At 49.5% G+C, this 53,088-nt stretch overlaps 2 protein-coding genes across 3 annotated transcripts in view; one reads left to right on the top strand and one right to left on the bottom strand.

Annotated features, from left to right (window-relative positions):
• SCD (stearoyl-CoA desaturase) overlaps positions 1 to 11,440 on the bottom strand; it is a 21,437-nt gene extending 9,997 nt beyond the window's left edge. The window contains exons 1-2 of the mRNA XM_075422748.1: positions 11,323 to 11,440; positions 7,426 to 7,711 (exon numbers count right to left, since the gene is read on the bottom strand). Coding sequence (XP_075278863.1) covers positions 7,426 to 7,711; positions 11,323 to 11,349 — 313 coding nt within the window. The 5' untranslated portion in view covers positions 11,350 to 11,440. The remainder of the gene's footprint in view (positions 1 to 7,425; positions 7,712 to 11,322) is intronic.
• Positions 11,441 to 20,799: 9,359 nt separating this feature from the next.
• On the top strand, positions 20,800 to 51,061 carry PKD2L1 (polycystin 2 like 1, transient receptor potential cation channel). 2 transcript variants are annotated; one of them, XM_075422744.1, is made up of 15 exons: positions 20,800 to 20,851; positions 34,151 to 34,264; positions 35,627 to 35,754; positions 36,862 to 37,118; positions 37,993 to 38,217; positions 39,191 to 39,419; positions 39,781 to 39,951; positions 40,670 to 40,851; positions 43,022 to 43,142; positions 43,836 to 43,934; positions 44,702 to 44,823; positions 45,130 to 45,247; positions 45,493 to 45,629; positions 46,415 to 46,562; positions 47,571 to 51,061. In XM_075422744.1, the coding sequence occupies exons 3-15, from the start codon at positions 35,638 to 35,640 to the stop codon at positions 47,757 to 47,759; spliced, it is 2,115 nt and encodes a 704-aa protein (XP_075278859.1). In that variant the 5' UTR covers positions 20,800 to 20,851; positions 34,151 to 34,264; positions 35,627 to 35,637; the 3' UTR covers positions 47,760 to 51,061. The 2 variants fall into 2 exon arrangements, with proteins under 2 accessions (XP_075278859.1, XP_009943885.2); XM_009945583.2 differs by lacking the exon at positions 20,800 to 20,851 and adding an exon at positions 29,878 to 30,274.
• The last annotated feature ends 2,027 nt before the right edge of the window (positions 51,062 to 53,088 follow it).

The following is a 53,088-nucleotide window of genomic DNA, read 5'->3' as shown; positions in this document are numbered from 1 at the left end:
AAAGCTGTATAAGCAGGAGAGGAAGACATGGAGACCACAGATTGGGGCAATAAAAATCAACGTGAGAGTGTCCAGGCTACCACAGGATTCCTAAGCAACGTGGGGCAAATCACTTCAGCTCTTCATCTCTGACAAGGGAGGAGGCTCCCCCTTACAAGCCTTGTCACAAGGGTTGGTTCTTCAGCATAGTGCCATTTGTCATGGTGCAGGATCGTCAAAATCGAATAAAGTGACTGCTTCCATACAGCCCTGTGGTAACAGCTCGCAGTCCATCAGGGAGCAGCTTCCCCCTTTCCTCCCACGCCGAATAATCAAGGGTCTTGCTTTCCTATCTCACCACTCCTCACTAAATCTCTTTTGCATTGTTTTCACCTAGAGACGGTAGATGATCTTACAGTTCTTCAGGGAGGGCAGCTCAAGCCCAGGGTTAGGCTTCTCTTCTGCACCCTTTCTGAGCAGAAGCTGGCTAGAAGATCTAATCTACCATCCCACTGAAGCCTGGGCTTCACCTTCAGCTCCACCACGGACTTAAAATCCGCCCACAGGCTCCCGTTCCCCTCTGCTCAGCTCCTGCACCATTTACAGAAGGAAACTCCAAGGCCAACAACTCATTGCGAGTCGTGCCCATGGCAGAGGCAGACGTTGCTGGACCAGTTGAGCTTTGATACTGCTTCATGTGTTCTCTCTCCATGCAGGTCAGAAGGAATTCCCTGCCCCTCTGGCAGCTAGTAAAAAAATCACATCCCTCTCCCTCTGGATCATGTGTTTATGTCTGCTCTGATCTGTGTCTTCCCGCATGTCCTCCTGGGACCGGTGGAATTTAACCCAGCTTCCAGCATCTGGTCCTAGAACTAACATGGAGAAAAGACCCCAACAGGGTCATAGCAGCATTACACTAGGAAGCTGGGGATAAGAAGAAAACTGGATCTGAAAATTAATTCTTCCTCTAGGAAGGAAGAATCAGGAAGTTTGACGGAAAGACACAGGGCATTCAACAGTTGGTTTGCCCTGCAAGATCAGACACCAAGAGGGACGGGTGCACATCTGTGTGTAGGCCAACTGATGCACCTTCAGGCCCGTGGGGTGAAGGGATGCCTTTTTACCGGTCCCCCAGGGAAAACTCTTTCCTTGGTATAAATCTGCAGATTTCAGCCAATTGGATCAGTCATAAAACCAGCTTCTTATCCTTACATGTAAGCCCATGGATCAAGATTGCTGGTATGCTTGACAATACCATTCAGTCCAGCCAAATGGCTCTAGACAAGCTTATCTGAACCCACAAAATAGATACTCTGCCAGAAACGTGTCTGGAATCAGAGATCTGAGACACTTGCAAGAAACTGTCACCCTGTTCTTTCACTCAAAATAATCCAGCTTTATTTCCTGTCATCTCCTGCTCCCTCTTCCTTCTGTCACCTCCTTTCTGTTTTTCTGCATTCCAAACCTAATCTCTTCTCCGCTAAAAGCCAGTCTCGGCTGATTTAACATCCTCTTCTGGCCCCTTAAACTTGCATGAACCCTCCTCACAGCAGCCTTCCCCATCTGCTGATCTGACCGTGACTTCCCATCTTCATCTTCTCCCCTGGCTTCCCCAGCCGCTGCCGAATGCAGCGCAAGCCTCAGACCAGCACACCTCTGCCTCACGTCTCCCAGCATCTCTGCAGTCTCTCAGAGGAGCCAAGGAGTCACTGGCCGTAGCTGATTTACAGGGCGTGAAGAAGGATGAAAATGCATGCAAACGCAGCAGGACGCAGCCTTTGCAAGAGTCAACGGAGCTGAGCAAAGCTCACCAAGCTGGCCAAGCCTAGAAGAGGAGCAGGGAGGGATGCTGGCACAGGGCATTTGGTTCAGGTCTCCCTTTGGCCTTACTGACAGGAAAGTACTTACGCTGGACACGCTGAAGGTCTCACCCAGCCCCATGATGCTGACTTGAAAGTTAAGAACCAGCTCACGACCAGTTCCCTGTTGGTTTTAGATTTTAAGACCCGTTTTGAATTGGTCACTGTCCCCGCAGATTCATACAGAAGAGCCAACCTTGAAAAAGCACCTAACATATGACTGATTTGCAGAAGCTCTCTGGCTTCAGACTCTGCACTAACAACTAAACCCACTCTTGGATGTTTCAGACACTTCCTACTAGCAGTAGAGGCACGACTCGCCAAAATCCTCCCTTGAACACAAGCTGCTATACCCTGCAAACCGCATTTTGTAAAACCTCTGGGCAACTTCATACCTACCATGCATACCTCAGTAGCTGAGGTAGATTTCCCAGGGTGACAAGCAGCTTATGGCAGAGTGGAGAGCAGCATCTAGGAGGCTGGATTTAACCTCCAACCTGTACAGACTCTACACCAGATGGGGAGTCTGTGAAAAACAACAGCAGCTTGCCATGGATGTTGGATCAAGGTGGTAGGGGCAACTTGCTGGGGAAACAGCCCAGGTCTCCACTGTGGGGCCAGCAGGCATGAACTAATGGTGCACTGGGGACAGAAATGAACTATGCAGTCTTTCATGATGTTCAATGGCACCAGAACGTAAACAGCAGGTTAGGTGACAGGCCCCAAGTTCAGGCTTCCCTCTCTAGTGGATCCTCACATGCTGACTGGCAATTTTTTGGTAAAAGAGGCCTCCAGGAAGATGACTCTGACTGAGGACTGTGGTATTCAAGCTTTGCAAGAAGAAAGCACATCTGTATCTCTTCTATACAAGCAATTCTCAGCATTTGTCTGTGGAAATCCTCCTTGGGAAAAGATGACACCAGCAGCAAAGGCATATCAGCAAGCACAAGGAATCACAAAAGAGACATGGTGAAGACACTGACAGACCCAGAAACCTGACAACCCAGTATTTGCTTTCGTGTAGCCTTGGCTGAAAGCTTTTGTTAAAAATTTGCAAGAGTACTCACTGCTTTTGGGTGCCCTTGCATAGAACAGTCACAGCCCTCCTTCAAAGCTTATGAACCTCAGCAGCTCGTGTTGACTTCTCTTGGAGCTGCATCCCAGGTCACTACAATGGACACAACTCTCTAATTATAATCCCGTGCTGCCTTGCCTCTTGCCCTTATACAGCAGCTGTAGTTCACCGAAGAAGCAGACACTTTTTGTGGGAAAGGAGCTGATTCTCAGTCTACGCATACATCGCACGCAGCCCCACAGAAACCCAAACCCAACCTGGGGGCTATTAGTTCCATCAGACATACCAAAGAGTTGTTGTGACAGTGACAGGATATGGACAATAAGATTGAAAAGCCTGGTGGAAAACAGAAAAATACAGCACCCTAATGATTCAGAGGGTTCATCCCCACAAACAGGTACAATGATGATCATTGCATAGCTGGGGAATGAGCACCTCACAGGGCAGGAAGAAGAAAAGCTCCTCCAAGATCATCCACTCAGAATGAAATTGGCAAGAGAATAAAGAAGGTGAAATAAAGTAGCACAGATTTTCATAGCTGCCTTGTGAAGCTGCCCCAAGCTGAAGGACCTGAGGACTCTATCAGCTGAGGTTTCAAAGTCATCTTCCACACCCTGCTTTGAAGTATCGAAGATTCCAGAAGAGTGTCAACTCACAGGTGATGTTCCCAATGACCCATTCAACTGGAATACAAAGAATTATGACCACTGGCAGTAATATGCACTCAGTGCTCCAAAAATTAAACCCAAAACATTCTGGTTTCAGTCATGTCTATACGACTTACTAGCCGTTACCTCTTCAAGGCCCAGATTCAGACTTCAAGTTATGATGGGAAGCCAGGAATGTGCTAAAGGCTTTGTCACCTGCAGTCAACACCAAGGATGTTTACATGAAGAGGTGTCCCTGCTCCAGCGGGTGTCCTTGAGCTTCTGCTCAGCGGAAGGGAAGCTACAGCTTCAGACTGTCCCTCCTGGCCTCCCAGCCACTACTAGCCAGGTGGGTCATGCAGCACTCAGGAGAAAGATACCGAGAGCAAGGAAATGTGTGCAGGTTGCATAAGGGGAACAGTTTTTAGGAGGAGCAATAGCAGCTACTGTTGCTAAAACCAAACTTCTCTATCTGGCAAAATCAGAAGTTTCCCTCCACACTCAGAGGAGAACCACACTACCTGCTAGCTACGCCTGGAGAGGACACTAAGTGGGGAGGTGTTGCCAGCAGTAGTCTTGATGGGAAGGTAACAAAAAAACTTCTGTAAACATTTTGCTGGACACATCCCTGGATATAGTACTGGCTGAGATTTTCAGGCTATCAGAGTTGCGTAAATTATCCATGAAGATTCTCCTTGGTCCAAAGCAACAGCAACAAAAAATGATATTGACCATTTTGTGATTCTGTGATTCTGTGACCCATGTTGCTGCCACTGCTGGCATTGCAGGGAGCAGGGGTGCGGTCAGAGTACCACATCATGAGGAACAATCACTGTTTTATAGACTCTGTTGGTCAGGCCAACAGGGGTTAACGCAAATATCATTGGTCTGCTGCACCCGAGGGCCAGGAAGACAACCTGCAAATCATGTTTTCAGGGAGGCTTAGAGCAGCAAGAGAAGAAACTGTCAATCACCTTTGCATCCTGCCCTCCCAGACTCAATCTCTATGCCATTTGGCAAATGACATGAAATCTGCCTGTGATCCCTGAAAAGACTGCGCAAGACTTTGTCAAGTGCAGTGGAGAAGACAGTAAATAGAAGGGGAGCTGGCTAGAAAGCCATACTGCTGGAAGGGCTTTGGAGAGGTCTCATTCTGGTGAGCTCTCACCTGATCAACAACCCCAGCTCGTTCTGGGAAGCTCTGTACCAGAAAGAGATCAGGGGATACAATGCACACAGCAGCGCAGAACAGCAAACAATGATGAAGGCAGGGCTGGAGAGCTTGAGAGACAAAGAGGAATTAGCACACAGAGAAATGAAAACAAAAGGGGACACAGTCACCAATATAACTGGTTTCAGAGGGACAGGAACATCAAGGAGACAGTGGCCTGGATGCAGAGGGTATAAGCAGGGGATTGCTCCTTATAATAAAATATAGATTAGCTACCAGGCACACAGCTGCCTGTAGCTTCACAGCAGAGAACATCTGGGGCCATGTTAATTTTATATTATATGTACACAGCCTAAGGAAGGAACGATCTGAAAAACAAACAAAGACACAAGCAAAAACCCCAGCAGCTCCAGAACTACCACTGGGAGAGCTGTTCTGCCATGAGCCCATGGTGGATTGCCGGGAGCAACGTAAGTCTCTGCTGCTCTGTCCATCCTTGTGTGCAAAATGGGAACCGCAGTCCTCTGCTTGCCACCAAGGGGTGCTGGGAAAACAACAGCAAGTCATTGAGATGACAGCTACTGGTGTCTTGTATGTGCTGAAGGAAGGCGTGAACTGAGAAAAGGGCAATGCAAGAAGGAGCAAGGAGCTTTGCTGAGAAGCCAGACCTGTGGGAGGAACAGGGTATCCCAGCTCTGGTCAGCACTGGAGGAGGATGGACTGTAGATAGGGGAAAGCTCTGAAGTGGCTGCAGGATGCAGGGAAAGGTGGTCCTCTCCCAGAACAAGTACCAGGGATGCAGGACAGGGAGCTCTGTGGAACTACTCCAGCTTTGGTAAGGCAAGATGGATCTTCAGCCATCCCAAAACAGTGCGTTTCCCCCAAACTCCCATATCCTTGTCCCATGCCATCTGTCACTCCAGACGCCACCGAGGAATCTCGCAGTGCCTCACAGTGGCAGGAGAGCAACGGGCACTTCACATCAGAGCTGAGGGAGGGAGGGGAGCAGGAGGGACTGGTGTCAGATAAAAAGCAAGGCAGATTCCCACAAAGTGCCACAGGATGCCGTGCAGACATCCTGAACGGGCACGTGGTTGCAAACACAGTGCCTCAGAGACCATTTTGGGGTAAGGTGGGGCTTAGCAGGACGCAAAGCAGCATCAACCTTCTGGATCAAGATGCTCGAGCCCAGTTAAGTACCTCAGGGGAGCTCCAGGGAAAGGGGCTGGATGGATTTGGAAATCACATTGCATGTCAACAGCTCGAAACGAAACAGAAAAATCCAGCCCGCCATTCCCCCCTCCTTGCCCCAGCGCCCTGAAGATATCTGGCTGGGACTGGAGGACCCAGGCTGTTGGGTCAGCGAGTGCGAGACGCCAGCAGCCCCTGCCTAGCCTGCAGCCGAGAGCCCGGGGATGGGACACACAGAGCAGGACCAAGAGCCCTGAAACGCTCCCACAAGCCGTGCTGAGGCTGCACATTCTGCCCTGCCCAGCCACCCCAGGGAGAAGCGCAGCCTGTCAGGTTTCCACAAGGGAAAGGCCCAGCAAAGTCTTTCACACTGGCCATCCCTGAAAGGCCGTGCTAGCTGCACGGGGACACGTCGGTGCCTCTGCTTTCGCAGATGCTGTAGCAGCCCCTGACCGAGCCCCGTGACCTGCAGTGATGCTCATCCCCCAGGCTTCTGCCTGCAGAAGCCAAGGCGGTCCAGCAGGGAACGAGTCAGCCCGGCCATCCAGGGAGCCTGCTCCTCCCTTGATCCAAATGTGATGGTTGCTGATCACAGCCATCGGGAAGACCGACTTCGAGAGCATGGCAGACCAGGTAGAACTCTCCAGGGCCTTCCCACAGCTGGGCGGCCAGGACCCAAAAACGGCCGGTGCATGAAGCAAGGGTCCCCTGCGCCTCAGGCCCCGGGCCCAGCTGTCCGTCAAGCAGTCAAAGGAGCAGGTTGGTTCCTACCCAGGGCAAGGTCCCTGAGAATGGGGAGCTTCACCTAGCTGCCTTCCACTGAGTGGTGCTTTCCACTGGAATGTGCTGCCTGGAGAGACGCTTATTTGTTTTTTGAAGGTTGTCAGGCTCAGGATGATGGGGCATAATCTATGCTTTTGTAAGAATGATCACAGACATGAGCTTCAGACTTAACTCCTGACTTCTGTCTTCAGCATGAGTGTATTTTGTCTCTTTCCCTTCACACACACGTGGAGGCTCTGCAGGATTTACCCTCCCTTGGCAGGGACAGGAATGGTTCTTGTCTTTGGGCCGCAGCCTCATACCACATAACGCCCTGTATCTTGCCTCCCCAGCCACCCCCTGAAGTGCTCTTGCTAGCACCTTTCTTCCTAACTTTCTGGGACTGTCACAGTACTCCATCAAACATTTTCTGTGCGTCATCCCAGAAGCGGCTGCACATTCAGGTGTGGGCTACTTCCAAGCCTAATGCCTGTGAATCAAGTTTGCTCTTTAAGCAGCCAAGCAGACCCCAGCCAAATCCTTCCCTCCCATGCACGACCTTACAAGAGACATCAGCAAGCCCTCCCACAGCTTGCTACGAAGCTGGCTGAGTAGCTTCTTCTAACAGAAGACCTCCACTTCCTTCTTTCTCCTCCCCAAGTCTGTGGGCCTGGAGGAAAAAAATACCACCCAACAAAAGGGTTTGCAGCAGCCAAGAAACAAGCAGAAGAACGTGCTTACCCCATGCCAATGTCTGGATCTTTGCAGAAGGTATCAGCATCAACCCGAATATGGCCCCTAGGTGCAGCAGGCTCATGAGGATGATATTCCTCCAGACGTATCGCATGGGGGGCTTGGGGCCCTCCTTCTCCTGGTAGGTCTCATCAAAGATATCGTCTATCATGCCCCGGTCTGCTGCCAAGTCCTCGTGATTGATTAAGTCCTTCTTCATCATGGCATTCCCATTCCTGGTCACCCGGGAGGTGACGGTGCCGACAGTGGTGGTGCTGGAAGCGGAGGAGAACTCCTTGGAGAGGCACAATGGACATTTTCAAGAATGGAAAAAGAGAAAACAAAACAAGAAGTTGGTGGTTACCAATGCAGGGAATAGAAGCACAAGCACTCAGGCTGGCAGTACCAAGACTTGCAGCCTGCAGTTTCCCTAGCAGCCTCCATCCTTTCAGCTGAGCCCTCGACACCAAGAAGAGCCTGCTCTGGCCCATGGAGTCGTGGCCTGCAACAGAGAGGGGGGCTGATCTTTCTGAGGAGAGGAGGTGAATGGTGGACAGCGTGCAGAAAGTAAAGAAAAAGACTTTGAAGCCAGTCTTTTCCTCCAGTTTTATCAGTGGGTGTTTTTAGGTGGGCTTGTGCATAAGCAGACAACAATAAAGGAAATCTTGTGAATGAACAAAGAAGTGGGAGAGAAATATGGTCTGAAACATGGTTTTACCACAGATCATTGGGCTGCTCCTGACATCCTGCCTCTTTGTGTCACCCCACTCCACATCCCTGGAGGAACACCTGGAAGATCCACGGGGGGATTCCTCTGGGTGCCTCCTTCCTCCCCCACCTCATCCTCCAGGCTGGGCTACGGCAAGCCCAGCAGACCTGGAGATCAGCGGATGAAGTGGTTGAGCGGCGTGCTTCCAGTCAGACGTCCTACCCTCAGCTGCTGCTAAGCCTCTCATGCCTCTCCCGCTTTCCACCCACAGGCAAACTGAAGCACGGGAAGACAAGACTTGGAGCTGAGGCCACAGCACATAGAGAGGAGGTTTTAAGGAGCCAGTTGCCTCAGCCTGGCTCCCGGCTCCCTCCTGTAACCGTGACACAACATTCCCTCTGCACACGCTTGTTTGCCCCGGCTGAGTGACAGCCTGCCCCAGTAGGCACGCACGATGAAGGAGCAGGCAGGACTGACCCTAATGGGACAGGTCACTGAACTCTGACTCACCGATTTCCATCGCCACCATGACAGCCGCGTGCTTGCTGTTGCTGGCAGCCCTTCGTCAGGCCCAACCCCAAGCGCCCCGTGGGGCTCAAACCCGGGGGTGCCAAGCTTGTGGGATGCGAGGGGATGGGGGCATGGTCCCCCCTCCCCCCTCGCATCCCGGGAACCTCCCTGAAGGACTCGTCCCTCGGCCGCCCATGTGAAGGGGCATGGAGGGCCAGCCGGCAGGAACAGGACAGCCAGGCTGTGGGAGGGAGAGTGGCCAAGCGGGAAAGCTCCTTTCCCAATAGAAATCTCTCCTGATTCCCACCCAGGCACCTGGGATTCATAAAAGACCACCCTCCTGCCATGGCCTGGTTTCCTGAGGGAGGCATTAAAATCAGGCCAGGCAGCTTACGTGGCCACCCCAGCTCCTCCCTTTCCCAAGGGTAGAAACTAGAGGGTTGCAGGCGTACCTTCCTATGGGGAGGAGCTGGCAAAGCCGACAGATTCCCCACGTCTGGGAAGTAAAATGATCTCTACAGAGGGAGCCCTCTAAGTTTTTCCTGCTGGAATCCAAGGTTAGAAAGGAAAAAACCTGGACATGAAGTATCCCGCTGCTTTCACTGAACCCAGGCAGCTGCTGAGCTTGGGACCGGCTCTTCTGCACCCGGGCTATAGGCTGTCTCTGCCCGCTTTCCTAATTAATGTTTGGAGGGTATGATGCTCTGAGCTGCTGGAGAATTGAGAGGCAGTCCCCCCCAAAAAAGAGCCGTGAGAAATGTCTTCTAATCCAGAGACTAGGCAAGGAAAAGTCCTGCCCATTCCAAAGTGTCAGATATTCTCATCTGGCATTTTGGCAGGAAGCCACAATTTTCCTCCTTGGCTGGAAGGCAATCTACCAAAAAGACCTAAGACTTGTCTATGCAGGAAAAATCCCCAAGAGAGATCTGGCGGTACAATTAGATGGGCAGCTTTCCCCATATAGACGTGCTGCTTCCAGAATAAGAATGTGGGGTTGGAGTTGCATTTTTCTCCTCTGCGATAGTTTATGTCACTGTCAAAGTTACACAGGGGCAGAGGAGGAGGAGGGAGAGCGCAAAGCAAAGAGTGGAGAGGAAAAAACTCTCTTCTTCCAGAGTCATAGTAGCCACATGAGGAATTCTACCAGCAGACCTGTGCTGCTGGAATTACACTGATATAATCAAACAGGCCATTTCTCAGATGTAAACTAACCTTAAATCAAAAGGGCTATAAAGCAGTTGTGAAACACAGCTCCGCCGTTACAGACTTGGTGGGGGGAGCACGGCAGGAAGAGGGAGGGAGGGAGACTGGGCAGCTGTCTAGCTGGAGACTGGGAAAATGAGGAGGAAAGAAAGAGGATTTTTACCCCCTTATGGCCATAGTGGCTCCTGCGGCTCCTACCGAGGAAAACAGCATGGGGATTGATCTGGGGTCGAGAGCTGAGAGGGCGAGGAGGCCAGTTAAATCATTTTCACGAACTCGCTCTCATTTCTGAATGACTTTGCAGCTCTCATCTGCAGAACAGATGTGTTCCCCCATCCCTACGCCCCCCCAGCACTGAACACGCCATAGGTGATCCTGGCACCCAGCCAGCTTACACAACCAGCTGCAGCTCAGAGGCTCCTGCGCTGGGTTCAGCCGAGGGGCCCCAGGCCACTCGGTCTCGGGTCCAGTACATTTGAATACGCCCAACATGACCCAGGGACAGGATTCTTTCCAGCCTCTGGGATATGCCCCAAAATTCATGCCAAGACCATGAAACATGGTCTGAGCACGCTGCCCTTGGTATCCGTTTCGGCTGGGGAGCGGAGCAAAGTTCTGTACATCACAGCATCCCTGGAAGGTGGCAGCACCTGCACAAAAGGACCGGGGGCGACCCCGCGTGCTGGCAGCAGGCGAGGGAGCAGGGCTGTGATTTACCTCCGCTCCTCAGCACAGGCAGAAGGTGAGAGCAGGACTACCGGAGCCAAGCCCCTGCCTCCTCTCGGGCAAAGGGTGGCTGTCAGGAGAGGCAAAAATACGAAGTAAAATCTCTAAAGATCGTACGTATCTGCCTGGTGCCGGGTAGTTTTTTCAGACCTTTTTATGCCAAAAATAGGCAGTCTCCCCATCGTGCGTCTGCCTGGCTCAGGCAATGCAGACACATTCATTCATTGTATCTGGGCAGCTGGCCGCCTTCACCCTGCGCCTGTCCTAGACACGCTCCTGCTGCAACATTTACCCTAAAAACGCTGTAAGTGAAAGCCCTTTCTTCAAAAAAAAAAAAAAAAAACCACCCCAGCCCGAGCACTACCGCAGCCCCCAGAGACCCCCGGCGCGACGGACCGCCCCGGGCAGCCCCCACCAGCGCGCTCAGGCGACGCTTCCCGGGCAGACCCGCGTTCCACGCTCAGCCCACCCGGGGCGCGGACCCCGCGGGGAGACCGCCGCACCGGGGCAGACCCCCCCACCCCCACCCCCTCACCCGGCCTGCGGGACGGTTGCCGCCCGCCAGCGCCCACCGGCCGCGCCTCGCGAGCACGGCACGGAACGGGCACGTGCGGGGGGGGTGCGCGTGCACGGACACGCGTGGGTGCCGGGACCCCCCCCCCCCCCCCGGCAGCGCGGCCGGAGCCGCGGCGCCGGGGGAGGAGGGGGCGAAGGGCAGAGGACGCGCGGCGCCGGGCTCGCCGGCAGCCCCCGCTTACCTCCTCCTGCAGCAAGTGCGCAGGCATCGGGGCGGCCCTGTCGCTGCGGCCCGGCGGGAGGGCGGCGGGAGGCGGCTGGCTGCGGTCGGCCCCGGCGCGGCGCGCTCTGCGGCCCGGGGCGGCGGGCGCGGAGGTATTTAAGCGGGGGTGCGGGCTCGGCGGCTGGCGGGGCTGGGCTCCGTGCGCCCCGTCCTCCCGGTGCCCCCTTGCCCGCGGCTGGGATGCGCGGGGGCAGCGCGGCGGGGCGGGGCGGGGCGGGCGGAGGGAGGGAGGGAGGGAGGGATGCTGAGGAAGTGGAGGATGGCGCGGGCCAGCCTCGCGCACGATGCCTGCCGGCTTTTTTTTTTTTCTTTTCTTTTTTTTCTTTCCTCGGTGGTTTTTTCTTTTTTTTTTCCCTCCCCCTCGCGCGCCGATTGGCTGCGGGAAATTTGGTGCCACCGCAGCCCGCGCTCCCCATTGGCTGCTCGCAATCTGCTGTTCGCTCCCCGCGGCGCGCGCCCTGCGCGCGGCTCCGCGCACGCCGCGGGCAGCGCGCGGGGGGGGCTGGGGGGGGAGGACACGCGGGGACCGGCCCTCCGCGCCCCTCCCCCGGCTGGCGGCGGGCGGGGGCGCCTCGCGTGCGCGCGTCCCCGCGCCTCTGGGGCGAGCGGGCGCCGCCGGGCAAGCGCGTGTCCGCGCGGGTGCTCGTCCCGGCGCGCAGAAGCGGGCTGGAGGGGGCTGTCCGCCCGCCGCGTTCGCGGCCGAGCCCCGGGCTTTCTCCCCCCGGAAGCGGCCCCTGTGGCCGGGGCGCGGGGAGCGCAAGCAGCGGCCCTCCCGCCGGGCAAGGAATGCCAGCGGCGGGAGAATCCGCGCCGCGGCCCGAGGACGCCCTCGCCGCGGGAAGACGAGGGGCCCTTGCAGCTAAAGCCCTGCCGGCCGCAGGCCCTGGAGGCAGCGCTCACCCCCCCGCCCGAGCTCGGGGGGCCCCCAGTGCCCTCAGCCCGGCCAGGCCCCGCGTCAGCCCCTGCTTCCGGCCGGGGCTGCGCCGCGCTTCGCCGCTGCCCCCCGCCGACAGGCAGTGGAGCAGGCGGGGCAGACGCCGTCTCGCCACGCACCCTGCCCGGGCAGCGCAGGCGGGCGAGGAGGGGTCGTGCAGGGCCCTGCCGGGGCCGGCCCTGCTCAGGCACGGCGGGGCTGTCAGCAGCGAGCCGCGTGGCAGTCACTGGGAGGGAAAAGCCACGGCCCCGTTCTTCGCTGGATTCAGTGGTCTCCAGCAAAGGCGGGAAACACGCCTCTCCTTCTTCGTTTCATTGCAGTGATGGAGAGGTCCGAGAGGAGCCTGCGTCTTCGTGCCACGTTGGGAACTCGAGTCTTGCCTGCTTGCTGAGACGCAGCGTTGAACCAGAGAGCCACATCAGAAGTTGTTCCTAGATGGTGAAAGCTGACGTGAGTCAGAGGGGGACTCTTAACCATCCCTTTTAATACTCCAGGTTAACGCTTGGTTAACAACGCTGAGGATTACTGAACGCTGGGGGGAAATGATGTTTTAATTAAAGATTATACCGACTTTCTACATGAGTGTTGGAAGAACTATAAACTATACTAAAAAATACCCTAAAAAAACCAGACTCTCGCTATTTCCAAATGAAAAATGGAAAGGAAATAAATTAAAAAAAAAAAGGTGATACTTGCTGATTTAAAACAATAATCTGCAGTTTTCGCCACATGGGGAGAATAATCTCAATGCTGCGAACGAGGGGGAGAACTGGAAATGCTACAGGTGGGTGAAGATGAGTCTTTTGGGGATTCAAGGTCTGCAGTTTTGCAGACACTCAGACCCACCAGAGCTCTCTCCTTTCCCACTTGTTTCTTTCCTTGACGTGGAGCATGGCTAAGAGGGAACTTACAGGGCAGCCAGACTTTGTCATCCTGTAAAATTAATACCACGTCTGGCTGCTCCCACACAACAGGAGTAAGTTTTCTGAACATTCCCCTGCCAGGTTACCCTGGGAGGTGACCATCGCATTTTTTCTTGCACAGAGGGAGAGATGGATCTTGACCATCATCGGGGCTGTGCTCACCTGGCAGGTTTCAAGTCTTACGTGCTACGAGCAGCTCTGAGCAAGGCCCTTCACAGCATGGCCAGATCCTCTCGCTGGCATTTTGATGACTTTTGAAACAGGTTAATGCTCCTGAATGTGGCCATGGGGTTCAGGCATTGACATCTTGGCGAGGTGCACAGGGCAGTTTGCTTTCCCAATGTTTAGATTGCAGCAGCTCCAGCCTTGCCTGTCAAAAGGCTTTTTGGCCCTTGGTGGGCTGGAGGCTTGGCCACGCCATGCCAGCCAGGCTCCATCCGGCGCAGAGCTGCTGGCTGGGGCGATGGCCATCACCCTGCGCACCCCTGGCCCCCAGCACTGGGCCCTGCCCGTCCCAGTCCCTGCTGCAGACTCCTGCCTCAGCTCTGCTGCTCCATGCTTGAGAGAAAAGTGAAGACCACTGGGCAGACCAGGTGCGAAACCAGAAATGTCTAGCACAGATGCAGAAGTACAGCTTAAACTGGGCTTTTCCTGCTCTAGTTTGTATCTCTCTAGATAGGGCTTTTCCCTCCTTCCAGGGACAGCTGCCCAGCTGAGCCTTCAGCAGAAGTACGTCACGGGTGGAGCTCACCAGCACTGCTTAGCAAAGATTCAGCTTCAGCCATCGTCCCCGGGAAACTGATTCAATTCTTCTGCATCTGGTGACTGCTGCCTAAGGTCATGGTCTTTCATAAAGGAGCTGGTGCAATGCCAAGGCCATGGCGCAGGGCAGTGATGAGTGGAGCCATGCCACAGGCAGCACAGGTCATGAACTTCAGCACTGGGTTTCTTTAGAAATGCACGGTCTAATGCAAGAACTGTTTCCACCTTCCTGAGAAGTGTCCCCTCAAAATTAAAAAAAAAAAAAAAGTATTGCTTTTCCATTTAGCAGTACGTTGTGCAAGGAGATTTCATCTGGTGTCGACATCTTGGAAATTCTAGTGAATCTCCTCAGCTACCCCTGCCAAACATGTTGAAAAATACACACACACACACACACACATACACACACACACATGCACGCTTGCTGCAAGGCCTTTGCAAGGTTTGTTTCACGTCATTTGTTTATCTTCTTTAACAGCATCCCCCCTCTCCCACTTTTTCTTCGATTTCAGAACTGGAAGATGAAAAAAAGGAGACTCAAATAAAGAGGGAATAAGCTGAAAACTGGGGGGAAATCTGACCCTTACCCATTCCCCTCTGCCAGAAATAAAGGTTTGCAGAAAGTCTCCTAGGATTATTTTCTACATCTCTTGCATTATTTTTCTGAAGAAGTGTGAAGCAATTCCAGCTTTAGAGCTTTTTCTAGGGATAGGAGAATCATGCCATGGGCATTTCATCCAAGGGGAAGTGCAGGGGTGGGTTTCTGTCATTTCACCAATCCTCCTTTCTTCCTCCTCCTTCCTCTCATAAAGAGGGCACTGAGCCCTCTGTGCAGAGCAGATGAACACCAGCATGGTTCACCACTGCTGCCAACAGTTTCAGAGGTTAATGGTCCCCCTGGTTTTGGCATGGTTGACTTCTGGGCACAGTTACGTGTTGCAGAGAGATGAGGTGGTGGCCCATGGCTACGGAATGAGTTGGCACAAGACCTGGCTCAGGCTACAGGAGTTCAGAGTTAGTGCCTGCTTGAAAGATAAGATGATGGCAGCTGCAGGTCTTTCAGGATTGTCAGTCGCAGGAGTTCAGATGCCGGGGGATCAGATGCCAGCTTGTGAGCTTGCCACCCTCATTTAATGTTGCTTTCCGCCCCATGCTTGCTTTTGCAATCTGGTGACCCTGTGTTGTATTTTCACACACTCTTCCTTGGCCAGGAGAAGTAGTGAATGGCTTTCTTTTTTGAAATGGAAAACTAAGACTCTTGTGTAGTCACCTAGCTCCAGCAACTGGGACTTGAGGAGTCCAATATTATGTCATCATTTACCAAAAGTGAGATTTATGTTTACAAGAACGGGCATCGTCTTGCTCGCTTGCTTGCTTTCTGTCATGTTTTCTCCCCTAACTTAAAACATCATCTGCTGCTCCATAAATTCAGTGGATCCCACAGATCCCTGAAGATCCCCTGCACCATCCTCACCCATAAAGCATGACTGAATTCAGTATGGGTTACCTGGGCTACATGGTTAACAGCTGCTGTTGCGACCTCCCAGAAAAGCAGCAGTGGCCAAACCCCTCGCTGCCTTGCCACAAATGGCTGGAGAAGGGCCGGGGATGAGAGAAGAAGCTGGTGCTCGCTTTGCCACCCTGCTGCTGCTGAGTGGGAAATGTGGAGTTAGAGGGAGGCGATAAGGTAGCAGAAATCACTGCTGTCTCATTGCCAGGTTTGGAAGGGAAAGCAGATGTCAGTGGGGTGACGGGCCATGCCTCCAGGCTGTGACCAGGTTGGCTAAATTCCCTGACATTGGTGCAGTAATCTTATCAGCACTGAGAATTAGGCTGATAACAGGGACAGCATGCTTATCGCTGCACTTTACCCCATCCCTCACTGCCTGACTCGGTGTCAGACTCCGTGCACACCCTCCTCCCCTCCTGTTGCCCTGAACAGGCTTTGCTCCCAGTCCTCGGGCTGCCAGCAGCAAGAACCCAGCCGGTATTGTCTAAACAGGGCCATACAATGGGCAGCATTGTTGACACTGGATTTTTGCCCTCATTAAAGATGACCTCAGAGCCCACCCCTTGGCCACTTCAGCCAGCCCCTCGGGACTGTGAGGCTGTCTTTTGAACTCGGGTAAATAAATTGGAAGGGGAGGAGAAGAAAGGGATGGGGAGCAGAGGAACACAGCGGCCTTTGTGTCGCCACCCTCTCTCCAGCGCTGGTGCTCTCTGGTGTCTTCCTACCCCCATCAGACATGGCAGGCCAGGTGCCAAGGGGCCGGCATGCTGAGTGCCCTTCCCCACCCTCCCCAGCCTGCGTCCGCTTGGCAGCGACACACTCTGTGGTTCCACAGCCCCCTTCCTCGGGGTGCAGTTTGCTCCGGACATCTTCGCTGCCCTTCTCCTCCAGACCTTCTGTGTCCCCCTTCCCATGCCCACCCTCCTGCCCCTTCCCCGCATGTCCTTTCAAGGATGCCCTGCTGCCAGCACCATGGAAGCGCCAGGCAGGGACCTGGGGAAATGCCACTGCCTAGTGCAGATCTCCTGACCCAGCTGAGGTGGCGTGGTCAATGCCACGCTGTGTCCTGCTCCGTGGTGTCACCCAGGTTTAGACGCAGCTAACACAGAGCCACCTGCCAGCTGCACCTAAGGGTGCATCTGCATCTGCGTGGGAGAGCAGTGATGCTGCAGGGTGGTGAGCATGAGCCCTGAGGACGGATTGCCACGTAGTCAGCACAGGGGCAAACTTCAGCACCAGGAAAGGACGAAGGCACATTGTAGGTCAGGTTGCTGCTGCTCCTCTTGGGCAGAGCATGGTGGCCCATGCTGCTGTGTATCCTCTTTGTGTAACCTCAGGCATCATTGCTTTCTAAACTGTCTCCTTTGCTGGCAGTAGTAGCCTGGGCATTTGGGGACTGCCCAACACTTAGGAGAACAAAAACAGTTTCCCAAAGTTAAAAATAGCATGGGGTCTAGAGAGCAGGGAGGCACCTCCCTTCTGAGCTGCTGACTGAATCCCGGACGCTTGTCCTTCTGGAGAGGTTTCCGATAGGCTCTTGGCAGGGGAAACAGGCATACCCTCACAGGGAGAGACTGGTGGGGCTGCCCTAAGAATGCATACACGCTGCCAGTACGAGAAGCAGGAGGGACAGAGGGGGAACATGCTGGACCCTCATCCCACCCTTCTCTACTCTATGCTTAGCAGTGCACTCAGCGGAAAACCCCACAGGTGGTCTGTGCCTCTCCCTGTCTGCTACCCCCAACATTGCCTGCATCCGTACCACAGTCTCCTCTGAAGTGAATGCTTTCTTTCCTCTTGGGCGACCAGACTAGAGCAGTGAGCTGTCTTTATATTCCTCCAGAGGCCAGCTCTGTTTTTCTTCCTTTCCCTCTTTGCTTATCCTGGTGAGGAGCTCTAGCTTGTGAGCACCATTTCTTTTAGTCTATAAAACAGGTGTGTTACTTGTGTCCTTTGTCCAAGTCCATTCACAACTGAAGATCCTTCAGGATTCCCAGCTGCGCAGAGTGCGTCCCCACTGTGACGTGTCATGGGCTGCAGCAGTGTGCGTGGCTGGCTGAGAAGAGGACATTCGGAGTCCTGAAGGAGAGAGGTGCTACAAGCTGCTACGTTTCTGGCCAGGAACGTTTCGAAGTCTGCTTGCTGGGAATGAAGCCCTTACCTGCTTGCCTGGTTTTGCTGCCTTTCCAGGTCTTTAAAGAACCTGTCTACCCTGTCTCCTTTAAAGAATGGAGCTGGAAACACACTATTCCCTTTCCAAATCTACTTCCTCACTTAAAGAAAAGGGCCGCAGACCCGTGGGTTTGTGTTAGTTTTGGTGTGTAAAATGTCCCATGTTAACCTGGTGTTTGTGTTTGGAGTGTTAATAGGAGGAGACATCTGTTACCAGTGTAAAAGAAACCCTGGGCAGGTAGCACTGAAGGGACCCTGCAGCCCAGTATCTACTCGGAGCTATTTCTGATTCCCTTTTTAAAGTGTCCTCCGTTTGTCTCTTAAATCATATGACAGTGCCAACACAGAAGTCTCATTCAAAAAGTGAACCTACAAAGGCCTTTTACAAAGTCTGGTACTCATGGCACTGGAGAGCTGCAGCAGATGATCAGCCACCACATGTATGCACACATTCATGCGTTCACACAGCAGACATTTGGTGTGTTCTGGAACGTACACGTTCTGCTTCATCCAGGCTGTGTTTGAGGGGGCCATGTCTGCAGAGAACTCGGGTATAAACTTCAAAAAGAACCCATGTGGGCACTGAAATTACTTCAACCTTCTCTAGTTGATAAGGCTGGGCCAATTTATCCCTGAGTCTTTAAGAAGGTAAGGGCAAAGTAGAAGAGTTGTATGGCTTTCTGGTATAGAGTTACGTGTCGTTACCACAGCTGTTCTCACCCTCCTAGTTTTGCTTAGATGAAGATGATGGAGAGGTTTTGGGAAGTGGGGCTAAGAGCACCCACTTTCGGTGGGTTGCTGGAACAGCGCTGGGATCCATGCCTACAATACGGCTACTCAGAGTTTCCCTGCTGGTGTATGTGAGGGAAGATAGGTCAAGTTTCCTGCTTCTGCAGACTGCACCAGACTAGGAAGAGAGGAAAATGTGTTGGAGGTCATCCTGCTTAGATTTCCAGTAAGATCTTGGGAAATGGCATACACGGACTGAAATAAATAGGATGCAATTCACTAGGTAAGTACAAAGTTCTAGCTTGAGGGGAAGAGTCAACTCTCCATACTTACACTGGGAGAGTGACTTGGTGAGATGGCAGTTCTGCAGATAAGGGTCTGAGGGCAACAGTGAAGCACGTGCTCATAACATCATGCTACTGCAAGCAGAGCAAACTGTAGATGTAGAAATAGTGGCATCGGAAAGAAATGTGGAGTAACCTGGTTCTGCTTGGCACTTGGGACACCTTAGCTCTGACGTTTTGCTTTGTTTGTCCCTTGTGCCATTCTGCTTTTTAAATAGTCTGCTGGCTCTGTGTTGTTCCTTAGGAATAACAGCTTGGCAAAAGGAATTACGTATACAGATTAGCAATCCTAAAACTTGAAGAGCCTCTCTGAACAAAAAAAATAACACAGGCAGAACGCAGGCAACCTTACCTGTCCTGCATAAGCAAAGCTTTGGTTGCATGTGTGACGCCAGGCTGTGCAGCTCTGGGAGATGGATGCCTGTCAGGATGGCACCTCTCAAACCATGAGCAAGGGACTGCAATGTCACACACACACCCCCCCTCCAAGGATGTCCCCGCCTGATCACAACTTCTGAAATACGCTGAGAGCACCCTACAGGGATCCCGGGGTCCCAGCTAACATGCCTGAAGGCTGGGGTAGGATGAGTCTGGAAAGCGCCGGAACACAGGTAACAGCTAGCTGGTGTGCAAACACGAAACGCTGTCAGTGACTGGTAGGGCCTCGACTCCTCCTGCACCTCCTCTTTCTTGATCAGTCAAGTTTGCCCTTAAAGAGCTGGTTTAACCAGGTGATTGGCTCATGCCTGAATATCAAGCACATGTAGCATCTAATCCCCAAACTGATGCCAGCCTCTAGCTTTTCAAATGGCCACTTGACCCCTTCTTAGCTTGTTTTCCTACGTACAAAATGGGACCTTCATGGATTATTTGGAATTTCATGGTCAGGAACAAATAGAGAAAAGCAAGAACTGTGTAGCATAGGACTGTGCAGGTTGATTTGATATAATTGATCTGAGGACAAATGTTCCTCGTCTAAACAATGATTTGGTTAGCAAAAACCAGTGGACAGAGGTAGAAAGGTGGTGAATCATTTGCAGCTCCTGAGGAACCTGCCTGTCTGCTCTCTAGCCAGGACTTGGCCAGCACCATCGCCCCCAAAATCAGTGGAGGGAGCTCAGGACATGCTGGAGTAGGATTAGGGCTGCTCTTTGGTGCCCAGAGGGTCCCTGCCTTGGTTTCCAAAGGTGCCAGGACTCCTTGTTCTGCATTTCCTCCCTGGCGCTCACAGCTGGACCTCAGGAGGTGCCAGGCCCTCAGGTGCAGGGACCCAGCTCTTTCCCTAGTGCTACTCCATCCGTCATGGCCATTTCTTTCACCCATGGGGACAGGGTCTCTCCTCTTCAGCACGTGGGTGCTTATGTGAGTCTCAGCCACAGACTAGAGGAAAAACAGCACCAAAATGTCAGCAGTTGACACCTGAGGAAGGGCGAGAGGAATACTCCTGCAGCAAGTATCAGAGATGCTCCGGAGGTCCCTGATCTCAGTGTGTCTCATCGCTAAAGTTTGCTCCAGGCAGGACAGACAGGCAGTGTGAGTTCCCCTAGTCAGGAATGAGTTACATGACAGTTAACCAGTGCTGAGGATGTAAATTTGAACTGCTAATCCAGTTTTATCCCCCCAGCCCTGCCCCTTGGACTTTCCCTTAATTATCTGCATGGGATATCTGTGTTGTCTGCCCCTGCCAGAAGGTCCCGAGATGTGGCTCTCACCCAGTCCCTCTCAACATTCAATGATTAAACTGCAAAGAGCCTGGCAGCTGTCAGCAGGTTGCTGCTGGTGGTCCCGCACGGCATGTGTCTGCTGCTTATCCTGCAGTCTGTGGATGATATGCACGGAGCAGCAACACGCCAGAGAAAGCTTTCACAGGTGGAATAAATTGCACTCCCTTCAACCCAAGCACCTGCACTGGTCCTCAGGCAGTATTAAGAGCTGAGTGCTCTTGCAGAAGACTGGTTGCTTCTGCCTTAGTTAGAAGAAGTCTCTGTACTGTCCTGGCAGTGATAGGGTGGGCTTTGCTGGGGCCGTGCTGGCTTTGCCCATGTTGCCAGAGTGACCGAGCTGGCAGTAATTGACTGAGTTTGGCAGAGGACAACACCAATCTGATGTGGGAGGTGAGTGCTGGTGGAGTTGGGATTCCCGGTGCTCGTGGCTGCTGGGGGCTGTGGTCCCGGGCAGTAGGAGCCGACTGAGGAAGGGGCTGTGCAGGCAGGGGTGACCAGCTCAGCTCCACAGAGGGGACAAGGGCAGTGAGTGCCCAGGCAGCCGCCCTGTGCTGCCTGGCGCCGGGGGCCTTGCGGAGCTGCAGCTGAACCCAAGTCAGTGGTGCCAGAGGGCTGCTAAACGAGGTGGCAAAGCTTGGGCTGTGGCGGCGGGAGCAGCAGAAGGCCCTGTGCGGAGCCATCCGGACACCCGGTGGGCATCAGCGCGGGGAACGCGCTCGGCAGTGAGCACCGTGCCCCCAGAGAGGGGGCGAGCGCGTGGATGCTTTGCAGGGGAGTGAGGAAAACGGGAAGGGCTGCAAGGCGTGTGCTGAGCCTGAGGGAGCTGGTCGGCGGTGGCCACAGGAGAAGCGAGGGGAGCCAAGGGCACGGCTGGAGGGAGACGATGATCTGCTTCCTCTCCGTGCTGAGCAAAAGGGGCCGGGGCTGTGCTACAGCGAGATTCGCGTCTGGCCCAGCTCTGGTTCACAAGTCGTGCTCAGCCTGCGGGGCTGAGGGTCCAGCCGGTGCCCCCCCGCTGCCCTCTGGCCTGGCGTGGGCAGGCACCTGGGCGAGTCCGCGGAGGAGATGGTTTGCGGTCACCCGGAGGTGCCACCTCCTCCTCCGCCCCACCGGCCGGGGACTGGGGGCTCCCCTGAGCAAAGGCAGCGGGCCCAAAGCCGCGGGAGGAGGCCGAGACGGTGGCGGCGGGAAAACGGCCTCACCCGGCAGCCCCACGGCTCGGGGCGGGGGGGCAGCCGCCGCCGCGGGTCCCGGGCGGCGGGAGGACGGGGCGCTGCTGCCACCTGGTGGCCGGGGCCCGGCGGCACCGCGGAGCGGCCCGGGGGCCGTCCCCGCTGCCGTCCCGCGGGGGCTGTGCTCCCCGTCAAGCTGCCGCCTTTCCGTCCGGCGCGGTCCCGCGCTGCCAGCCGGCCCGCGGTCTGCATGTTCGTAAAGAGTTTTGAGTTTGGGATATTCAAGGGGGAAAGGGAGAGCCCTCAGCACAAGAAGGACATGGACCTGTTGGAGCGGGTCCAAAGGAGGGCTACAGAAATGATCCGAGGGCTGGAGCACCTCTCCTAGGAGGACAGGCTGAGAGAGTTGGGCTTGTTCAGCCTGGAGAAGAGAAGGCTGCGGGGAGACCTGATTGCAGCCTTTCAGTACTTAAAGGGAGCCTACAGGAAAGATGGGGACAATCTTTTTAGCAGAGACAGCAGTGACAGGACGAGGGGTGATGGTTTTAAACTGAAACAGGGCAGGTTTAGGCTGGATATAAGGAAGAAATTCTTTACAATGAGGGTGGTGAAACACTGGCACGGGTTGCCCAGAGAGGTAGTGGAGGCCCCATCCCTGGAAACATTCAAGACCAGGTTGGACAGGGCTCTGAGTACCCTGATCTCGTTAGTGGTGTCCCTGCTCGCTGCGGGGGGGTTGGACTAGATGACCCCTAGGGGTCCCTTCCGACCCAAAACTTTCTATGATTCTATGACAGACAGCTCCAGTCCCTTGGCTCCCGCAGGGCTGCTGAAGCCCCGCAAATCTGGGAGCGCAGCCCTGTCAGGGGTGGGCGCGGGTGCGGTGGCCCTGAACTCCAGCCGCTCGGGGTGCACCCGGAGGGTCGGGAAGGTCAGCAGCGCTCCCAGCGAGGTTCCCCAAGCAGGGCGGCCCTGCGGCTGTTTGTAGCCAGGAGCCACGTGCTGTAAAGCATCTGGGCGCTGCTCAGCAAAACCGGGTGGTCGCAGGAGAGAGTTTGAGCGCTTTGCTAAACTTGTAAGCGTGTCATCAGTGAGTAGACTAAAAGCAGTGAAGTACAAATAATAGCTAATGAAGCCACACAATATTTCAATGAAAGATTGACTGTGGATAACCTGAAAAGAACATAGGCCTTACCTGTGGTTCAGAGACTTAAACGCTTAGAAAAGTGCTGATGCATTTCAAGGTAAGAACACCAGCAGGAATGCAAGCTGAGGAGTCGGGGAACAATGTTACAAGAGACCTGCTTTTACAGCCTTCCGTTATAGCAGTCGTGGTACTCCACGATGAAGGCGGATGTAGTGATGCTGTCTTCCATAGTGCTTGCTTCTGTTAACAAAGCTGATAGAAAGTCCCATCTCATATCTCACTTCTGATGCTTCCTGCAATGTTTTGTATGCATTAGCCTACACTGTAGTGCAACTTTCATCGCTTTAGGCCTGTGCTGTCTTATAAGCTTCTTCTCGTGTTCAGTTAGCGCTTCCTACTTCTGTAGACTTGAACTGCTCCTTACAGTACCTTATCATAGAAGCATACTGAGTGCTAGTAGGGAAGGCCTCTTTGGGACTAAACAGATGAGGTATTGAATTCTTGGATGTGGACCTATTCCTGTTGCGGTTGAGCTACAGAAAGGCAGGCTGCACCTGCCAGGAACCTGGTGGGATGGGAGTCTGAAGGTCTTTCTTGCACAGCTCTCTTTGTCTGCCATAGAAGATCCAGACAATTGCTTCACCTCTGTGCCTGCTTTTATTTTCTTCTCTATTAATGTAACCTGTAAGTCCTGTAAGGGAATAGGCTATGCAGAGGCTAAGGATTCCTGGTTACTGGAAAGGCCTTTGTGGTATAATGACTTTCTCTAGCTGTGTAACACACCGCTGACTAGCTGGTTCTTCCCTTTGTGCCCAGAGATACTGAGGGAAAGCAGCAAGCGGTCTGTCTGAACAGTCAGTGGCTAGGGTGAAGGGTTTAGAGGAACACAGGAGTCTGCAACCTGCTGTATTCTCAAGGGTGTTATGCAGGCACCCACCTGCGTCTGGCAGACAGCTTTGTTGGGGAAGAAATCTTTGATCTCAGGGTCATGCTTTGTCTTCGCAGGGATGCCGGCAGGTATTTGCTTGTCATATGCTGTGGGACACAAGCGGTGTGTGTGCGCGTCTTCTTGCTGGCTGTGCTAAATTTGGGTCAAAGCAGCAGCCTGTAACCAAACACCATGCCACTGGCACTGAGAGCAGCCCAGCTTTTGGGAAGCAGCTCTTTGGACACCTTGAAGGAAGCTGCTTGGCTCTAAGCACGGGTCACCTCTGGGAGTGAACCGCTGGTTGGTTGTCATCCCAGAGCCAGTTGTTTTGCACAGGAGGAAGGACCTTTTGCTGTCAAGGCAGGCCCCTTAGGGCACTTGTGCTTCTTTAGATGTGGTGCCCACCTGGGTGTTCATCCCTGCCCACAGCGTTTCAAAGACAGACTTTCCTCTTGGTCGTGCCGGTGCAAGGTTGGCCCAGACAGCTCCTAGGAGCACAGAGCTTGCTTGCTGCAGAGATGCAGCATCAGAGCTGTTAGCCAACTTCTGGTTGTTCTTTGACTGCAATCATGTCACATCAGGGCTCACCAAAGCTGGACTGGCCCTACAGGACCTGGGTGGCTGCTGGAGAGTCGCTGGTGTGGGAATGCTCAAGGCCCTGAGCAGCTAGTGGGAGCCATGGGGCATGGGGGGTCCTGTCCTAGACCCCACTCACTGCGACTGCTCTGCTGAATGTCCTGGGTAAAACTGGGGGGAAAGATGCCTACAGGGCCTCAATCTTAGAGAGGACATCGTGATTGGAAGTGTAGGCTTTTATGCTTTTTGGCTGATGTGGAACTCAACAGAAAACTCTGTAGTAGGTTTGTGTGGTACCTGCATGTATTGCAATGGAGGTTTAAGGAAACAACACTCTGCAGAGCAATAGTAAAGGTTATTCGTCATCAAAATCATACTAACAGGTCAAGAATATTTATTACTATATTCTGAAAAGATGAATAATGACCATTGTCTTGTAAAGGACCTTGTAACTTTCTCCTACGCCTGCTTCTTTCTGCTCAGCTGGAGTTGCACACACCATTCTCTAAGTCTGCAGTGTGCACAGGTACATGAATGCAAACGAGCTCTCCAATGTTTTAGGAAATATGTGTTAGGAAATACGTATTTGTGCATATACAGATGTTTATAGAAACTTATTGCTAGGTTGTACAACACAGTAACAAGTTTCTATAACTCGGTTTCAATCTGTGCTTGTCTAAGATGCACGTTGTTCCCTCTCCACCTTCTCCTCAGACAGATTTATCTTGATGGATTGGTGACATGTAGCAGTGCTTACTGACACAGTTCCTGTGTCTTGGTCTGCAGGCAGCAGTTTTTGCATCTCAAGTTTGTTCCTCAATGAGCGTCACATGAGCCACTTGCTATCTTAGCCTCTGCACATTCTTAGAATGAGAATGGTGTCAAGTAATTCCAATGCAGAGAAAATCTACTTGTTTAATGCAAAAATGGAGATAGCCAGAGAAGACTTGGTTTAAATGAAAAGTAATGAAAGCACATTTATGTTAATACATTGTGCTGGGAAAATTTTCAAAATGCAGCTTAAACAGCTTACTCAGCATCAGGGTACTCTGCTTGGCAGTCTTTTTTTTATTCCTTCTGATGTTTAACAGTTGATTAGTACTGCCACCACCACTTCCCCATCCTCTTGCCCTGATGCAGTCCCCAGGGATAACCACCAGCTTTAGCTCAGCTCATGTTGCCTGGAAGTGGGAACTAAATGCTTGTGTACGAGCTGCATGGGAACCTGCTGAAAAACTGATTATCGCCAAGAGGATGAACATAGCATTATAAGTAAGCAAACGGGAATTTGGGTGTAGAATTATTTATCCATGGCTGTGTCTTTTTTGTTTTAGTTGCAGCAAAGAGTGACTATAGGATACTACGTAGTGCTATAACTTTGTTGTACAAGGTTTCTCAAGAATGAGACATCAGAGTAACCTTAAACCTCTGATGATTATTAAGCTCCTGGAATAAAACTAAAAGTACTGATCAAAATGCAGATGAAGGCTGATTATGTTGTAGAGCTGGACACTTCATGTCCTGGTCCTCCAGCAACAGGGTAGGGGTAGGTGTGGGGAAGTGAGGACCTTCAGAACTGAACTTCCACTCCTGCTCAGCACAGAGTTAGTCCATAAGTGGTGTCCCAGCATCATCTCTACCTGATGAAAGAAGTTCCCCTTAGCGGTGCTTCAGCAGTGGCTGGAGAGCTCCTGGGGAGGCTGTCGTCTCGGGTCTGGCAAGCAGTGTCTCAACAAGTGTCTGCTCTCTATGAACTGGTTGGACTTTTTTCTGACCATGAAATCTAAATGCTTTGTAGTTCTAATTCAGTCTTCAATACTGCTGTATTCCTGCTTTTCTCTTTTATGCTATTTGTAGCTTTTTAAAACTGGATTGTTTGAAAAGGGCTTTCATTTTGGCTTTGCACACACAACCTGATAGCCTTCCACAAGGGCCTCCTGTCTGCGCTCACCACACTCGTGATCATTCTGCTACGTGTTCCTGGCAAAACTAGCTGTACCTTCTGTTTCTCCTGTAGAACAGTTACAAATACACAATATAATGATCGTGACAGGAACTAACTTCACAGTGAATATTTGAAGGAACCTACTGCTAGTATATTGTATTGGGTTTGAGTGGCAAGGTTTGAGGGGGGGGTGGGGTGGCTACGGGAGCGGCTCTGTGAGAACCTGTCTGAAGCTTCCCCTCTGTCCAATGGAGCCTGTTCCACCGGCTACAAGACAGACCTGCCACTGGCCAAAGATGAGCCCATCAGCGATGGTGGTAGCACCTCTGGGATAACATAGTTGAGAGGAAAAAAAACCCCTGTGTAATGGCAATTGCAGCAGGAGAGAGGAATGAGAATGTGTGAGAAACAGCCATGCAGACCCCACAGTCTGTGCAGAAGGAGGGGAGGAGGTGCTCCAGGTGCCAGAGCAGAGGTTCCTCTGCAACCATGGTGCAGACCGTGGTGATGCAGGCTGTCCCTGCAGCCATGGAGGCCCACGAGGGAGCAGATCCCCACCCGCAGCTGGGGAGGACCCCATGCTGGAGCAGGGGGATGCCTGAAGGATGGAGGCTGGGACCCGGTGGCAAGCCTGTGCTGGAGCAGGCTCCTGGCAGTATCTGTGGCGCTGTGGAGAGAGGAGCCCGTGCTGGAGCAGGTTTGCTGGCAGGACTTGTGACCCCGTGGGGGATCCATGCTGGAGCAGGCTGTTCCTGAGGGACTGCACCCTGTAGGAGATCCACTCTGGAGCAGTTTGTGAAAAACTGCAGCCTGTGGGAAGGACTCAGGCTGGAGCAGTTTGTGGAGGACTCTCTCACGTGGGAAGGACCCCATGCTAGAGCGGGGGAAGAGGGTGAGGAGGAAGGAGCAGCAGAGCCAATGTGTGATGAACTGACCACAGCCCCCATTGCCTGTTCCCCTTCACTGCTTGGAGGGAGGAGGTAGAAAATTGTGAGTAAAGTTAAACCTGGGAAGGAGGGAGGGGTGGGGAGATGGTGTAGATTTATTCATACTGTATAAGCACCATAGATTAGCTATATAGAGGAACAATTTAAAAAGAACAAACAAAACCACACAAGAACTATGCAGGCTCCTGCATGCCCACCCTTTGAGTGCTGTGATCTCAATTTTCCTGAGACCCTTTGAGGTGTTATACCTATAATTACAAACACTGGTAAGCCAAATTGTACACTAAGAGAAAAAGTCTGTATTACCCCAATCAGATTAGCTCATGCCCCTGTGAAAAGCTGGTGAAAAAGGGCAGGTTTGGATGAGGTCAAGAGACTGATTACAGACACATGGTCATGCCATGGAAATTTGTAAGTACTATGTTTGCCATTGCTAAAATACTCACAAGCACTGGATGTGACACATGTGACGTGTCACTTGTCCCACCATCACATTCTGTCCTGTTTCTGGAGACCTTTGCACAGGATTATGTGAGAACTATTTCTGAAGGATGCAAAGCTTCCCGAGTTGCAATGCCTGCCCAGTTTCTGCTGAGCTATGGGTAAGTGCTGTAGAATTTAACCTTGTTACAGTAGTAGAGTTGTTATAGCTGTTGATGTGCCACGTTATTGCTGCAAACAAGAAAAGGCGCGTGGGGATAAGTAATACATTTTATTAGGCCAGAAGACATCACTGGGAAAAACAAATTTCAAGAAATGCAGAAGAGAAATTTGAGAAGATTTGCAGGAACCTGAAGGATGGTTTATGCACTTGGAAGCAGGTCCGTTTCCTAACCACGGCAGTATAATAAAGGATATTCCTTGTTCTTAAGGCTGTCTTTTTTGTGATAGCAGCCTTTCTTAGTAGACAGTATCTTTGTATTTTATCCTATTTAGTTCTGCTCATCAGTAGTAGCTCTAATGCTCCTAGTTGAGGGAATCTCGATGGAAAATTGTAGTGGGGGTGTTTGTGTGTGTATACCTCAAGATAACTTGATTTTATTTTTTTAAGCATTTTGTTTCAATTAGCTCTTTGAATCAGCAATTTAAAGGAAGTCAGAGCACTAACAACCTTATGCAAACAATATAACATGATTAAGATAATTTGTCGGATTTTTTTTAAATGTACCTCTTCTCCCTTTCTTCTCTTCTCACATGATCTGCAACAGATGAAGTCTTTTAATTAATTTTAGAAGTCAGTATTCCCTCCAGTGTGGAATTTCTGCTTCATTCGTGGGTGAATGCAAGCCAGCTGACAGGATGCTGTTCCAGCAGCGTGCTGCTGTAGCCTGTTGTGAGACTTGAGATGCTTGGGATGAATCGCTCACAGGTAACAGAGCCTCTGGCCAGGTGACAGGGACTGGAGGCCTAATCCTAGCATCACATAATTCACATAATTCCCTAACAGGCCCTAATCCTATCAAATTCAGTCCAAGGATCCATCCCAGACCTCCAGTGACCTTTGCACCAGCTGCTGCTGTCTTACTGCCTTGTGACAAATTATGTCTTGCCTCACAGTTGTTCAAGAAGCTCAATGCTCAAGAAGCTTGATCAGGTAGATGACATCTAGAGGACATCTCTGCACATCCTCGGTGGCCTGGCAACATCACCTGTACGGACACTTTAGTCCAGAGAAAACAACAAGGTTGCTTGTTGAACCTTTGAGCCCTGTGGCCCTACAGGCGCAAGAGTTGCATTGCTTCCCTGGGTAATGTCAGAAAAACAGCTACCATCAGTACCCATGGAGAAGCATCTCTTCCATATTAAGACCTGAGGAGGGACCAGGCTCGGGCTAGGTGTTCATTCACCATCTTATCACCAAGACAGAAGCCTGTCGTCCCAGGGCTGAGGCATCACCTGATCCTCCTCTCGAGGGGTACAGTCACAGGCATCCAGCACCTCTGTGGGGCCTGGGACTGCTTCTTGCTGCTGGCCAGGGGAAATGCTGGCAACCCCTAGCTATTATTCTTTGTTGTTTTGCCTGGTATAATCCCGTTTTTTCTCAAATTTGCCTCAGGGCCAGCAGGCACTGCAGGGCTTATGGAAATTCTGCAAAAGCAGAAGAGTCCAGCCCCTGTTTTCCAAAATGAAAACCAGGAGTTTATTCCCGTTTTTGAGTCCCGCTTTTCCAAAAGGAGATAGCAAAGAGGATGCTGGGGATCATGCTTTAGGCCAAAATCCGCTGCCTTCCTGACGCGTCCGCAGTGCTGGGCACGGCACCGGGATGCTGCCGCGCACGGCGACCGCTTCTGCTCGGCGACTCTGCCGAGAGCTCGGGGCTTCCCCGACCCCCGGAGCAAAGGCTCCCCGGCGGCGCTTGCAGCGGGTCCCAGCTCGGCTGCCCGCCCCGCCGGAGCCGGTCCGGGCTGCGGGCAGCCCAGGGGTCCCGTTAAGCGCCCACCGCCGCCCGCCCCGCCTCAGTGCAGGGCTGTCCCCTAGCTGCCTCCGGGTCTGTCGTCTCCGCTGGGAAGCAGAGCAGGTCTCCTGGACGTGTCGGTGCTCGCAGGGTTGCTGGGTGACGGGACCGATGGTGGCCCCTACCAAGGGGCAGTGCCACCCCTCCGGCAGCTGCCGCCGGCTGTGCTGGTATAAAGGCAGAGAGGACGTGCGGGGGGGGGAGTTGGTGGTGTGCCCTTTCCCGGGCTGCTGCGGCGGACGAGCTGTTTGGCATTGACTGATTCTCTCTGCTAGCCTACGGCTCCAGCCTGGGCAGGCAATCTTCACAGTTCCAGTTTAAGAGTACTTCTGCTGGCAGTGACTAGCTATGACCTCGTCTCACCTAAACAACAGAGCTGAAAGCCACTTTAGAGCTTCGGAGGAGCACGAACTGGAGGCAGTGGGGAGGAAAGCTTGGGACAATCCTGTTTACAATGGTTCTCCCTCCACCTCCTTGAAGATTCGAGCCATCTACAACCCCAAGTCCATCCTGGAGAATCCCTATGAGGACTTTGAAGAGGTGGGGGATCCACTGCCCTACCAGGAAAAGCAGAGCAAAGCTGTGGATGGGAAGAAAAGTCCTTTCTTCAAGTGCTGCTTCTACGTCTTCAGGGGCATCCGAGGTAAAGTGCTGACATATCACTAGAAAGGAGCTACTAGCTCTCAGGAAGAGCGATGGTACAGGCGGGGGGGATGTGTGGGGTGTGTGTGAGAGTGTGGGGATGCAGAAGGTAGAAAGCCCATAGTGTCTGTGTAGCTGAGGAACCTGCTCAACATAGACCAGCATCACTCTGGAGATCATCTTTGGCTGACCTGGAAGGAACATCCTCATTCTGTGTGTCTTGCTGTAGCTCCAGGGTCTGTCTTGTTACCTTTGATACAAGGCAGGTGGTACAGACTAAGTGGTGTGCTCAGGGTTATGCAGTGAATCTGCTGGCAGAGCTTTGCACAGAGCTTAGGTGTCCTGAATCCATGGGAGCCGTCACTCTGGTGATGAGACTATTCTGTCCTTGTCTGCATTTTCTAGATGGAGTGGTAACAGCCTCTGTATTACAGTAACTTAAGAACAGATATAAATATCCACCAGAGAAAATTTAGCACTGTCAGGACTGAAATGCAGAGGATAACAGAAACATATTAAACAAGGCTTTGCTTGAAGACGGATGAAAGAAAGAGGTGCTAGTTTCCAGTTAAAAAGACAAAGGGGAATGAAATATTATATAGACTTTTTCAGAGGCAATCGAAAACCTGGGAGCAAGTTAGGTCTCCTGTAAGGATACAGCCCTGGGCAGGAGCATTGTTGAACAGTTTCTTATAGAAGGTATGAAGTCCTAATACTGTAAAAACAGGGAAGACAAAGCAAGAAACTGTATTTTTTGTGGAAATTATTTTCCTGCCAATGTGTCTTTTCTCCCTGACTTGGAAGGCAAGGGCTTTTCTCAGAGCCGTACCCTCTAGCAGTACAAGTGAGGGAATAACAGTATAGCCTGATCTTGAATTGGCACTGCCCCTCTACAATCGGTTCGTTCTTACTTGTCATTGCAGTTACAGTCTAACACTATTAATTCATGTGGAAGCCAAAGCTGAGGCTTTAGATGTTTCTCCTGCCTAGGGAGCAATGCTGGGTGGGCCTGATAGGTAATTACAGATTGCTCAGAGGCAGTGTATCGTTTACCTGCTTTATTCTGATATCCTTTCTTCTACGTGTTGTTTGAGACTTAAAAAGGAAAAACAAATCCATATTTTGAAATCAAAATTCCATTTGTGAGATTCCAGGGTTGAAACTGGAGCATGCGAATGAAATACTTGTTAGGACCCTACAGCACTTCCTTCTTCTGTGACTGTTGCAGCAGTGTGTCCTGCCAGCGAGGGTGGTAAATAGGGTTGTAGGACAGACCAGAGCTGGAAAGATGAGATCCGAATGCCAGTGCAGCCGGAAGAAAGGCCTCTCTCAGCCTCACAGAGGTGGGGGCGTTTTCCCTGAGGAATTTGCATCCTTCCTTTGCATCTTTACTAGGTGCTCATTATCTTTCATTACCTCTCCAAATATTGCTGGTTCTCCCCTTCTGTTTAATCACATGGAAAACAGAGGTAGTAAAGGTAAGTTGCTTAGCCAAGGACTGTTTGTGATTTTTTTTTTTTTTTTTTCTTCTTATAAACCATTCCTTGGGATTACATGTCCAGAGATCTTCAGGGGTACTGGTTATAGTCAGATTATTGAGTTCTTGTACTCACCAGCTACTCGGCTGGACTACCAGTGAGCAGCTGCTGCTCTTGGTGCCCCTGCTGAGGCCTGTTCCTCTCTAAACTATGTCTGAGCAACTCTGTGCCCCCTGGTTTCTGCCTGCCTCCTGACGCCTCTACTGTTTCATGGCCAGCCTACAGACACACTTTGGGTATCTGGGTGGCACAGTGGCTGTTCAGGGACTCCCAGCTTTCCACTGCCTTTGGAAGAGGATCTCCAGCTGTACTCAAGACCATGAGCTAGGGTCACAAATCTGGTTTAAAAGCAGCCTGAGAAGATAATGTAGGTGGTGTCGTTAATTCTTACCAGTAACTTGTTACTAGCAGGAAGGCACTTAAAAACAAATTGCAATAATTGCCCATTTTCTAGATTCTGCCTTGTGAGTGCTGGACAGTCATGCAGGATGCCATAAGGAAGCCCAGATGTCTTCTAGTCTTGAGTATCCTTCTACTACAAATGTTACGTCCAAAACAGCTACATCCCCAAGGGGGTAGGTGGTGCCAAAGGAAACACAGGTGGGGACATGCTTCTTGTATGAGGTAGTGTATTTCCATGTCATATTTCCTAAAGAAGCAGCTGAAACCAAACCTCAGCTGATACGGTTTTGCAATTACTGGATGTAATCTGAAAGGGTACCGGACCAGTGTCATGGTCTTCCAGGTATAATTTTGGGCAAGCCTCCGAAGCAGATTTTCAAGGATGTTTGAGTGTCCCTGAATTTAGGTGTTCCTGACTATACTTCTTTCCTGAAGCAAAGAAAGTCTGTGCCTCTGTTCCCAGCATGTGGATATTAGGGGTTCCCTGCCTCACGGAAAACCAAATAAACCTGTCAAGAGATTGTGATGTAGTCATATTTGGGGATGAAGGAGGTCATTTAAAAGTGACCTGAACAGATGGTTGGGTTGTTTCCCCTTGCTTTCCTTGTGGAGATTCCTGTAGACCACATACTACTCTCTTCTGCACATGAGTTAATCCAGATTTTCTCCAGGCTCTCATTTCTGTTGCTGGTCTGGCATGTCCAGAACAGGCTACTGGTTTGTCTGTCCAGGAGTGAGGGCAGATGCTGCAACAGTCACTATGGTAGCTGACGGTGCAAAAAGCTCTCTAATCTGTTGAGATGCAAAAGAGCTATTGAAAGGACAGGAGTAAGTATGCACAGAACACTGTACCACTTCTGCTCCAAAGGAAAAAAGCACTTCATCTTCTGCCAGAGATGACTTCAAACGTGTGGCCTTTCATCAGCTTTGATCCTGTCTTGCAGAAAGGTGATTGTTACATACTACCAGAGATGGGCATCAGGGCTGAGCTCTCTAGGAGCTGCAGAAAGCAGCTAGACTATGGGTATTATTGACATGGCTTCCATCACTAGGCTTTCAAGTGGAAGTTCTTATGTCTTTCAACTTCAGCAGCATTTCAGAAATTGCAGCAGAAAGCCATTACAAAAAGAACAAACAAATACACTAACGGTATCCGGCGGTTCATCAAACCCAAAATATCAAGGCTCCTTTTAAAGGAAATGTTTCTCTTGTTTGATCAATGCTGGTGACATTTAATGAGTTGCTTTCACTGTGTGAAGACATTGTATCACTATCTGGTACAATTGGCATAACTGTATTGAAGTCAGCAGAGCTCCATTTATAGACATCCTGAAGATAATTTGGCTCTAAATTTTATGCGGGAAAATATTGAGTTGGGTTGTCTGAGATTTTGGCGAGAAATCTTCAAGAGTTTTCAGGTAAGCAAGGGAAAATATTTGGTGCCTGATGGTTCCGTATACATAAGAGGACTAACAGTTGTAAAGCTAACATCGGATGCAGTTCTGCTATGGAAGTCCTATCAGAAGGTCAGCTGTTGGCACATGGATGACTGAGATGAAATTTTGTGGTTTCAAGAGTACTTGTGACAAAGACTGGATTTCTGCCAAAAGTAAGCTGAAAAACAGGTAGGAAAAGATCAGTTCATATTGAACTCAAACAGAAAACTTGAGAGTGATTCAGCAAAATAAGAAAGCCAGCATATTTCAGTTTTCGTCAGCCCCAAACCTTTTGTTCATACTGGACTAGTTCTCTTTAGGGGTTATTTAACACATTTTTACAGCTCTTAGTCAAGTTTTGAAATAAAAAGTGGTTTTGGTTTGAAAAGTGACAAAAATCCAACTCCCATCACCATTTTTTGGGAACAGGACTTCCAACTCCTCATGTGGCCTTTGAGAATGGCCATCAAAACTCTCCAGTTTCTTCTTTACACCCAACAGGTCTGTGGGGCACTACGCTGACTGAGAACACAGCTGAAAACAGAGAGCTTTATGTGAAGACCACACTGCGAGAGCTGCTAGTCTATGTTGTGTTCTTGGTGGACATCTGTCTACGTAAGTGGCTGCCATATCTCATAGGTGTCTTTTCTGTGTGATGTGTGAGAGGAATAACATGAGGTTTTATTATTAGACTTCCTCACTGGTGGTATTAAATTGTAGGTGTTAAATTTATTGTACGCACAGTCACTGTAGCAGGCAGATGCGTTGTCACCCTACAGAACAGCCGTTTCACGTAGAAGTAAAATAACAGACTATTGCTGTAAACCTAATTGCTATTGGTTAGGTTTAAGCAATGTTTTCTGATCCATGTTATCAGTTCTAGCCATTGACTCCATAGTCCTGGGAGAATCTGTCCAGGATCTTTTAGTTTCACAGCAAATGTTCAAGACCCAGAGAGCAGCTCTAGAAACTTCCTGGGATCAAAGACACAAGGTTCAGAGAGATTTTTCCCCTCTGAGACTGGAGGGGTGGCTGAGGTGATAAAGCAGATGGCAGCTCACACTGTTGCTCTTGGGTGGATTTAATGCATCCTTATACTGAACGCTAACGGTCTTTGTGTGGGTAGAACAATGGCTGTTTGTTTTATGGGAAGGTTCATTCATTATCACAAATGAGCACCTGTGACATGGGACAGCAAAGAGGATTATATTTCATGGACTCTATGGCAGGAGAGATAGACAATACTAACCTGAGTTACTATCACACAGGCCCAGGGAGACAGTGCTTCAGTCACTCTTCCTAGAGAAGCAAGACATGCACACAGACCTATGTGTGGTCACACAGTGACTCATCCAGAAGTGGTGTGTGGGGGTGTGTGTGTCTTGAATGTCTGCTGCTTTATTTTCATGGTACCCTTTCAACAGCTGGACATGTTCTTAGTGTTCACCGTGATGGATGCTTTTCTGCAGGAGGGAGCACTGGATAGTTGAAACAACATGTTCAGGGAAGTTAAAGCCTGCTCCTGTTTGAGGTTTCTTGGTAAATAAGAACTTAACTGAAGTGTTCCACTTTGGAAAATGGATGGTTTCTATACCTTTATGGATTCTGATCAGAACTTCAAAATACAGATCATGGACTTTGTTCTGAGAGAAAATTTCTGAAAGAAATTTTGTCTGAGGAAAAAGATTGCTACCTAGGATGTTCAGTTGCATCATCCAGTGGTCTTCTCTGGCTTTTAAATTTTTATAGTCTGTCAGTATGACAGTTTAAATTCTTTAACATTCAACAGATAAGTTTGTAAATCCTTAAGAAAGCAGAAAGTAATATGATTACATCTCTCAAATTTTTTTATCTTGTGCCTTGCTCAGCTTACCTGTGATAGCATAAGCTACACAGAAAGTGAATATATACATGTATTTATATCAGGCTCCAATATTCGGGTATAAGGGAGGACCCTCCTCTTGTGTCTTCTCTTAGTGACATATGGAATGACAAGTTCCAGTGCCTACTACTACACCAAAGTGATGTCTGAGCTCTTCCTGCAGACCTCTACGGATGGCCGTGTCTCCTTCCAGTCCATTGGGAGCATGGCTGACTTCTGGGGGGTGAGTACAAGTCTGGCTGGGCATGGGGAGCCCTGGAAGCCTCACCTGGACTGGGATATTCAGTTCCCTCTGAATGTGCTACCTAGTGCTTTCAGCAAGGCATTTTGCTGCCGCGAGATTTTGCCAGCTACTAACAATGCTTACAATATCATTTGCATGCAAAATATCCACTAATTTAAAACATAATTTATCCCTCTGAGCAGTGTGGCCAGGATACTGGCTAGGTTGTGTTGTGTGTGCCCAGAAAAGTCCATTCCACGGAAACTTAACAGCTAGACAGGCAGGACATAACAAAAAGAAATTGTTGTGATGCAGTGCTCATTGCACAGATAGGGAGTACTGGCCTGAAGAGGCTAAGTGGCTTACTCCAGTTTCCTTGTGGCAGAAATGTCTTTGAATCCTACAGTCCAATGTCTTCATGCTGGTGTCTTGGTTATAAGCCTATGTCCATTTTCATGGGCAATTGTGGGAACAGCATACTTAACCTGCCTGTAATTCATGCCTGGGCTGGTCTGATCTACAGATTGTTTATAAAGAAGCTGGATTAAAATTTGCACTGACTTTTATCAAAGAGAATGAAGAGGGGAAAACATGTCTAGGGTCTATCGCATTTCTGTCAAAGAACCACTCACCTCTGACAGCCAGCCAGAAATTGTTTGTCAGTTAGCTTTGTCTTTTCCTGGTCTATTAAAAAAAGTAAAATGAACTATGGCACTATTGTTTTTCCACCATTGTTTCCAGGGCACTGGCACCCCCCCATTCATAATTCACACCTCATGCCAGGACAGTTTCTTGAGACTTGTGCTCACTGAGGTGGAAGTGACGAAGATGCTTGCAGGGCAAATATCTCTTCAACTAACCCAGCAAGGTGCAACAACCATATTAGGGCCTGCGAGAAGCCAGCAGTGACCCTGCTGCCCAGCATTCCTCCTCCACCCTGTGGCTCCACCAGCCCTGGTCTTTCCCCTTCTTATCATACATCCAACACAAGCTTCTACTACTTTCCATCCTGGGGAGTAGAGAGGTCAGGCCTTACTGTCTCAAGCCCCAGCCAAGAAAATTCCTCTTGTATGTGGGCTATGAAGAAGTTGTTCTCCTGTCTTGCAGTATGTACAAGGTCCCCTTCTGGATAATCTTTACTGGACAAAGTGGTACAACAACGAGTCCCTGGTAGCGCACGGTGCCCAGTCATACATCTATTATGAGAACCTGCTGCTGGGTGTCCCACGCATGCGACAACTGAAGGTGAAGAACAATTCCTGTGTGGTCCATGATGACTTCAAGGAGGAAATCTCAGGCTGCTATGATGTATACTCAGAAGACAGGGAGGAAAGGGTCTCCTTTGGACTCATCAATGGAACAGCGTAAGTACATGTTCTGTTGTTCAGGATTAGAAAACCTGTGATTTATTTTTTTTTAAGTTGCCCCAAATTAGTCTCTTGTAGATAAAATAAGGTCTACTGATCCACAGGATGCCAGGGTTGAGATTTTCGTATAAGGCTGGAATTCCCCTTGCAGTCTGCGCTAGCAAGTCCTTTTTGTCTATCGATAAGGTCAAGTGCCTCTTTGAGGAAAAGCATAACAGAATGAGTGGCAGAGTGGGACCTCTTGGGAAAGTCATGAAAAACCTAGTGGAGAATTAGGTAGAGTGTCTGTTTTTAAGAGAGTCAGGATAAATAGAGAGCTTTGGGACCAAATCTACCAAATGGATGGTGCTATCTGTTTCCCTTCTGGATTTCAGGAGCCAGAGAGAAGGGAGTGCATCTCTTCTGTCTTGAAAATCTATTTCTTTACAATGATGTGAGGTAGCTGCAGTTTAATAACTCTTCGCTTGATGCATGAATATTAGTCTGTGAATGAGAAGCTATTGTTCATAAGGAAATATGAGTGCAAGTGTGTTCTAAGCAGAGGGTTGTATGCGAGCATGGTAGAAGGCAATACAGCAGATCCTGGGAGTAACTTCCATGCAAACAGGACTGTGGCATAGCCAGCATACCTGCAGAATTTTTCATCCACAGTATCGCAAGTCATGTTCTGTCATTGCTGGGAAGCACTAGGTCAGAAATCTATCAATAATGAAACACTTGTTTAGGCTCAGATCTGCAGCAGGAATTAAGTGCCAACTCTTTAACTAAAAAATGCTCTGTCCCTTGAAGATATCGTCTAATTTCTCCTGGCTACAAGGTCATATCCAAGCCTGAGATGGTGATGCTTTTGCTTATGTCTTGACTGTTGCAGGTGGAGGTACCATTCTGAGGAGGAGCTGGGTGGCTCATCTCACTGGGGAAGACTAACCAGTTACAGTGGGGGAGGATACTACATAGACCTCAAGTTGACCAGAGAAGAGAGTGCTGAAGCCCTGCAAGTCTTGAAGGAGAAGTTGTGGCTGGATCGGGGGACAAGAGTTGTCTTCATTGATTTCTCTGTGTATAATGCAAATATCAATCTGTTCTGCGTTCTGAGGCAAGCAGAGTCCTGCTGAATATTCTTCTGCCTTTTGCCTCTTCCTCAATGCCTGTGGTGGGTTGACCCTGGCTGGATGCTGAGTGACCACCAAGCCACTCTATCCCTCTCCTCCTCAGCAGGACAGGGCAAGGGGAGAAAATAAGATGGAAAAAAACCTTGTGGGTTAAGATAAAGGCAGTTTAATAAAGCAAAAGAAAAGACTTCCTGTGGAAGCAAAAGAAAACAAAAGGTTTATTCTCCACTTCCCATCAGCGGGCGATGTCCAGCCACTCAGCAGGAAGTAGGCCTTCAGTGCGTGTAGCAGTTGCTCCAGGAAGCAGACAACAAATGTCCTAATAACAAAGTCCGAGTCCCTGTCTGCCCGCCGCCCCCACCTTCTCTTAGCTTTTATTGCTGAACAGATGTTGTGTGGTATGGAATATCCCTTTGGTCAGTTTTGGTCAGCTGTCCTGACTGTCCCCTCCCAAGGGTCTTGCCCACCCCTCAGCCTACTGTGGGGGGATGCTGGAGAGACAACCTTGATGCTGTGTGAGCACTATTCAACAATAGCCAAAACACTGGTGTGCTATCAACACCTTTCCAGCTACTGATGCAGAGCACAGCACTGAGGGCTGCAATGGAGAAAATTAACTCCATCTCAGCCAGACTCAATACAATGCCATAGTTTCTTAAAATGCAAATATTTCAATATGGTCCACCAGGGGATTAGGACTGAGTGGTGTCAGTAGATGTTGTGTAGACTAGTAAGAAGAATTGGTCTTCCTGACATAACCGGTCACACTTCTCTTCACCTTTCACCCTTTCCTATCACGGGCAGTGAAGCAGCAGAGCTAAGGCTGCATAAACACATGCACAACTCTTCCACTTGTGGTTTGGTGGATAGCTCGTACTCAGGTTTGATGCCTCTCAAAATTATCTAAAAGCCTCCCTCTACCTGTCTGTAATTATCAGTTTTCTTGTCCCCGTCAAGGTTAGTGGTTGAGTTTCCAGCCACTGGTGGTGCCATTCCCTCCTGGCAAATCCGGACAGTGAAGCTTATACGATATGTTAGCACATGGGACTTCTTTATTGTCGCCTGTGAAATTGTCTTCTGTGTCTTCATCTTCTACTACGTGGTGGAGGAGATTCTGGAGCTGCGTATCCACAAGCTTCACTACTTCACCAGCATCTGGAACATCCTGGACGTGGTTGTCATTCTGGTGAGGATCCTTGCATGCTTTTTTGGGGAGAGCAGTTGCAGAGAGGTATAAGAGCCAAAACAAATGAAGGAATGGGGAAACTGGTCTAGATAAGAGCTGGCACAAGTTTTGCTCCAATAGCAAAATGAGCTAACAGAGTAAATGGATACATGTGATTCTATGAGCTGTTAGGAGAAAAATTCTTTCCTTAGAGATGCCTGAGAGGCTGTGAATTTAGGGCATCATTCAGTGCGTTAAAACCTTATTTCCATTCCCCACCAGTAGACTGCAACTGAAGTGTGATAACAAGGAATTCAGTGACACTTTAATTTCTGTGGAAAGCATAGGCACAGTGGTCACTGTAGACTCTTCACCTTTGCAGCTGTCCATCGTCGCTATTGGCTTTCACATCTTTCGCACCATTGAGGTGAACAGGCTGTTGGGAGAGTTGCTGAAACACCCCGACACCTACGCAGACTTCGAGTTCCTGGCATTCTGGCAGACACAGTACAACAATATGAATGCAGTCAACTTATTCTTTGCCTGGATTAAGGTAAGGGGGTCTGGGAGGTGCCAGGCCTCCAGTCTCAGAGCTCTTCCTCTGGATAGCTTGGAGCTGACTCTTCCATCCCTTTGAGTGAATGAGGGTAGTAGCTATATAGCAGAGAAGGATTTTCCTCAAAGTTGTACACTCTGTTTTGCAGTAAATCTAGGTAACTTTTTGCTCTGCATTCTGAGGCCAGTTATTTGGAGATAATGGACGGGGAGGTGAGCTCAGATGTTGTGGTATAGAAGTGGTTTTAGAAAATCCTGAGTACAATATAACCTTGTCCATCCTGCACTGTTTTAGTATTTTGGAGGATAATCTGGCAAACTATGTTTTACTTTCATGATGGCGACCCAACGACTGGAAATGACTCATCTGTTGGCATGGACTTTGCATTTCAACTGAAGTATCTTGGCATGGTGGAAAGCCATGGTATACTTGCAGGTTCTCATTAGCCTCAAGACATTTGTCCTTATATCAAGTCCCTCTTTATATTTTCTTTTGTCACAGGGACCAAAGTCATATGTTTATGATCCCATGTGAAGATGGTGGCACACCTGGGACAAATATCCCGAAGTCTAAGCCACCATTCCCCTAGCCTGGCTGTCATCTTGGTCCTTTGGTACTATAGTGAACCTCTTGTCTTAGTAAGCGTGTGCATCTATGACAGACTGACCTAGCTGATGGTTTGACCTAACTTTGTCCCTGTTCTTTCTTCTTGCAGGTATTCAAGTATATTAGCTTTAACAAAACAATGACCCAGCTCTCCTCCACACTGGCGCGTTGTGCCAAGGACATCCTGGGCTTTGCCATTATGTTCTTCATTGTCTTCTTTGCCTATGCCCAGCTGGGTTACCTTCTTTTTGGGACGCAAGTGGAAAACTTCAGTACCTTTGTTAAATGCATGTAAGCATATAGGTCAGAACCATGTTTCCATCATTTTGTCAAAAGAATTTTAACTACTTTCCAAACTCTCCCCAGCTGCAAATCTGAATGTCAGTCAGACACCTGTTGTATCTCAATGTAATAAAGCCACAATGGTTAATAAGTCACAGTCCTCCAACTGTGACATCTTCATGGACAGAAGAACTCAGTGAGAAAATTGAGGGTTACAGACAGATTTCTGGTTGTGTGGTGTTTATCATGAGGGATGGAAGTAGCTGAGCTTCCCAGACTGAGATTCCTTGCAGCCCTACAATTCAATGGAAATATCGGCCTTTTCACAGGAGCATTTAGTGAGAAGTTTCAGTTTCCTGAAGCTTAGACAGCTTTCCCTTGATGTGGAGTTGTTAAGCACACCAAGGGTACTCAACATGCAAAGTGGTTTAACATCTTTCTGCAGAAAAGCATCGTAGCTCATCTGAAAACTTGGCTTCTGTTCTGCGGGACCTTCTGTCACCTTCTCACCTGCTGTGGGTCCATAAAGGTGGTAGAAGGGTGCTGTCTGACTGTCACTGAGACCGTGGCAAATTTGTGTTTTTATGTGCCAGCAGGAAGCTTTAGGCCTAGTTAGGTTAAACTTCTCTGTAGTTCTGGTAGTAAGAACTAAATAGCTCAAAACAAGTGTTCTGAGGTAGGCTCAGGGTGATGTTTTGTTTGTGTTTTGTTTTTTTTTTCTAATAAGGAAGAGGCTCAGATAGAAGCTCCAGAGTCTGAGATTCTCTGGCTTTCAAATACTCTCACTGATCATATCTTTTCACTTCTGCACAACAGCTGCATGAAAACTTTTCTGGTTTTCATCAGACAGTGCACTGTAATTCAAACAAAGATTTGGAAGGAATACTGTTTGTGGCTACAGGGTTTTCACAGGGAAAAGCAGAAAAAGCAGAAGTAATGCATTTATCTTATCAAGATGATAGCTTTAAACACTGAAATGAAAAATTTAGAAACTTCATATTTATTTATAAATATATCTGATTTTTGACAACAACTCTACCAACTTCCAGAAATGAAGTAGTCAATGCTAATTTTAATACAAATTCAGCATGAAGTTTTCTAAAATATGCTGTGTAGTAGTCTAAATAAGATTAAGTAGATGTTTTCAAAGTAAGAGATAAAAATAATTTCTTACTGGAAGGAGACATTTCAATATCACTGCATTGGGACAATATAAACCAAAGAGGAAGCAATTCTATATTCCTTTTCCTTAGACCAGGAGAACATTCCCAGCTCCCTAAATAGTCTAAATGCAAGGAATTTGAAATGGAGCTTTGCGTTTCTGAGACAGGATTTTCAGGCTCCAGGCTTGCAAGGTCCTTTTCCCTCCACATGGCTTCAGTCTGTGTCTGTCTTTTTTCTTTTTTCTTTGTTTTTTTAATTGGAGGATATTTTTATATTTCACTGATCAATTTCCAGAGAAATCCCACAGATAATATATCAAGATAACTGAGACAGGGGATGACCAGTGGGTGGATGAGCACCTGCAGAAGAGCGGGTGTTGGGGAAGTGAGTTAAGATACCCAGTCTCAGACAGCCCTTCAGTCCATGGGCCCACTCAGGCAAGGCGTGATGTTAAGTAAGGTAACCACTACAGCAGCACTCTTCAGCCTGCGTTCCACAAACCTCTGGCACCCAGGCCCTGCCTTTAAGGGGTATAAGAGAGATTACTGAGATAAGCAAACTGCTGATCAATAGACTTATGCTTACTTTGTTAGAGGGGTTTTGAATTGCAAAAAGTTGAAGAGCACTGTCCAGTACTAACATTCTTTCCACGCTCTCATGAACTCTTTTGCCAGAGAAGGCTTCAATGAATCAAATGACTTTAAGGGAAAGTTCAGGTTGGTTTTGTTTTGAACTCCTGCTTAGACCAAAATATGCTTTGGACAACCAGAAGTTTGTGTGGAAACCATGTTTTACTTTCTAGCCAGCTGTTGCTATAACCAGATCAGCTACATTCACCCCTGAAATACTATGGGTACATTTAACTTACCAGTCAGACTGTGACTTAGACCCTGCTCTGGCTTGTGCCTGTAGTCATCTGGGCTGCAGGCAGTTCAGGGTTCACCTCAGGACTGTCTGAGGAGGTAGGAAAAAATGTATGTGCCTTGTGTGACTTTTTGCTCTTCCTCTCCTCCAGCTTCACCCAGTTTCGGATCATTCTTGGTGATTTTGACTACAATTCCATTGACAATGCCAACAGGGTTCTTGGGCCTATTTACTTCGTCACCTATGTGTTCTTTGTTTTCTTTGTGCTCCTGGTAAGCAAGAAAGCTGTCCTTGCCCCTGTATTAACAGCACTGTTTGAGAGACCCCTCCCAATAATCCCTGAGTTAGGTGCAGTGCAAATGGTTAGAGAAAAAGGAAGTTTCTGTTACAATAGCTTTGTGGTGCCACCAGACCAAAGCAGACAAAGAGCACTTCATTGCAATTGGGGATTTGATGATCGGGGTGATTAAGGGCCATATTCACATCCTTTAAGGTGAAGACTGAAACTGACTGGGAATACCACTGATGTGGTAGCTGAATTCAAGGGGATCAGTTAATCTGCTGTGTAGCAGGCAGTGAACAGAGCATGGGGGACAGTCTCTAGCTTCCCGGGCAATGGATGCAGAAGGATGCTCTAATGACAAGGTTCAATACCCAGTGCTAGGAATCCAGATGTAACCTAAGGTCTTGCAGGAGAGGCTACCAAAGATGGTGTTTGAGCTGGGAACAAATGTAGCTCTGGCCACTACTTTAACTGCAAGGACCTCCTCCCTGGTGAGAAAGCACTATGTGGCTTAAGTGGGCCTTCCCTTCACCTACCTTTATTTGCCCAAGGGATACCCTGTGTCGAAACAGCTCCTTGTTTAACTGAGCCCTGCACAGCTATGCTTGTCTTTTGCTGCTTCGGCTGCTGGAGCAGGCAAGATGCCTCATGCTTATTATCTCTTTTCTTCCCCTTTTTCTAGAACATGTTTCTGGCCATCATCAATGACACCTACTCAGAAGTCAAGGAGGAGCTTTCAAGCCAGAAGGATGAGCTGCAGCTCTCAGACATCTTGAAGCAGGTGATGAATAGTGAAAGCTGTGCTACTTTCTAGCTAAATCCTGAAACATTTTCTGGAAGTTCCTGACCTACATGGAATTTACTAGGGAAAAACAGTGGTTGCCAGTTCCAGATAGACCTTCTTGGTGCACAGAGGAGTCACAGTTCCTTTCTGAGATAAATCAAGCTCCCAGATGCTTTGGCAATGTGAAGATGAGAAAGTAGGGGCTGGGTGGAATCCTCTTACCTGAGCATGCTGGTAGCGTTTCTGAGACTCTCCCCCCAGGACAGTCTCTAGACAAAACTCTTTCAGTTGTTGATAGCATGTACTTTGATCAATAAAATGGCGTGTCCTGTTTTGCAAAGATGAGCATGTTACTGGTACAAATCTAGTGGGTTATTTCTGGATTTGCCATGGGCAAATTCCAGAAAAGGTCCTGGAAGTTCACAGTTCTGTGCTGTGGGACCAATATTCTGCAAATAATGGTATTTGAGACGTTATCTTAAGCAGCAGTTGGCTAGGAGATCAGATAAGGGAAGAATCGTGAGGAGAAAAGCAGAGAGCAAACTTTGTCCTAGGGACCCTGGTTACCTTGTTGGTGTCACTTTGAAGGCATGATCCTAGTTTAGAGATGGGGCTCATTCTGCAGTGTTGTATTTTTGCTTCTGGAAAGCTTAAAATCTCCCTGTGTTACTTAGCATCTGCTTACCCATATTGCATTGTCTCCTCTGCCCTGTTTTTCACTGTTCTGCCTGCATGGTTCGGTGTCCTTTTGTGCTTTTGGTAAGAGCTACAACCGGACACTCATGAGGCTGAAGCTGAAGAAGGAGCGGATTTCTGATGTGCAGAAAGCACTGCAGAATGGAACGAAAGAACTGGAGTTTGAAGACTTCAAGAACAGCTTGAAGGAGTAAGTGAGTCAGCGTGAGGGACGCACACTTATTCCTTTCTCTTGGTCATACAGGTAACTTAAATTATCTGGTTTTAAAGGCTGAGAGATCAGTTAGCTCAGATCTGGGCAATGTAAGACTCAAAAAAAGTTATCTTTCCTCACGTGCTTAATATTCTGTTCTAAATGGGTTCGTGTTGCTATCTCTTTCCCATTTGGGATGTTTAGGTTTGTCACTGGCAAGAGACAACAATACGCTAATTTCAAAATGTGTTAGAGCCTAATAGTGTGATTCAGTGCCTTGAGCTTTCTCTTTCTATTTTGCAGACTGGGCCATGTAGACCATGAGATTACAGCAGCCTTCTCCAGGTTTGACAAAGATGGCAACCACATCCTTGATGAAGAGGAGCAACAGCAGATGAAGCATGATCTAGAGGCGAAAAGGGTAAAACAAAAAAAGGGGGGGGGGGTCGGCAAGGAAAGAAACCCTCTGTTTGGTAGAGATGACTCCAAAGTGGCATCAGGAATCTTTGAGTTTGTGGTATAAACTAAGCAGGCAACTCAATCACGGTTCCAAATCTGCCTGGATAGCAGCTGAGCATATCACTGCTGTGAAGTTCTGTTATTCACAGTGAAGCTGACAGAGAGTTAGCATCCAGTTTTGCAGGAGTTTCTTTATCTGTCTTCTAGGTTGCTCTGAATACAGAGATTGAAAATTTGGGGAAATCCTATCGTGACAACAACCTGGAAGAGAATCTGACATACATGGAAGCAAGGAATAACTATCTCAATAAGGCCAGCTGGGTCTCCAAAGAAGAGTTCCAAGTGTATGTTTGTACTAGCAGTAGTTTAATCCCTCTGAAGATGAGGAGTCTGATTCCTGACTGCTTCCTTCCCTGATGTAACTGTTTACACTGATGCTGAGCAGTTTCAGTAAGGTCTTCCCCTTTTCATCTTGCACATGTGTACGTGAGCAGGTCAGAAGAGAACTGGGACAGTTCTTGTAATGCAGTTTGCTTGTTCCTGTAAAAGACTGAGTTAAGAAATCTTGCTTTCTGCCTCTTGAATAACGTCTGCAGCTGTCAGCTGGCCACAGGCAATATGCTGTCATGTTTCAGGTCAGAAGCTAGCCTGGATAACTGGGCCAGGGGAAGTTGATATCTTTACAGGAGGTTTTATGGGAATAAATATCCTTGATTTATAGCCTAGTTGGCCTTCATTCTCCAGGTCTGAGAATAACACTTAGCTGTTTCTTCAACAGGAGGAGCATGGGATAAATATAGCACAGAGAATCAGGACATCCTGATTTTTCTACTGAGAAATGCTGAGCAATATGCATAGGGCTATATCAAAGGAAAGGCAGGTGCAATATTTAATAATGGGATTATATTGAGATCCAGACTGGTTGGGATCCATCCTAAGCAGAATCACTGATTACAGATGAAAACACAGTGTAGCAGGGATTTATGTCTTCAGTGGGTATGAATCGGTTCTGTGATGTGGAGCATTCACTCCTGTTTGAGGTCTGGCCCATTGTCCGTAAGATTTCTGCTGCAAATCCTGCTGTTCATGATGAGAAAAAGCTTGTAAATGCTCTCCATGTCGTCTTCAGCCTCCTGCAACGTGTGCTGCAGCTGGAACAGTCCATAAATAGCATTGGCTCCAAGATTGATGCAGTAGTGAGCAAGCTAGATGTGCTGGAAAGAAACAAGCTGAAGAGGAAGGACCTGTTGGGCAAACCACTGGATAGTGTTAGCAAGGTTGGTAACCCTCCACTTTGCATTTGAACCAGCTTCAGGGTAGGTGACCAGCCCTGGTATGTGAATGGACCTGGTATCGTCTTTGCTTTCCTAGTCCTCATTGACATAAGACAAAAAGGTTGGGCAGGGTCACCATTTTGTATGATCAAGCCTCTTTTGTTCAAGCACAGTGACAAAAAGCTTCTTGCTTTTGTGCTGCCGCAGTTGACCAGTACCCTTAAACACACCTTCCAGTTCCTTTGAGGCCAAGCTCATTCCTGTGGTAGTAGATGCAGTTCAGTTGTCTTCAGTTCCTTTGCACCTGCTTATCCTCAGACATCAAAAAAGATCACCCTGTCCTCCCCATCAAGAGCAGCTCGTGATGGTGTTGTGGACTGTGATCTTAACATCTTGCCTGGGGATTATGGCACACGTAAGGTGGAAGATCGTCAGCAGTGTGCCCACAGCACCTTTTTGCAGACTTGTGACTTTTGCCAAAGACTGCCTGTATGCAGTCAACCAGCATATTTTGGGTCTTCAGCTTTAAAGTCAAAGGCAGAAAGGCATGTGGGAGCCATGTTGTTACTTCATGTATTCATGTATTTCATAATAAGAATAGTCCAACAGCACACAATGACCTAGCTGAGTCAGAAAGAAGCATCTCTTTTGCAGAGTAGTTTTCTGATCCCTTACTACCTGAAAAAGTAGTACATAGGGTCCTACTTCTCATGTGACCATGCCCGAAAGATTATCTGAGTGCTTGTTTGCAGATTTGTTTTGCCCTGGGTTTTCTCTGAACGTTCTCAGAGGGTGAAAGGGGGTGGCTGTCTGGTGCTTGAATGTGCATTCATCTATGTACTGCAGCAAACAGTATATTGGATCTTTAATAGAGAAGCAGATTGTACTAATTTCTGGGAGAATGTGGGAAGATATTTAAGAATTGTGCACACCTTGTCTCTCTCCTGGAGTGTTGTTAGACTTCTTGGTAGCTTGGCAACAGCACAGGTCACTCTTTCTGCTGGTTTGCAGGAGGAAGAACCCGGTCAGGAAGAGCTGCTCCCCCAGAGCCTAGACCAGCTGCAGAAAGAAGAAGCAGAAAGCTGGGGAACGGAACATGTGTGGGGAAACAACCTGAGTGGCAACTCTTCCCAAAACGGGGTCTACCCCATCTTGCCCAGGTCAAGTGTGCTGGGATCTCAGGTGCCCAAAAACATGTAGCCACAGTCTGATGTGTGCTTCTAGCAAACAGCCCAGTCCTCCCAGTCTGCCTCCCATGGTACTAAGTCACTGTCAGTTGTTTCCCCACTGTTAGAAAAATCAGGACAGATGGACACAGGTATCACTGTTGCCGGGACCTGGTGATGTGAAAAATCAGGGATGCTCTTTTCCAGCATAATGATGTGTAATGTCACTGAGCTGGAACTTCTGGCCCCTGTATCTCTGGAGTAACTAGAAATTTGGAACCAGGTGTTGCATTTGTTTTCTGCCTCTGAAGAGGCTGACATGAAGCCTTTTATCTATCCTTTCCCAAAAAAGTAGAGACCACACAACTCTGTGAACACCTATGTCCAGAGTGGCACACTGCAACTTGTTCACAACACAAACAATTGTCTGCAGGACAAAGATGTGGTAATCACATAAACAAATAAGAATATAATAATTAGTGTGAGATGGAAAGGAGAAATTTAGTTATTTTTGTTCTGTTGTAGTTTGTTTCCAGAACACTTTGGCAACCCTCTCTGTACTTTAGATTCAGATGTTGAGAAGAGTATACTAACACCTTACTCTGGTTAACTGATATTTCACATCTCCTCCCAACTCTCGTTTTAAACAGAAGCAGTTGCTACTGGTAGAGTCCGAGGTCTGAGTGTTAGGAGACAGACTCCTGGATATATGATTTCTAACACTGCTGTTGACACTAAGAAGTCTCTTTATTTTGCCTAATTTCACACTCCTTAATTTGCATTTCTAGGTACTTCAGAAAATCAGCACCGTATGTACAAATTTGTGACACTTCTCATTTTTGTCAAGGAAACATTTCTGTTTGCAGTTGTGGGTGCTGACACCATTTCAGTTCAGGAATATTGTGAAAATGAGATGAATGTTACATGCAAAATACGTATTTTCCAGGCATTTTTCACTTTGAGACTTCTCTTTCCTTGTAGTTGGTGCAGACTATTGCAGCTATTACAGGACCACTGTCAATGTATTCCAAATACCTTAATAGCTGGTATTCTTACAATAGTTAACCCCAAATAGGCTCTGTAGGTGTAAAGCCAATGGAAATGTGAGTTATCCCAGACCACTGCTAACAACCCATATTAATGCTATACTGTTTAGTGTGCTGTGTAGTGCAATTATAGGTTTAGGGGAGGTGGTTGCGCAGTGACGTTTTGTATTGCCACCTCTTCAAGATGGATGCGTCACTGTTCTGGGGGAAAGCCTCCCTGGGAATGTCTGAAGGACCTCAGTATCAGCCCTGCCTCCTGATGGCCCAGGCTCCAGGGCTGCCACAGCTACGAGATGTCATTGATAAACTGAAGCAGAGGGTCATTCAGCTGCCGGAACCTAGCAGGAGCTGTGAGACCTTTTCATCCAGCCCACAGGGAGCTTAGATTTCAGTCAAGAGCTGTGGATGCAGAACTGCAGGGTCTCACAGCTCCCTTCTCATCAGCTGCTCCTGCTGTTGGGGATAAGACTTCTCTGTGAGATGTTGCCATGGTTCTTGACTCCCAGTCCCGCTGAATTCAGAATGGAGCCAGAGCTTCTTACCTTCAGCTTTTCCAGAACTCAGAACAACAATATTGCTTATTTCCTTCTACTCTCAGCATTGAAGCTGTTGTCTTTTCCAGAAGAAAATGGCCTATGTCGGAACTTCCTGAAATAAACTTTTTTTTTTTTTGCAAATTTTAATTAAACAGAAAATCCATATGCTAAGTTGTAATTGAACAGAGGAGCTACATGCTCTCTAATGGGCTTGATGAGTGCACACAGCCCCTTGTGGTAAATGAATTGGATCCTCTGTGTGTGGCACAGAGGAATATTCTTCCTTAAATTTGTTTGTAAGACCTTGTTTTAGATCCTGGCTCAACAGCAGACTATGGTTATTGAGTGCTAATTGCAAAATACGAAATACGTGCTGCTCTTTTGAAGTCTCTGAAGGACTGCCTGCCTCTTCCAGAGACTCGGAATACTGGGTGAGGTCCTGAGTCTGTTACAGCATGGATACCAAATACTTGGGATACTGATCTGTGAAGAATTAAGTCTGGCATCATGGGAGAGATCCAAGCAGCAATTGTCTGCTTCAGGGGGTTGATCCTGTGTTGGCAGAGTTACTGGAAGATATGTTGCTGGCTGAGGCTCAGCTCTATAACATAGCAGCAGCTACTGTGAGGACAGCAGGATCCTGAACTCAGGTCCTGCCAGGAAAATGAAGGTGAAAGTGATTATCTGTAAGGCCTGGCTTTATAAAGTCTTGGATTTCTCACAGGGAGAGTATTGCTTCATTGTTCTGCTCAACAGAAAAGGTGGCACAAGACCTCCCTCTTTGTATTGCCCAGTATTTCTGTTCCCCTCCTGAGCTGTGCCAAGCGTCTGCAGGACCAGCCCCATGGATAACTCGCCCACTGAGGCAGGATGCTGCAGCCACTGCAGTGCAACAGAAGAACCCTGCTGGCACTACACTCCAGGAAGCAATCTCCACCACTCTGCTCCTTTCTGCACAGGGACTCCTGTAAGTGTTGGGAAAGGCAGGTGAGGCAAGAGGACAGTGCTGTGGCATCTGGGATCAGATCCACGGGACAGTGACCATCAGCCTCAGGCAACCAGCTCACAGGCAATGTGGGGTGCTCTTTTGGGAAGGAGGAAGATGGTTGCCTTTGTGCTACAGGGTTTGTTCAAGCCTGAATCCCAGGAAGCCCCCTTTCCCCTGCAAAGGGAGAGCATGGGGTCACCGCGGGGCTGTTGCAGCTGGGAGAGATGTCTGCTGCTCACTCTGCCTGTCGGTGGCAGCCACAGCAGCAGGAAGCCCCGCTTCCCACCCACAAGAAGAGCCTGGCAGCCTCCTCTACTCTGGGACATGGGGCAGGAGCCGGCCTGCCCTGTTGAGGAGCCCTGAACCAGCTCGGGCTGGGCTGAGGCAAGAACCACAGTCTGCAGAGGTCTCGTGGGTGTCATACACAGCCTGGTCAGCGAGCTCCTTTCCTCCTGTCTGGCAGAAAGACCACTACCCTTCATCCTGCGCTGTGATTTTGGTGGTGCCAGTGCTGCTCAGTGTAAAACAAGTTCTATCACTGGTATATGCCTGGGCTGGTGTTAGTGTCTTCTCTTACATGTACATCTCCATGCAGCTGTGGCTTGTCTGTTCTTTGTCAACATGCCATTGTGTATATGATGTGTCCTAGAGTAGGTGTCCTGGGTTTGGCCAGGACAGGGTTAATTTTCACCGGACTCCAGGAAGGGGCACAGCCGGGGGGTGGGGGCTGACCCCACCTGGCCAAACAGAGCCCGGTATTCCATACCATGTGATGTCACGCTGGGTTCCGGTGGGGGGGGGGGCGGCGCGGCGGGAACTCACTCGCGGCTTGGGGGGGCGCGGCGCCAGTGCTGTTCGGGAGAGCGGCTGTATGGGTCGTAAGGTTCGTTGTTGTGTTTTCTCCCTATTTGTATCGTTGTTGTTCCTGTTTCCCTCTGTTTGCTGTTCTGTTAAACTGCCCTTATCCCGACTCACCAGTTTCTGCCTCTTTCTTTTCATTCTCCTCCGCATGCCGGCGGGGGGAGGGGCGGCCGCGTGGCACTTTTGTTGCCGGCGGCAGCCGAAACTAAAACATTAATTTGGCGCCCAAGCGTGGGGCAGGGATAACGGCGGGGCTAAGCAGCGGGTGTTAAAACTGCTTTCTTACATTTTGTTAAATTTTTCATTTTTCTGTGTTAAATAGTCGCCAGTAAAAATGTTTCTGTCTTTGATCAGATGGCTGTGGTTTCTGAATCCTTATTTGCAGTATGTATTCAATGCTGTGCTGTTCATCATCACTGGGAAAAAGATCAGGATGATAATTTTGCTCTACCTTACGATATCGACTTATGACATGATAACATCAATGTGCATGAAATTAGGCTTGTGTTTGCATGCGGCACTGCGCTCATTTCCATACCTCGGATCCTACGTCTTAGAATTTGTTAGTAATCAAACCCAATCTGTGGGGAAAACCGAAGGGGATACCTTCCCCCACTCTTTCGCCCCCCCTCTCTCCCTCAGGCTCGTCCTAACGGCTTTTGAGAATTTCGAGTACCCCTGGGATGCTCAGGCCAGCGGGTTTCTATTGTTCTGCCTCCTGAATGGGTTTCAGCTTTTGTTTAGGGTTAAACAAGTCGTTAAGAACATCGTGCAGAGACCTGCCCCGGGGCCGGATAGCTGTGAGTGGCTGGGTGTGTGGGATAGCATGGGCAGGTGTCTAGAGCAGTGGGCACCTGTGGTGTGTTTTAAACTCACCCCTGAACAAATACAGAATCCGGACAATCTGGTAAAATATCTGAAAAAAGTGTGCTGCCACCCTGGGAACTCGAGAGAGACACAGATCACCACAATGTGCTGGGGTCTGGCCCATGCCTACCGAGCCATGTTCAACACTGTTCAGTGCCTTAAAGGGGAAAGGGGGGGAAGCGAAGCGGCAGGCACTGTGACTGGCGCTGCCCCCCCAGCCGGCCCTGCAGCCCCTGCAGCCCAGCAGGCAGTCACAGCCCCCCCGACCAGCACCACCGCTGCCACAGCTGCAGGGTCTGCCTCAGTTTCCCCAGCTAGCATAGCAGCTGCTCCAGCTCCAGCTGCAGGCATCGTGGCTGAGCCCAATGACCAACCTGTGCCAGTAGCAGTCGCCCCCGTAAAACTAAAGAAAGACGCAAAGAGAGCAGATCGCTCCGGGAGGGATGACGATGAGCCAGGGTCATCGTGGGAGATAGAGACAGAGATCATCACCCGGTCCCTGTCCCTGGGTGAGCTGCGAGACATGCGGAAAGATTTCAGCCGCCACCCAGGCGAGCACATTGTCACCTGGCTGTTGCGGTGCTGGGATAACGGGGCCAGCAGCTTGGAATTAGAGGGCAAGGAAGCCAAGCAGCTGGGATCCCTGGCCAGGGATGCGGGCATTGACAAGGCCATTGGGAAAAAGGAACAAGTCCTCAGCCTCTGGAGGAGACTTCTGTCAGGCGTGAGGGAGAGGTACCCCTTCAGTGACGATTTTGTATGTTATCCTGGCAAGTGGACCAATATGGAAAGGGGTGTTCAGTACCTGAGGGAATTAGCTGTGCGGGAGCTGGTTTATAATGAACCAGATGATGACCAGTTACCCACAGACCCAGATGAAGTCCAGTGCACAGCATCTATGTGGAGGAAGTTTGTGCAGAGCGCACCCTCCTCATATGCCAACTCACTGGCAGTTGTAAACTGGAAAGGTAAAGAGGCACCAACAGTGGATGAGGTGGCTGTCAGACTCCGCCAATATGAGGAAAGTCTCTCTTCCTCCCTTGTCTCAGCTGTGAATAAATTGTC

Source organism: Opisthocomus hoazin, chromosome 6 (assembly GCF_030867145.1).
Source record: "Opisthocomus hoazin isolate bOpiHoa1 chromosome 6, bOpiHoa1.hap1, whole genome shotgun sequence".
Lineage (NCBI taxonomy): Eukaryota > Metazoa > Chordata > Aves > Opisthocomiformes > Opisthocomidae > Opisthocomus > Opisthocomus hoazin.
The sequence above is the reverse complement of the archived record's forward strand: the minus strand, read 5'-3'. Positions and strand labels throughout refer to the sequence as shown.

Excerpts from the sequence above, each read along its gene's own strand:
- PKD2L1 (XM_009945583.2), top strand. The coding sequence starts at position 29,980 with ATGACCTCGTCTCACCTAAACAACAGAGCTGAAAGCCACTTTAGAGCT. Across the intron at positions 39,420-39,780 it reads TGGACGTGGTTGTCATTCTG|CTGTCCATCGTCGCTATTGG; the intron begins GTGAGGATCCTT and ends TCACCTTTGCAG. Across the intron at positions 39,952-40,669 it reads TATTCTTTGCCTGGATTAAG|GTATTCAAGTATATTAGCTT; the intron begins GTAAGGGGGTCT and ends TTCTTCTTGCAG.